General features: G+C 40.6%; 1 protein-coding gene across 1 annotated transcript; it reads right to left on the reverse strand.

Annotated features, from left to right (window-relative positions):
* Nucleotides 1-34513: 34513 nt before the first annotated feature.
* On the reverse strand, nt 34514-57028 carry LOC142436378 (uncharacterized). The gene is made up of 3 exons (XM_075540069.1): nt 56996-57028; nt 56121-56906; nt 34514-36646 (listed from the first exon to the last, which is right to left on the reverse strand). The coding sequence occupies exons 1-3, from the start codon at nt 57026-57028 to the stop codon at nt 36560-36562; spliced, it is 906 nt and encodes a 301-aa protein (XP_075396184.1). The 3' UTR covers nt 34514-36559.
* Between the last annotated feature and the right edge of the window lie 15061 nt (nt 57029-72089).

Below are 72089 nucleotides of genomic sequence, written 5' to 3' on the forward strand. Positions count from 1 at the left end.
ATTTTTTATATTTTCCTTTTAAAAAAGGAAGCTTGGGAGCTCTTACAGATATTGGAACAATCCATATTTCAATTAAAATAAGCATAATTGTACAAATGCTACCACGATCAGTTTCAATATATTTTCTTTCTTCTTAAACTCTTTGATATCAGCTTCCCTTTATTCCCCCTTCCCCACCCTACCCCCAGAGACCCTGTTTTATTACATATTATTATTTGCTGTATCTTACACCATCCAGTGAATCCATTGACCAGCAATTCTGTTATTCCTTCTCCTCAAGTGGGGTTATACAGTCATCATTACTATCAGATCCCAATTATCCCTCCCACCCCCCTCGCCAGTCTTCCAGACACTCAGGGAATCTTTACTCTCATTACTGTTACAGAAGGGTTATCTACTTAGCTTTCATGCATGGAGCGCTCTTAATTGTACAGATGAACATATGCAGGCCTACAAGTTTAATGAGGCAAATCAAAGACCATAATAGTAAGGGGAAGAAATGTTACAGAATTAGAGGATAGTTATGTGTTTCATCAGTGTTATCCTGCTCCCTAGATTTAACATTCCTACCGTGTGGCCCTTCTATGAAGTACTATCTAATTATCTTAGAGGTGGGTTTTGGGTCTCAACTTTGTCCATGCTCTTCCCTTCATTTGATAGCTTGCTTTTGAACATCTGATACCCATTCCCATTGACACCTCATGATCACACAGGCTGGTGTGCTTCTTCCATGTGGACTTTGTTACTTCTCAGATAGATAGCCACTTGTTTATCTTCAAGCCTTTAAGGTCCCAGGCACTATATCTTTTGATAGCCGGGCACCATCAGCTTTCTTCACTACATTTGCTTATGCACCTGCTTTGTCTTCAGCGATCGTGTTGGGAAGGTGAGTATCACACATTGTCACATTATTAGAATAAATCATTCTCATACTGAGGTAAGGTTTAAGTAGAGGCCCAAAGTTCATCTGCTTATTTATTGAGTTGACACATGTATACATACATAGACAGATACAGTTATTTTTATATCTTTATATATTTACATTATATATGTATATTTATACCTTTATCTATAATTGTTACTTTCTTCTTCTTTCCCCTGTTCTGTCTGCTGTATTTCTCACCTTGCATCATTCAAATACTATCCTTAACCCAAGTCCATCACCCCATCATTTATACTCTATTTCAAGCCATCATCAAGTATTGTTTATATTATTGTAACAATGTGTATAATAAACACAAATAACCCTCTTGAGAAGTAAGGTTATTTCCTTCCTCTGTTCACAGTCCTTCAGTGGTGAAACTCATCACTCAGGGTGAAAGGGATAAGACGGTCCCTGCTACTTCATTAACCTCATTGCTTCCTACTCCTGCTCGCTCTCATTTCGCTGCCGTCATGTGAACTTACACATGCCAACGAAGCTCCCGAAGAGTCTTTACTCTTCCTAGTCCACTACCTATCATGTGCTTTTTCTGGAGAGATATAAGGTTTGCTTGCTCACTTTTTTTGTATCGCTACTTAAATGTATGTGAGACCATGTGCCCACTCCCATGATATCCAGTCTTCCTTAGCTGGTTTTATTGTGGTCTTTCCATTGTCCTTATCACAAACACATACATGTGCATATATGTACATGTATATAAATATGTATGCATATACATATGTGTATTCTGTCTTCCTCCTCCCTTTCCTGCCCCTCCTAGAATACAAACTCCATCTGAGCTTGGCAGTTTTCTCTATCATTCATTGCTCTGTCTCAAGTATCTGGAGCAGGAATCAGCAACCTTTTGAGATGGAGAAGCCACTCCTGTTCCTCACAGCAATTTACAAATTATTCAAGAGCCATAAGTATATTTTCACAAACAAATGAAACTAGTACTATCTGAATAGTATCCATTAAAGGAAATGATGTTCGTTTCATTTTCATTTTCAATTTTACTTCAGATCCCTGGGTGCCTTCTGAAGGAACTGCATATGGCATATCAGCTGACCCGGATCTAGAACAGTGTCTGCACAGGAAACTCATTTCACATCCAAACTAAGTCATTCCTTCCTCTTTTATTAAAGTTTTATCGGGCTTTACTCTCACATTTTACCTCTTGATATCTTTAGATTCTGATGCTTTTACTGTAGACTTCAAAGGATTTTATATTAAAAGAGGATAAAGAAGTAATAACTACAGAGTAGTTTCTCTCACAGTTTATTTTCTTTCTAGGGATTGCAAATATTAGCACACACAATTCCGAACCTTTCAGGAAATTTATTAATGATGAGAACAGGTTGGTTAATCCATAATTGATATTCTCTGTTGCCCCTTTGTTGGTGTCATGAGCTACGTAAATGATGAATGCAGCTTCTCTGCGACCGATACTTCTTTTCTGGAGAGACAATGGAGGTGGTTTAACTCCGTTTACTCACTTTGATCCTGGGAGATTTGGGCCTGGTAAGACAAAATCTTGGACAAGAACAAGTGACTTTTCCACAGGGGCTATACCATTTTTGCATTCCCCTCAGTAATAGAGGAAGGTTCTGATTTCTCCACATGCTTATTAAGCCCTTACGTTCAGTTATGAGGCTCTATTTATCATTTGAAGTTACTACATTTATTATCCTTTTTTGGCCCATTGATGCACACATGTTCAAGTCTATGATGTTACTAACTCCGTTCGTAGCAACTTCCTCATGGAATACCACTGTCAATTATGTCCTCTTGCTATACCATGATCTCGAAACTGCAGTAACCATAAACTTGGAGGTCAATGAAGCTACTCCATAGGTTTGATATTAGAATGGGAAATTTTACAGAAATGTATTTTAGATTCTATTGTAAATAATATATTTAACAATACATTTGAAAATTCAGCTCTTAGCCGTCACTTAACATACCTTAACATACTCTTCTTTTGGCTATTAATTTCCCTTCATTAATGATAGAAGTAAGCATTCCTGGTTAAATGCTCAACGACTAAATGAAAGATTGGCTGTTTGAACCCACAAGTTACTCCACAGAGGAAAGATGTGGCCGGCTTCTTCCATAAATATTACACCCTGCCAAATATGGGGCTGCTCTATGACCAACTGACTCGCCTACAGAAGTCATTTTGTTTTCTTAAAATAGATGAAAATAACTATTTTCTATAAATATATACACGAATTGCTAAAAAGGCATCACCATCTCATTAAGAAATCAATTTCGCAATTAAATATTACTTTATGTTTCTAATTATAATGATTTCGATATGTTTTTGATGGATTAGATACTAAAAGTAATTTTGTTGCTGTAAGGTGTTGTTGAATCAGTTCTAACTCCTAACGACTGTGTACAATGGAAGGTAGCACCACTGGCCCTGCACCGATTCAAAAGGAAACTCACTGTACTTGATGGGTCCATAATTATTTGCAAAGTAAAAATAAACGTTACATACATATTTTACTGATGAAAATGTGATAGGGGGTCAATAAAAGACTTCCAAGAACAATATTCAAGATAGTGTTCTGAGAACTAAGAGGTTATATGATTTACATAGGAGCCTTGGTGGCATAGTGGTTGGGCTGCTAACCAGAAGGGCACGGTTGGAAATCACCAGCCACTCTGCCAGAGGCCTCGGGGCCTTCCTATGCCCATCAGAAGTGACAAAACGGAAACTCCCAAGTCATCTCTACCTAGTCCTTCTGCATCAACTCAATGGCAGGTTTGGTTTCTGATGATTTCGATGTTGCACGAGCTAATAGTCCGGGCCTGGCTCTGGAATATGTTAGCGCTTAGTGGTGATCGTGAGTGTGCCGAGAGGGATTCGCTTTATGTTTCATTTTCAAATTATATTATTAGCAGTTTGTCCATATCTACTATAGATCCCCCGGCACATTCATTAGCCCTGTTGCTTTCAGTGGAGCCAATCTTTTACAATGTAGAGCATTTCTTTTCCTTTTCTGAGTATCCTAATTGCCATGTGGGACAAGCCTAAATCGTGAGCGATAACATTCACTCATTTTCCACTTTACTCTTGTTCGTAACCTTGCTTCACTTCTGAATCAATATTTCTGCCTTTCCTTTGTATGTAGCTGCTAACAGTGTCAGCGATTCTGCCTTCCTCGGGAGCCATGAAGCACATCATGGAAATATTTTCTAAGGAAAATTGCAGAGAGATAATGCTAAAACTCTTGAGAGTTGTGCTCTTACATGATATTGCATGTTGCTGCCTATGAGTTGAAACATATTTGTTACTTTGTACATTTAAAAATAGAACAAACCGTACCATTAATATAAATGGTTATTATGCCTAGCCAGGCATACATATTTTAGTTTTATATTTTGACCGGGCAGTGCGATCCCTTGTACCCAAGAGGAATTAGATTCCCCTTGTCTTACCTGTGGGAAGCGTTGTGTTCTCTACGTACCATTCTTCAATTGGATTTTTGCACTCTGCACTAGTACATGTACATGTGTCAGATGTTCTGAGTAGATGTTATGTGGCATATGACTGCAAGATCAAATTCTTTGGGGACAGAGGACTAACAATATAATTTTAAAGAGGAAAAAGAATGGTAGAAATTTTCTGACTACCAAAGAGGAGCTTTATATTTATATTTCTGTGGTGTTTAGGCCATTGGCTTATATTAAACATAATGAAATGGGATTTTTAATTGAAAAACAATTTATTTTATATCCCTTAAATCATTAATCATAAAAGTGAAAAAGTGCTTGGAAAACAAGTAGGGAAATAGGAATGAGACAAACAGTCTTTGAACAATTATTTTACCCTTGAGAGATAGCTTAGTTTTGTTTTTTGCCATTCATTCAAAAAATAAACAAGCAAACAAAATATCTATCAGATTCCTTAAAAGGTACCTTTTAATATTTGAGTGGAAACACAGAAAATGACTCTTTCAACATTAAATTATCTATATTAGGCTAATTTATTACTTTACTATTTATTATAAATTGGGCAGATATAAAAGCACACCAGTTTTCCATCAAAGAATTTATTAATGTTTTGGTACATAGCATTAATTTCAATAATGTAACATCATTTACCCCACTTTCATATTTCCCGTTTCAATTCCTTTTTTTCTCACCCTTTTGAACTCTGCCGCTGCCCTTTTCACTACAAGTGGTGGCTTATTTAAGGTGTGCATATCTCTTTAGGGTCAGTGTTCTCCTTATTGACCTCACAACCGCTTGGCTAAAATACTGAGCCACGGAGGTAAGTTCATTTCCAGACGTGGAAGGTGACTAAGGGCCGTAGTCTTGGGTTCCACTACTCTCTGCACCACCAGTAAGGCTTCTCGTTATGATTTTGAGATCTCTTTCAGAACAGTTGTTTCTAGTATTCCAGTACCATGTAGTTCTTCTCCTCTTAGGGCCACAGAGGTTGTCTATGATTTATCATTACAATGGACTCAATTGTTTCCATGCATCCTCCGTTTTCTTCACTCCTCTCATCCATTCATAGAGAGACCAAGTTCCATATGAGGCAGCTCTTCTGGAGTGTTTGGAGCCCCAGTGACACAGTCAACAGCTTGTTTTATTGATGCTTTGCTGTTTCATTTATTTCTGTTCTAAACTTCTTTTTCTTTCAGTAATTATAGGCCTATTTTGCTGTTCTTATCCTAATTGTTGTAGATATTGGGTTACGATGTTGATTTTATTCATTCGATGTGGTACTCATTGCTTTAAATTGCCTCTGAGCACTCTTTTTGTTGTGATCCCAAAACATTCTGATATGTTGTATTTTCACTATCACCTGATTCAGTAAATCTTAAATTTTCATTTCTTCTATTACCCAGTTTTTAAGCAAGTTGTTATTCAGTTTCCATGTATTTTACTCCCACTACCCTCAATCTTCCAATTGTTTACTTTTAATTTTATAACACTGTGAGCTGAAAAGATGCTATGTTGTTTTCCTATTTTTAAGAATTTCTCAAGGCTTGCATTGTGGCCTAAATTAAGCTCCTTTCTGGAGAATGTTCCATGTATTCTAGAGAAGAATGTATATTGTGGTGTTGTTAGGTAGGATGTTCTATATACATGTATGATGTTAATCTGATAGAACTGAAGGCAAACAATTAAAGTCTGTAGTTAGAATATTAAAAGATTATATGGACAAAATATTAAACATAAAAAAACCCCAAGCCTTCTTTCCATCATGTAAATTCCAACTGACAGTAATCCTATAGATAGAATATAACTGCCTCTTTGGGTTTCTGAGACTTTAAATCTTTAAAGAAGTAGCCCGCCTTGTCTTACAACAATACAGGAGGCACACATTATGATGGAAGAAACACACAGTTAGTGCACCAAAAATAACTGATGGATATTCAATCCTTTCAAGAGATGGCATGTGATCAAGAACCAATGGTATAGAAAGAAGTCTAAGCTTCCGGAAGTCATCAGTGACAAATAAGGCTCCTGGAATGGATAGACTACCAACTGACATGTTTTAATAAACTGTTGAAGCCTTGGAAACCCTCACGCTTCCTTGCCAAGGAATTTGGCTAACCAATTGGAAGCTATTCATATATGTGTCTATTCCAGAGAAAGGCGACCCAAAAGAGTGGAGACGTTATTGAACAATATAATCAATATTGCACACAAGTAAACTTGTGCAGAAACAATTCAACCATGGTTGCATTAGTACATTGCCAGAAATTCAAGCTGGATTGAGAAAAGGACGCAAAATGAAAGATATTATTGCTGAGAGCAATTTCATTGTGGCTGAAAACAGAGAATATCAAAAAGAGGCTGACTTGTGGTTGATTAACTATGTAGATACATTTGTCTGAGTGGCTCATAACAAACAATGGATAGCCTTGAGAAGAATGGGAATTCCAGAACTCTTCATTGTGCCCCCGCATAACCTGTATGTGGACAAGAGGCAGTATTCAAACAGAAAAGGGGAATGCGGTGTAGCTTAAAAACAGGAAAGTAGCATGTCCGGGTTATAGCCTTTCACCCTACATATTCATGCCTGCTGAATAATCTGAGAAGCTGGATATCAATAAGACTAGAATCAGTGTGGGAGAAAGTCTTATTAACAAGCTGTCATTTGAAGATAACACACTCGCTTGTTGAAAGTAAGAAGGACTGGAAAGATTCGCTGAGACACAATACCAAGGAGCTCAGCTTGCGGTGTGGATTGCAACTCAATGTCAAAAACCAAAACCAAATATGTTCACCACTGGATGAAAGTCAGCATCATGATAAATGGGGAAAAAATGAAGTGCTCAGGATTTCATTCTGCTCATATTCACTTTCAATGCTCTGGAAGCAGCAACAGGGAGTCAAACAGTGCGTTGCACTGGAGAAATCTGCTGCACAAGCCTGTTTTTCAGTCTGGAACAGGAAGGCTCTCACTCTGAGCACCAAAGTACATCTGACCCAAGTTATGGTATTTCCAGTCACCTCACATCTATCAAAAAGTTGGGCAAGGGATAATGAAGACTGAATGATGTGTGGAATTATGGTGTTGGCGAAGAATATTGAAAGTACCATTGTCTGCCCAAAGAGCAAACAAATCTATATTGCCTAAGTACAATCAGAATGCTCCTTCGAAGCCAGGATGGTGAGATTTCATACTCTGGAAATGCTCTTAGGAGCAACCAGGCCTTGCAAAAGGACAGCAGGCATAGTGAACTCGAAGGTCAGCCCAAAAGGAGAGTCTCAACACAGTTAGGGATATGGGACAGCTAGGATGTGGTTTCCCAGTGAATTTCTCTAAGGAGAGCCCTTGCTACTCCTAAAGAACGAGCAGGGGCACCATTAAGATGGACATGGGTCTGGTTACTTCTGGCCATTTTTTCACTAATTTAGGTGTACAGTTTTCTTAAAACTTCATATTAAGTTCCAGGAATCACCAAAACTTACTGGGTACTCTGTACCTCAAGAAAATCTGTCAAAATTATCCCTTTGGAATAACAGAAAACAACGGCATGACCCCCTAAGATGACTTGTATTTTACTGGTCAGTAGATGCCTTCAAAAGTCAGTTTTGATTGGACTTTTTTTCCCTTCCCCTCCCCCCTATTCCACCCACTAGCCGATTGGATTTTTTTTAAGGTACTCTAATGAGGCTAAGATAAACACATTACTGAGAGAACTTGCCTGCAGTCACACACTGATCACAGACATATTTAAATATTTAATTTGGAATATATCATGCATGTGAATCAACTGGAACTCTCGTAGCAATAACTTTGTACTTACTTTGTATTTATATGTAATCAGCCACTCATGTCGCTGATCCTACTTTTCTCCCCAAACCTCAACTTTAGTGGGAAAAAATTAAATCACTCTATTCTCACACACCTTGAAGGCTACACATTATTCAATTTTTCATCTGAGATATCCTAGTGCTGCTAGAAGTTTCCCAAGTCTCTTCTATGAAAACACTATGTTCTGATTCCTACAAGTATTCGCAGGATATACTTTTCCTTGCAAAAAATAAACTTTTACTCCTATGGATATGTTTACCTATCTGTAAACCTTAAAACAATTTAATTTACTACTCTTTCAACATTTCAAAAAATGATTAAGTAAATGAAGCATATGACTTTACAAATTACATTTTTTTACATTGCATTCTTCTAGTAAGGAAATTATTGTTAAAATTTTTGGTCATTATTTAAATTTACACAGGTACAGATAAGTTGATTAAAATTGATATGCACATATATATTTAATTTTAGGAGAAGCATATAATATATTAGGTTAAGTTTAAACAAATATTTTTCACAACAATAAAGTCTAAAATGCCATGATGTATTTAACCACACCCTAATGGTTTTTCCGCAAGATGTTTTCAAAGTCTTTCTCTTAATCACATGCAGTGTGACAAAGAGCGTCCTGGTGAAAATATCACTGCGTGTGTTTGATTATTTCTCAAATATAGATTCCTAAAGTGGGGTGACTTGGTCAATGATTTTACATGCTAATGTTTCAAAGATATTGTCTCCCCAAACAAAACTATTTTACATTTAGATAACAGTGGAAAAAAGGTTTCTTACACCTTCTGCAAAAATGCATATTTTCAACTTTTAAAACTTTTTGCCAAGCAAGTAGGTGTGAGAAGCTGCAAGAAGTGTGACTTCATGTGGACATTGGCATTTCTCTGTAGCATATTGCTCTGCAGAGAGAAGTGGCATGTCTATAATTTGAGTTTCAGTAATGCTGAGTTACTTTTTCTCCCCCTTAGGCCATGTTTATCTGCACAATATCAGTTGGATATGGATTTTGATTCCCCTCTGTCTCCAGAGAAACATATTTTCCTGCTTTCTTTTTGGATCATTTCCTCCTTTCTATTTTCATCTTCAGGAGCTCTGGTGGCTTAGTGGGTCAGCGGTTTGAACCCATCAACAGTTCCACGGGAGAAAAATGAATGCGTCTGCATCTGCGAAAATGTGCAGTCTCTTAAACCCAAAGGGGAAGTTCTACTCTGTCCTATAGGCTTTCACTGAGTCGGAATCAACTTGATGGCTGATTCTGGGAGTATAGTATAATTAGCATAACAAATGATTCCTTGTCTCCAAACAGGATTTACATCTACAGGTTTAGAGGTTAAATTTACAACATATATTTCAGGGTAACATAATTTAACCCATAATATTATTAATTCTTTTTTTATGTTGGACACAGAATATTGGAGTTAAGAACCAGTGAATTGAGGTGAGTGAAGAGGAAACTGACTTTTTCAGTGTTACACACGTTTGTATTTGACACACTAAATTCTACTTGTTTGGGAAGTTCAGAAAAGGAAGCAGGAGCAATGGGGAGCAGATGACCGCTGTTCCAAGATTGTAGACTTTGTGCTTGTTGGCCTTTGCTTCCAATTTCTTGCTTTAAGGGTGCCCAGTGAATAATGGGTGGCCTGGGACTACCAGATATTTACTATGTGAATACACTCTGCTTATTTATGACATGTGTTAGCCTGGCAGTCATGGTTTTGCCTTTGGTGAGTGAGTGTTATTGAAAGTGTTGCCCTATCCGCAATCCTCGCTGCTCCTGTGAATAGTGGCCAGTCACTTACGCACTGAACTTGACAGATCAACAATTCATGTATTGCTGTCTGAAAAGCTGACCTGTACGTGAACAATATCCTTTTCTCAACAGTTTTCAAAGTCTATACCTCTGGCTAAACTAATGAGACTATCAATAGGATTGCCTCCTGTCCATGGAGATGATTTATCATATTCTCTATCAAAAATAATGATGGCCCCAAAGTGACCAGAGACCTGTATTATTAATGGATTTTGGACGCACACTTAAGCATAGTCACAGTCTAAGAACACCTAGGTCTCATGATGTAATACTAGCCTTCTTGAGGAGAGCCCTGCGGATAAGGGCGCTACTGCAGAGTATGGGGAAGAAACCCGATGGTGCCTGGCATACAAATGAATACTATCTTGGGTTTTAAATTCTCGTCTCCAAGCAAGCAAGCATCTAAGTGATGGGTCAACTAAGTCCACATGAAAGAAGCGCATTAATCTGTGCGATCCAAGGATTGCAAATAATCAAATCCATATCAGATCTTAAATTGTGAACACCTGGGCTTAAAAAGCTATGGAGGAGAATGGACGCCCAAAATCCATTTACAGGGTCCCCACGCCGAGTGAGGCATCCTTGAATTCCCTCTGATGGCACTGCACCAATGGAACATTGCTTCCCCACAGAGAGTAGTATAAGATCAATTATGACAGATGTAGTTAATACCTTATCATTTGATCCCTATATGATCCATTTGAAAGCTGTTTCCATTTTTAATACTTTCTTTTCTATTAAGATTTTTTCCTCTGTCTCATTTTGTCATTGTTTCTGTTTGTGTTTTGTATGATTTTCTCTTTATGAAATCCAGAGTGGGTAACTCTATTGACAGTGACTGCATTAATAATCATCCGCGGGCATGGCAGGAGATGTTGGCTGCTGGGGTAGGATGCTAACAACAATGGGCATGAGAAAAAAGAAAATGTTCTGAAATTGACCATGGTGCTGATTGAACAATCCTTCTCAATATGCTCTATTAATGGTATGGCATGTGAATTATATCCAATAAAATTATTTAAAAAAGAAACATGTAGATCAGCACTTCTCAAATTTTTATATTATCAAAAGTTATTGAGGGCCTCAAAGTACTTTTGTCTTTGTGAGTTATAGTTATCCATGTAAACTATGAGATTAAAATGTATTTATAAAATATGTTAATTAATGTAAAAAAACGATTCGTTTATATTAATATAAATTATTTGTATTTTATTGAAAAATAATAGTTCTCCAATTAAAGATGACATTAAATGAGAAGAATGCCATTTTTTTACCCTTTTGAAAATCTCTAAAATGTGTGACTCAAGAGAAAACAGGTGTATTCTCATCTTTGTATCTGCTGTCTATCGTTGCAATATATGCTTAAATTGAGAATATAAATGAAATTTAATCTTTTACATAGTTATATAAATATAAAAGAAAAGGATACTTTAGAAGTCCTTTTAGATCAGTAGTTCTCAGCCTGAGGGTCATGAGAAGACTCAGCACTATCTGGCCCTTTCAGGAGATACCTGTACCCAATCTGTCTGCTTTTGTGAACAATGTAGCGACTTAAAAAAAATTCCACAGATACTGCATTAAAAAACATACCTTAACCAGCAGTTCTCAGCCTGTGGGTTGTGACCCTTTTGGGAGTATGACCCTTTCGCAGGGGTAGCCAAAGACCATCGGAAAACATATATTTCCAATGGTCTTAGGAACTGAGACACCGCTCCTCTATCCATCTCCAGGCGAGTCCACCCACATGCAGATACGCCCACATACGAGCACCCAGCAAGAAGACTGTTACCCATGCTGTACCATGCTTCAAGACAAAATTTCATTTATTTGTAATTAGAAATATGTCACAAAATATAAATATATGTTGTTTTTGTGATTAATCACTATACTTTAATTATGTTCAATTTGTAACAATGAAAATATACCCGGTATATCATATATTTACATTATGATTCATAACAGTAGCAAAATTGCAGTTATGAGTAACAATGAAAATAGTTTTATGGTTGGTGGTCACTACAACCTGAGGCACTGTATTGAAGGTTGTGGCATGAGGAAGGTTGAAAACAAGTGGTGGTTTCTTGAAGGTTAGTTATAATGTGAAATCTACAGTTTGTCAATGTTTTTGTAATCTATTATATTATGTGCTATTGATCCATCCTGTTCTTTTACTAGATCTTTTACCCACGCATGACCTTGTAACACTATGCATGGCCACTTGTAAATGATTGATTTTCTGAGTCATGTAGGGTTTCCAAATGTTGCTACACTGCTTTGTACCATATAAAAAACTTTTTAGCCTAAGTATAAATTTCTTTAGAAAAATCATTAAGCCTTTTTATAGGCAGCAGTTTCACTGTGGCAGGAACACACTTTGCAAATTTCTAATTTTTCACTTCAAGTTCACATTTGATCATTGGCAACTGTTAGTGTATTGTTTTCCTTAAAGTGACAGCTAATTTGGTTTGTTGAGAAAATTTCTGCCAAATGCTCCTGTAGAAATAATTATTTTTCAGTCTTTAATTCAAACAAAAATTATGTTCATGCTAGAGTGATTAGTTTCATTCAGGACCTAAGCAATCACACAAATCCCTCTCTTGGAGACAAGTCATTTTATACAACAGTGTAAAAGTCCTGGATGTGTTTCTTTCATCTTGGTGCATAGAAGAGTAAAGGGATGTTTCTAAGAGTTAATATTTAATAACATTCATCTTTTTCTAATTAAATAATGGACATTATTTAATTTTGGGGGGTGTTCTCTTACCACGTGTTGGTGTGCGATGGTTGTAAGTTGCCGTGGAGTAGGTTCTGATGCTTACAACCCCATGTCCTACAGAATAAAACAATGCCCAGCACTGGCCCAGTGCCATGGTTTGAGTCCATCCTTGCAGTCATCAACCAGCAGCATTGGTCCATCTCCTTGACAGTCTTCCTCTTTGTTGTTGATCTTCTACTTGACTAAGCTTGAAGTCCTTTCCAGGGACTGGTTGGTCATATGCCCAAAGTACATGAGACATCGTTTCACCATACACACTTCTAAGGAGCCTTCTGGCTGGGTTTCTCCCATGAAAGATTTGTTTGTTCTTCCAACTGCCCATGGTACTTTCAATATTTTTTGCCAATACCATAATTGAAATAAATGCATCACATCTTCTTCGGTTTTCCTTATTCGTTGTCAAACTTTCACATGCATACAAGGTAATTGAACATAGCAGGTCTTAATCATGTGGTAGTGAAAAGTTCAACAACTGGGGTAGCTTGTCCCACTTTCTTAATTCATGCTGCGACTCCAGAAACTTTACTAAGCATTAATAAAAATGTCGTCTTAACGTTTTAAAAAAATGACATCTCTGCTTTAGCCTTTTAACTTTTGACCTTGTGGACCCCTGAAAATGTACAAGGGGCTTCCCGTGGTCCATGGACCAAGTTTTGACACCCCACACTAAAAAAAAATGGTTCTCAATCCTGGCTGCATGTGACAGTGTCTTTCACATTGCAGGCCCTCAGATTACATGCTGGGATTATATTGGGAAACCTACAAGTACATAAACTTTTTAAAAAATTAAATCACCTTATATAACTATGGTACTTTGTGCAGAATATGGGCCAAAGCAATTTCAAGAATCTCTTTCTCAGACTTACAGAGAATTGAAAATATTTTGGAACTTCATTTATATTAGGTATAGAATATTTAGATACCCCAAACCAAGTCCACTGCCAGTGAGTTCCTTATGACTCAAAATGACCCTGTCTGGGGTTTCTGAGACTGGAAATCTTTATGGAGATGGACAGTCTCACCCTTCTCCCTGGAAGCAGCTGGTACATTTGAATCACCGACACTGAAATTAGAAGTCCAACATCTTACCCACAGCACCACACCAATGTAGACAAATGGAAAACAAACTATAAATCAAAAAGTGAAATTTTTATTTAATGCCTTTTCATATTTATATACAATTGAATTGCTCTTAAAAGATACCTTTGCTAAGTCTTCATACAATTTCCCTTTTTTGGCTCCTGAAGCCAACTTATTTCAGAGGGTAAATCATTCTAAATATGTTAGAATGTTAGGGAACAGAAAGTAGAGTGAAGGCATAAGATTTAGGGTTCACTAACGAAGCAGTAGCTGCCCTGACTCTTCTTGAGTATGGGAGGGGGTAGAATTGTTGGTCTCCTTTAGTCACTCCAGGAGAATCAGAACATTTTTATTTAAGGCACTTGCCTTGGTGTATCTGAAATATGGATATTTTGTTAAGAAACTATGTTGCTTATAAGTTTGGAGTCCATATTAGTAGATATCAGCTTTCTTATTTATTCCATTGATGGGAAGTTTTAGGTTTTAAAAGTAAAATATTGAATTTCTAATACATTAAATTAAATACTTGTTTATTTTTAATTTTATTTTATTGTTCAAAACAAAGGCAGGTACTGGCTGTAGACCGACCATCAGTTTCTTTATTTTCTATTTTAAATATCATTTTATTAGGTTCTTACGGTCCTTAAAGCAATCCTTACATCAGTTGTATCAAGCATAATTGTAAATATGTTGCCATCATTATTTTCTAAATATTTACATTCTACTCTGTCTCTGGTATCAGCTCCTCATTTTACTCTCCCTCCCCCAACCTTGTGACCCCTTGATACATGATAAATCATTATTAATTTCATATATTTTTAATAATTTTATTGGGACTCATACAACTCTTATCACAATCCATACATACATCAATTGAGTAAAGCACCCTTATAGGTTCATTGCCCTCCTCATCATTCTCAAATTTCATCTTCTGCTTGGGTTCCTGGAATCAGCTCATTTTCCTTTTTTCCCTCCCCCTCCCTCGCAGCTCCCCCCTCCCTCATGAACCCTTAATTATTTATAAATTATTATTTTATCTTATCTTACACTGCCCGGTGTCTCCCTTCACCTCCTTTTCTGTTGCCCATCCCCCAGAGAGGAGGTTATATGTAGATACCCGAGATCGGTTCCCCCTTTCTACCACCCCCTTCCTTCCCGGTATTGCCACTCTCACCGTTGGTCTTGAGGGGTTCATCTGTCCTAGATTCCCTGTGTTTCCAGATCCCAACTGTGCTACTATGCATCCTCTGGTCTAACCAGGTTTGCAAGGTAGAATTGGGATCATGATAGTTGGGGGCAAGGGGGGGGACGGGAAGAAGCGTTTAAGAACTAGAGGAAGGTTGTGAGTTTCATTATTGCAATACTGAACCCTAAGTGACTAATCTCCTCCCCACTACTCCTCTGCAAGGGATGTCCAGTTGTCTCTCTTATACCCACTACTGTCTTCCTTCCCCTGAAGTTTCTTCCCTGTCTTCTCCCCACCTTCCCCCTACCCTCCTGATATTGCTACTCCCATTTCTGTTCCTGAGGGGTTTATCTGATCTGGATTCCATGTGTCCTGATCTGTATCTGTACCTGTGCACATGCTGTGGCCTAACCCACAGTGAAAGAAAGGACTGGGGTCATGATAGTGGGGAGGTGGGGGGTGAGGAAACCTCAAGGAACCAAGGACTATTATGTGTTTCATCAGTGCTATATTCACCCTGGCTTACTCGTGTCTTCCTTGTGACCCTTCTGTGAAGGGATGTCCCATTTTCTACAGACAGAGTTTGAGTGTCTGCTCTGACTTCCCTGGTCCTCTGAAATATATTTTTGTTTGTTTGTTTGGTTTGGGCCTTCTGGTGCCTGTTATCTGATCCCATCAATATCTCATGATCGCACAGACTGTTGTGCTTCTTCCACGTGGGCTTGTTGCTTCTCTGCTAGGTGGCCACTTGTTTAACTTCAAGCATTTAAGACCCCAGACACGATATCTTTTTTCTTCACCACATTTGCTTGTGCACCCATTTGTCTTCAGTGATCGTGTCAGAAGGGTGATCATCACAGAAGGCCAGGTTGTTGGAACAAAGTGTTCTTACATCGTGGGAGGGCTTGAGCAGAGGCCCAACATCTGTCCACTTCCTCAATGTATTGTCATAGAAATGTATGTACCTATGCCAATAACCCTATTTTTATGAATTGATATATTTACATAAGTGCACACCTATGTTTAGGCCTCTATCCATAGCTCTGCTTTCTAGGTCTTTCCAGTTTCCTTTTACCTTCCTACTTTCCCACCATGATGACCCCTCGCTGGAGCATACCATGACAGAGGTCAGTGCTGGGGATACATGGTGGGGAGTGCGTCCAGTCTGAACCCCCGCAATAGGGCGACCCAAGAAGGGAACATAACAGATCCACAATGGGAGCAAAGCCAAGCCACAAAACCACTGAAGAGCCCCCAAAATAGACTTCCGGCTAGGAGGGGCAGTTCCCGGAACCCCCAAAGACCCGTGGGAATATAATCAATATGGTCAGCAGGCAGCCCTGGAATTATTTATGCTTGTTCAGGGTTTTTATTTGTTTTGCTAGTTATTATTATTATATATATATTTTCTATCTCTTTTTTCTCTCTTTTTATTCATATATTGTTTTCTTTTTGTATTGTCTGCATTGTTGTTTGGGTTGCCTACCTATATACGATAGGCATGGGAAGCAAGCCAAAGGACCTAAGGTTCCAGAGGAGGCAGAAGGAAATGGTGAGGAAACAACTCCATAGACAGGGGAACAACTAGGGAATTAAAATCAACAACGAGGGGGACGTAGAAATCCTGGGGTTGCTGGAGCAACAACAATCTAGCTGAGAGGAACTACAAAGAGGCAGAAGAGAGGAGAGCATGCTGATGGGAAATACTTAAGTTTAATACTGAATACTTTAATACTAAGTAGTTAAGAACTAAGTTTAATACTAACTAACTTAAGCACTTAAGTTTAATACTACCTGAGAAAAATTGAATTTAGCTCTGGATTTTATTATTTTTTAAAATTTTATTCCAAAGCTAGTTGGAATGTATCATAGACTTGATGTAAAATATCAAACAAAGGATCCTTTAGACAAAAAACAGTGGGTAAGATCTTTATGACATTGAGAGGAATAGATTTCTTGAGGCAAGAAACAAAAGGAATTAGCTATCAACATTTTATGTCCTAATTAAGATCTTGTTAGAATGAAAACTTCTGACAATTTATTATACTCTTAAGAAAAAGTATTAAAGTAAGAAACATATTGGGAGATAATATTCACAATGTATGCACACCTGACAAAGAGTTTTTATCTGTTATATATAAATTCCATAATAATAAGAAAAAGAACCCAATTAGAAAATGGGCCAAAATGTGAAAATTTCAATCAAAGAAGATGTGTGAAGGCCAACAAGCACAAAAATCTGTTCAGCATTAGTAATCACCAGCGACATATACCTTAGAACCACATGGCATTCTACCTACTAGAATGGTAAACATTTTAATGATTTCACAACAACCGAAAAAGCCCCGATCTTATCAACGATGCAGAACTAGTGGAACTCTCACACATTGCTGATGGGAATCTTTTCTTCATGCATTTGAGGGTCTGGCTTTCTTGGTTAAGTGGAACACATGTCTGCCTTTTGATTCTGCCATTCCACGGCCAGCTGTTTGCTCAGGAGTCTTTAGATAGCCCATAGAGACTTGTACATGAATGCTCTTAGCAACTTTATTGGTAATAGTCCCAAACGACAAGCATCCCCGATATCCTTCATCAAGTGAATGGCTAAGGACACCTCTGGTCATAACATGGAACATGCCTCAGAAACAGCAGCAGCAACAAAGCAACTGCTTAGATAAATCTCAAGACTCTCATCCCGAGTGAAACAAGTCAGACCCCAAAACATACATGCTATGTACTTCAGTAAAATTATGAAAGAGGCGAACTTAATCTATATTGATGAAAAGCAAACTAGTGGTTGCCTAGATCTGGGGTTTGGAAAAAGGGGACAAGTCAATTTGGGATGTTCAAAATGTTTCATAACTTGATTGTGATGATGGTTCCACAGGACTGAATCTATTTGTCACCATACACTGGATGTACATGTAAAATGAGTGCTTTTTACCACATATTAATGATGACTTAATTTAAAATAAATATGTTAATATAGGTAATAAGGGTTAGAGAAATTCAGAAATGAGCAAACTCATTAGGGCCTGGCAGTTTCAGTTGTAGAAATGTCAGGCTGGCAAAACTCTCTGAAAGGGGATCTAAATGGTAGGAAGATCACACTGTGAGTCAGATAATCCAGCTTTGAAGATGTTTCTCATATCCAAATTTTGTTGTCACAAATTTTAAAGGGCTAAAAGATGTTTCTCCATTATGCTAAAGGTCAGAAAACAATCAGGAACCAGATAAAAGAGAGCTCATTTTATATGGTCAGCAAACAACACAAAAAAAATTCTAACAAGTTATAAACAGGCTTTTAGATGATACTGAAAGAATTTTTGACACCAAGCTGCTTTGAAAAAGCGTCCGAGGCTTTCACAGTAAAAAGGGCAGGAGAAGGACTTTGAAGGTGTCTTTCTTCTTGGCCAGAGGTAGTTTGACTCTAATAGGTTGACATTAGCTCTCACAATGTATATGCTGCTTTTATTTCCTTGACTTTTGCCAAACATGTTTTGCTAAGATTTTCCGGATTTTTTTTGCATTTAAGTTCATGAGAAACATTGATGTATCATTTTTGTTCTGTCTTTGCTAATTTAGGGTAATATTATCCTCATAAAATGAATTGAGAATCAATACCTTTTCTTCTACGGTTTGAAGATATTGAATAAATTATTTTTACTTTTTCTCTCTGCTAAAATTGCCTAGTGAAGTTATCTGGGCCTTAATGTCTTTCTTTTAGGTACTTTTACAAATACATACTCAATTTCCTTAATGTTTATAAAACTACTTAGGTTGTTATTAAGTCTTGGTTGAGTTTTTGGTAGTCTGTGATTTTCAGGGAATTAGTTCATATTTAGGAGGATAAAACTTCCTGTAAAAATATAAATATATCCCATTTAATTACTGCAAGATATGTGGTGATATCCCTTTTTCATACATACTCTTGGTATTTTATGGCTTTCTCTTCATTCATCATGTTTTGGGGGTGGTATCTGACCTCCCCTAATTTCATGAAGAGGAAAGAGAAGAATTGCCATTGGTAGCAGCCCAGCACTGATGTCTATAAGATAAAGTTCAGGAATGCTTCTACCCTCCACATTTCTTACCAATTCTGACACCAATCGCCTCTCCCAAGACACACTATGCTTCTCTACTATGTTCAGTAGTTCGTTTTGAAAGCCACACAGAACTCACAGGCAACATTCACCATGAAGGGATTTATTAGTAAAGTTAACAGATACAGTTCAGGGTCAGAAATGCTCAGGACAGCACCTTTTCGGCCATGTCCACGGACATAACTCTCTCTTTTCCTTGATCTCTTAGCCACTTCTTTTGGCAGATGACGTTTAGAAATTATTTTAGCTCTGTCGATAAATGTCCAGAGGCACCAGACTCTGCCAACAAGCTTTCTCCTTGAAACCCCTTAACATTCTTGCTCTATCGGCTGGGAAGCTCACTGCACTGTCTGCTGCCAGTCCCCTAGCTCAGCTGCTGCCCTTTCTTGGCTGTCGCTCTGCCATTTGTGGTGTCACAGCCCTGTGGATCTGTGCAGGGATTTCTAGGTCAGCCTCCCCTCCTAGCTCTTCTTTCTTGATGGTGGTTGGACCCACGTGGCATCTCTGGAGTGGTTCATTTTCAGTTTAGCAGGATGGTGTAACTAACCAATCCCTTTGTCAAGGTCCCATCCTCCTTATTTGCAAGGTCCCACACAATGGTTTCATGTTTCTTATTTACACTGTTAACATACTAATTCAGTGTAGCAGCAATGAAACTCAAAACCTTTCTCTAGTTCTTGAATGCTCCCTCCCCTCCCAATTATCATGACCCCAATTCTACCTTGCGGACCTGGTTAGACCAGAGGATGTACAGTGGTGCAGTAGGGATCTGGAAACACAGGGAATCTAGGACTGACGAACCCCTCAACACCAGCGGTGGGAGTGGCGACACCGGGAGGGAAGGGGGTGTAGAAAGGGAGAACCGATCTTGGAGATCTATGTGTAACCTCCTCTCTGGGAGATGGGCAATGGGAAGGTGGGTGAGGGGAGACGCCGGGCAGTGTAAGATAAGATAAAATAATTATTTATAAACTATTAAGAGAGCAGGGAGAAGGGGGGAGTGGGGAGAGGGGGTTAGGAAACTGAGCTGATTCCAGGAACCCAAGTGGAAGGCGAATTTTGAGAATGACGAGTGCAACGAATGTATAAGGGTGCTTTGCTCAATTGATGTATGTATGGATTGTGATAAGAGCTGTATGAGCCCCAATAAAAACATTTAGTAATAAAAAACAAACAAAACAACTAATAAATCCCTTGGGTGGATAACAAACACCTTAAATTTGTGGAGCCATGGTGGTGTAGTGGTTATACTTTAGGCTGCAATCTACCTGGTCCACATAGGCAGCAGTTCAAAACCATGAGCAACTCCACGGGAGAGACTTTCAACTCCAGTGAAGAGTTACCGTCTCAGAAACCCACAGGGAGTTGCTAGTAGTCAACATTGCCTTGATGGCAGTGAGACTACACCTCATCATGAAGGAGCCCTGGTGGTATAGGGAGTCACTCCGTGAATTGCTAATTGCAAGATCAGCAGCTGGAACCCACTAGTGTCTCCATGGGAACAAGATGAGCTTGTCTGATCCCATTACGATTTAAAGTCTCAGAAACCCAAAGACCGAGTGTTATTCCGGGTTGTGGGTTGGAGACCCAGTCTTTTGGTGAAAGTTACACAGATGATAGCTAGAAGAGCTATAATAAGCAATACACTACAGCACACTCTTTTAAACTTTATTGTTCTTGCTAAATGTTAATTAGCTATTTTACTTGTATTTCTAAGAAAGCAGTCTTTGGTATTGTTGATTTTCCCTATTGTTTACTGTTTTCAATTTCATTGATTTATCTTCCTTATCATATCCTTCTTTCTGACTATTTGAATTTATTTTTCTCTTTTTAAAAATTCTTTAGGTGAGAAGCATATCCTAGATTATTGATTTGATATTTTTACTCTTTTATTATATATAGTCATACATTTATCTTTTACCAAAGTTAGAGAGTTTTCAACCATTATTTCTTTGAATACTTTTTCAGTCCTGTATTTGCTCTCCTTTTCTCTTGGGACTCTGATGATGTGAATGTTGGATCTGTTATTGTCCCACAGGACTCTGGTGGTCTGTTCTGTGCCACCACCATCCCTGCCCCCCATTCCCCGCAGAATATTTTCTCTCTGCTTTACAGGTTTACTAAATTCTAATCAGCTCTTATCTACTCCACTGGTTCTAACTCTATAACTGAACCCATCTATCATTTTTCTTTATCATCATGTTATCTACTGGTATAGTGGTGAGGATTTTGGTTTCCTTTGCATTCACTTATAATCCATATTGAAGTCTGTAAACCTTGATCTTCATCAGCAAGTGTTTCACGTCTTCCTCACTTTCAGCAAACAAGATGGTGTCATTTGTATATTAAAGGTTAACAAGCCTTCTTATAATCCTGATGCTGGATTCTTTTTCATATATCCAGTTCTCAGAAGATTTGTTCAACATATAGATGAAACAAATATAGTGAAAGCATACAACCTTGATATAAATTTTTCTAATTTTAAACCATTCAGTATTTCCTTGTTCTGTTCAAACAACTGCTTCTTGTTCCATTTACCGGTACCTCATGGACCCAATGGCGTGCTTTGAAATTCCCATTGTTCTAAATGTTATTTCTTTATGATCCATACAGTCAATAAAACACAGATAAGTCTCTTTCTGGTGTTCACTGCTTTCAGCCAAGCGCCAGCTGATGAAAGCAATGATCAGTCACTCTTCTATGTCCTTCTCTGTATCTGTCTTGAATTCCTGGCGACACCCTGTCTATGCATTGCTGCAACCATTGTTGAATAATCTTCTTAAAATTTACTTGTATTTATTATTAATGACATTGTTCTAAAATTTCAGAATTCTCTTGGGTTGCCTTTCTCAAGGTTTTGCACAAATATTTCATCGTAATATTTTATCTTCTTAAGCTGCTCTTTGAAATGTTTTCAGCTGTTTCACTTTGTTATTTCATTCAAGTGATTTATGTTCAAAAGCAAATTTCAGTCTCTTCTGACGTCCACTTTGGCCGACTCTTTCTTTCTTATCTTTTAATGACCTTTTGTTTTCTTCATCTGTGATGTAGTCAAGAAATAAAATAAGGCATTATATGGGTAATTTGTTTCACAAGATTTTTTTTAATGTGTTGAAGATCATTGATGTTACTATGAGGATTAAGGTGCTCCTGACTCAAGCCATGGTATTTTCAATCACCATGGTATTTTCAATCACCTTAAATGCAAATACTGGACATTGAATAATGAAGAATGAAGAAGAATTCAGGCATTTTAATTATGGTGCCATCAAAGTATACTGAGAGTACCATAATCTACCACCGGAATAAGCAGATGAAGTAGAGCTAGCATGTGCCTTGGAAGAGAGGATAGCGAGACTCTTTCTCTCATTCTTTGGATCAGGAGAGACCATTGCCTGTAAAAGAACATGCTTCTTAATGTAGAGGGGCAGCAAACAAGAGGGAGATCCTTGACCAAATGGATTGTTACAGTGGCTGCAAGGATGTTCTTGACCATAACAATTGTGGGGGCCGGACCAGGCATTGCTTTGCTCTGTTGTACATAGGGTTGGTATGGGTTGAAACTAACTAGATGGCTCCATTTTATTTCAATTTTCAATTCTATAATTTCTTTTTAAAACTTCCATTTCATTCATTTGGAAGAAAGCAAACCTTTATTGTTGTGTCTAATTTATGGTGGCAACCTTATATTCTTTGTCAGATGGTTTCAATATTTGATTCCTCTCAGAATTTGTGCCTGCTGAAATGTCAGTATTTTCTCAGTTGAGCTGTGATTTTTAAAGGTTTTTGCTATAATGAGTAATCTTTGATTGTAGTGTGGACATTTTAGATATTATGTTTAGAGGCTCAAGTTTATTTAGATCTTCTATGTTAACTTGATACTTTCTGATGCTGGTTTGGCAGAGGTCTGGCAGGCCTTCCCCGTCTCTGCTGGGATTGTCATTTGGCAGAATGGGCGTGCTGGCTTAGGGAAGGACAGCTGTTAGCGCACTGGATACTGATGATGGTAGATCATGTTTGTGAGGCAAGGGATGAATTAACCCTCTGGGTGGCAAGTGACTGGCAATTGCGCCCATTACTGTCACCCAGTGTGAATCAAGGGGTGGACAGGATTGCTTAGTCACTTGCTGACAACCCTATTGTTGACAGATCAGCTGCTGCTGCCAGAGTGTGGCTTGTCTCTGCTGGGCTACTGTCTCCCTTTGTTATTTTAGTTCATTAGTCAAAGCAACAGGACATTTCTCCCTCTTTCATCTTTTTCTTGTTTATGCCTGTCGAGAGTTCTGCATTGCAGGGCTTTCCAATGTCCAGCCTGGGCTACAGGAAAAATTAAACACCAGCAGCAACTTATAATGAAGTCTAAGAAGTCATTATAACCTTATTCTTTAAGCCCTAAGATGCCTAGCCAAATAATCTTCTTTCCACCTTCAGAGTTCTCCTATGATTTTGAGTGTTTTGCAGGGTATTTAGTTTTGCTTAGAGGGAGGGAGTAGAAGAAAGCTACTTTTTCTATTTTATCTCAGAAATAGACTCTTCTTTTAAAAGTTTTATTGGTAATTTCTTTATCCACATGTCATACAATTCAATAATCCAATCATACCAAGAAGAGTTGTAGAATTACCACTTCATTCAATTTTAAACATATTCTTCCTCCTTGTACTCATTGGTATTCATGCAATTATTTTTTTAACCTTGGCAAAAATATGCATTACAAAACATTCTCCAATTTGACAATTTCTATGTGTATAATCAAGTGCCATTGGTTATACTCTTCATGCTATATAATCATTATTAATATCTGAGTTAGTTTAGGTAGACTAGGGAAAACAAATCCACAGAAACTCATATATGTATAAGAGAGTTTTATATAAGAGGTAAATGTACATTAAGGAAGCATCCCAACCCAGTGCTGTCCAAGCCCTTAAGTCTGACATTAGCCCATATGTCCAACACTGATCTACAAAGTCCTCCTCAATCTCACAAAACACATGCAATGACGCTGACTGTAGGAGGAAAGCCAAATCAGTCAGCCTGGAAGCATCTCAGTGCTGGCAGGGGTCTCCACGTGGTTGCTCCAGCACCCAGGGCTGCATCAGGGTAGGTCCATGTGGCTTCTCCTCAGGGGTGTCTCGCAGGAAGTGAGCCTTGCCAGCTGAGGCACGGAACTAGCTATGGCTGCACACTGGTCCCACTATCAGAGAGCAAGCGACAACACAGGCGAGGCTCGCTGACCCATTTATCTCTCTCCCCTTCAATTAACCCCAGGTGTTCATTGGCCAGTTTGGCATAACTATCACAATATCCTTTCCCAACATTAACATTAACTCTTCCCCTAACTATTAACATAAACTATTCCCCTAACATTAACATAAACTCAATGACTTCTAAGCAACAATTCTTCCTCCTTTACCCATGTTAACCATTAGTCAAGTTTGGTTTCATTTCCCCCCCTCAGTTTTCTTAATATAGTATTCACATATCATACACTCCTATATTTAAATTGATTTTAAAAAGAGTTGTATACACGTGATCACAATCCGTTCTAATGCTCCTTGCCCACTCCCGAATTTATTGTTTGTTCTCTCTCCCTCCAGTTGTCCCCCAAAATCCCCAATAAATCATTGCATCATGTATTAAGAAATAGATCATTCTTTCAGAATTATTACATCTGTCTACTTGGTAGCACTTTATCCAGGTTGCTTAGTATCTGTCAGGGAAATAAACATCCTGTCAAAAAATACAGAATGCTATCTTCACCAGAATTCTTTCTATTATTTTGATTTCTGTTATTTAGCTTTAATAATTAACCAGTATGTAAATAGAAGTTATTTGATTAGAAGATTTGATGTCTGAGTCTCACCTTATCTGTTTCCATCCATGACCCTTCTATTGCAGAGATAAAAGTTGAGAACCATGTCCTGTACTCATAAATGACACACATAATATTTTGTAGATTAAGTAATTTCACAAGTACATATATGCACCCATATAATTTTAAGGTTAATCGTATCTGAAAAGTCTCTTTGTCATGTAAAGTAATATAGGCATATCTTCCTGGGATTAGGATATGGGCATCTGGGGAGTCATTATTCAATGCACTGTGCCAAGCATACATAAAACGATGGCTTTAATTATGAATTCTTAAGGAAAAAAATATCTCCATTCCCTCCACACAGCACTTAAGCCTAGCCCAGAATAAGCTGCCGCATTGTTTGCTTTTTCTGGTGGAAGCGATTTTATCTTATTCATCTGTTCATTGAAGACATATGTTCAATATAAAGTTTACCACTCCAACTTCATTTGTTGGATACTCAGGTATTGACTATAGTTTTGCAAGGTAATTAAACACCACCTACTTTTGTTTTTAAAGTGGCACTATTCCCAGGTACCTGTCTGCTCAAGAATGTACCTGTATTGGTTTCTACCTTCTCTTTCTTTTTATTGTATGGAGGTATTTTTGTTGTGTGTGTTTTTTTTTAAAGAGCCCTGCTAGAATTGTAAAGGATCACTTTAAAGTAGTTTTGTTATGTTTCATCCAGAATTTCATGGTATTTTATTGCAGAATATCATTTAGGATACACCTATTTTCTTAAGAGTATATTAGACATACACTGAACCTTATAAGGTCAATGGAGACGATAAGAGAATAATCCCCCAAAACAACTCACTACCATCCAGTCAATATGGCCTCACTGTGAGCCGATCTGGATTTTTGAGGCGTAAATCTTTCCTGGAACAGATCACTTCCTCTTTCTGATGGGAAGTGCATCTGAATTGCCAACCTCGTCCTTAGCAGCCCAACACCAGGTCTATGGGGCTCACAGCCCAACACCAGGTCTCTAGGTCTCCAGGGGCTCCTGGCTCCTAGAGAATACCATAGTCTAGACTGAGAAATAGAGCCCTTGCTGTTCTTAAAGACCCTTCTATAGAAGTGCAGATTTCAAAGGAATGTTTTGGTTTTATATATTTGATGTAGAAAATTGACAAAAATTTACTTAATAGTGTATGTTTTTTAAGATAAGAATATCAGCATTTTAAACTTAAAATACTGAATTATACAACTTTAAAATATTTCCTAATATTTGACCTATCTATCCAATATGTGCATTTTGTGATGTAATACTGTGCCACCCAAGACCATGGCTAACATCATGGCTAAAAAGAAAGATGATACCTTACACGAAACAGTATGTTTCCATCTTTATAATCATATTTATCAATAATTTCTTTTCTGTCACTCTAATAAAAACTTCCAGCTCAATTACATTCTAGTTACTTTAACCAATTTTAAGTGTTTCTCCAAATGTCATTTCATACCTCAAACTAGTTCACCTGTCATATAACATGCTGCAGAAATATATATAATTGGTATATATGTATATATTTTTATTAAATATTATCTGAATGAATTTTTAAATTCTGACTTGTTTCTAGTGACATTGCTCAATTTCCTTACTGTCATGGTTTATTTGTATTTCGTCCATACATAGTTATGCTATATGTGGCCAATGAAGCTTTCATTTCCTCTTTACCAATCCTTAATGTTTTTATCATTTTATTTGGGGCTCATACAATCCTTATCACAATCCATACATCCATCCATTGTGTCAATCACATTTGTACATTTGTTGCCCTCATCATTCTCAAAAATTTGCTTTCTACGTGAGCCCTTAATATCAGCTCATTTTCCCCCTCCCTCCCTGCTCCCTGCTCTTTCATGAACCCTTGATAAGTTATAAATTACTATTATTTTGTCATGTCTTACACTGTCCACCGTCTCCCTTCACCCACTTTTCTGTTATCCATCCCCCAGGGAGGAGGTTATATGTAGATCCTTGTAATTGGTTGCCCATTTCCACTCCACCCTCCCGGTATCGCCACTCTCAGCACTGGTCCTGAAGGGATCATCTGCCCTGGATTCCCTGTGTTTCCAGTTCCTATCTGTACCAGTGTACATCCTCTGGTCTATCCAGATTTGTAAGGTAGAATTTGGATCATGATAGTGGGGGGAAGAAGCATTTAAGAATTAAAGGAAAAGTTGTATGTTTCATCATTGCTACCCTGCACCCCGAGTGGCTCATCTCCTCCCCACAACCCTTCAGTTAGGGGGTGTCCAGTTGCCTATGGATGGGTTTTGGGTCTCCACTCTGCATTCACCCTCATTTACAATGATATGATTTTTTGTTCTTTGATGCCTTATACCTGATCCCTTAGACACCTCATGGTCACACAGGCTGATGTACTTCTTCTATGTGGGCTTTGTTGCTTCTGTGCTAGATGGCCGCTTGTTCACCTTCAAGCCTTTAAGACCCCAGACGCTATATCTTTTGATAGCCAGGCACCATCAGCTTTCTTCACCACATTTGCTTATGCACAAATTTGTCTTCAGTGATTGTGTCGGGTAGGTGTGCATCATGGAATCCCAATTTAATAGGAAAAAAGTGTTCTTGCATTGAGTAATTACTTGAGTGGAGGTCCAATGTCCATCTGCTGTCTTAATACTAAACCTATAAGTATATGCACGTAGATATATTTCCCCATCATCTTATATATATTTACATATGTACATGCCTGTATTTGGGCCTCTATAAATACCCTTTGTCTCCTAGTTCTTTCCTCTATTTCCTTTTGCTTTCCTCCTGTCCCACTATCATGCTCAGCCTTCATTTGGGTTTCAGTAATTTCTCTTGGTTACATTGCCATTGCTGAATCCCTACCAGGCCTCTCACACCCTCCTTACCACTAATTTTGGAGAACTTGGGTCGGTCCATACCACCACTAATTTTGGAGAACTTGGGTCGGTCCATACCACCTACTTATCCCCACCTCCCCCTCGCCCATGTCCCCCTGGAACCATCGGTCCAATTGTTTTCTCCTCCAGACTGTTCATCCAGCCTATCTTATCTAGATAGATCTGTAGAGATAATAATAGACACCAAGAAACATGGCATAGCAAGACAAAGCAACAAAAGAGAACCCAACAATGACAACAAAAAAGAAAACCAATGACCCACAAAAGAATAAATTAATTTAAAAAGAAAAAAATTAAAAAAGAAAGAAAACCTGTAAATAGATAAAGGTCTGAATTTTGACCTCTAGGCATGGCCTCCAGTCAAGTCTGATGGGGTGCCACGCTCTTTATCGAGTTTATCCTTTGTACTTCCACCAATCCTTAATTTTAAAATGAATTTTTATTGTGGTTGTGCACTGGGTAGGACCTTCAGAGCAATGTACTCTATAGGAGTGACAGATGACTTTTATTGTTCACAATTGTGAAAGGCATATTCTTATAGATCACCATTAATTATGATTTCTGCTGTAGGATTCCTCCCCCCCACACACACACACTTTTTCTGGATATGTGTTGGTGTGTTTAACAAGTATCTTTCTACTCCTAGTTTGTTAAGGGTTTAAAATTTTTTTTTATTCTGAGTACTAGAGTTTTGTAGAATGCTTTTTCTATAATTATTTTCTTAAACTGATTGTTTTTCTTTATCCTGATGATAGGATACTTTATGTTGATTGATTTTTAAATGTTAAACCGCCACTGCATTCCTGGAATATACCATTTAGGATCATGATGCTTTAAAAAACCAAAAATACTGGATTAAAGTGTTATGCCGGGTTGACTGGAGAAACAAATCTAGAGACTATCTATCTATCTATCTATCTATCTATCTATCTATCTATCTATCTATCTATCTATCTATCTGAAAGAGTTTTGTATCAAAGAGTAATGTATACCAAGAAAACATTCCAGTCCAGATCATCTTTTAGTCCAATTTCAAACAATAAGTCCAATACCAATCCATATGTCTTTCTTCAGACTCACACAGCCACATGCAATGATGCAGAATGCAGGAAGATCACAGGCCAGTGGGTGAAAAGTCTGTGAACCCAGTGGTGGTGGATGTATCTTGAGGTGCTAGTTGGTCTCAGCCATGTGGCTCCCAACAGGAAAGAGAAGCAGAGAGAGGAAGTTCCCGAATCCTCCTGAGGCCTTGCCCACAAGGAGGCATCATCAGTCTGTGACCTGATGGACAGACTAGACTCCACCCTTTCACTCTGAATATCCTCAAGTTGACACAAGATTGTATAACCACCACAGTGCCTAATATATGATTTAGGATTTTTGCATTTATTTTTATGAAAGAGAATGGTCTATAATCTTCCTTTTAAATTACATTCATGTCATTTTATTATGACAGTTATGCTGACCTCATAAGTGAATTGGAAAGCATTCTCTTTTTATCTGTTTTCTGAGTTTGTGTAAGGTTGGATTTATTTTTTCGTGAGCTATTTGGAAGAATTTATTATGGGAAATTTTTTATTACAAAGATTTTTAAGTAAATATATAAGGTTTTTAGTGTCAGATCTGATAAATTTTATTTTCTTAGGACTTTTCTTTATATCTAAACTTATAAATGTTTTGACTTACGTTTTTTCCATTGTATCATTTGATGTAATTTAATATTAACATTTGTAATTTGTGCCTTGTCTTTTGTCTTGATTAATCTTGTTAGGATTTTATAAGTGTTATCGGCATTTTCCAAGAATCTAATGTCAGTTAGTTAACTGTATTAATATGTACTATGTATGTTTAGATACAACTCATAGTATGACTTATCCCTCATAAAGTGTATTATATTAACCTTTTGAAGTACATACAATGGTTTTCAGTAATGAATCAGTGCTACTTCATGATTCCTACCAAACCATTAGTATTATTTATTGTTTTGGGCTAAGGATGTTTTAGGGTGTCTGGAAGTATTTCTTTGATGCATACAAAGAAGCCTCCAAACATGTCTCTTGCTGTCAATTTGGTTTGACTCGGAGACCCTGTAGAACTAGGCTTCTAAGACCATCAATAATGATGGAAGCGGATTTCTAAGTCTTCCGGGCAGCACCGAGCCCTGTGCCACCACGGCTTTTGATGCACACACGCTAGACTGTATGCGAAGACAGACGCTTGACTGATAATTACGTCAGACCTGTTTCAACTTATATGCACATTTGACGTCAAGACAAATTTGGCAACAGAACTCGTCATAATCCAGAGATTGCCTGTTTCGTATCTTTGCAGTTCTCTTGACTGACGGAGACTTGTTCGCGGCCCCACGCGTGCATAATTCTGCAAATTGGTCCACGTGTACTGAAAGGCATGAACGACATGCATTCTTCGGATGCTGAGTTCTCCATTTTCTGGCTAAGTTTGTGGATTATGCTTTTAAATCTTATGCAGTCTTGATATTTTCCCTGCTTATTTTGGAATTACTGAAAGATATATGTAACATTGTGAACTGTGAGTTTGTCCATTTGACTTTTTATTTCCGTCAAATCTTGCTTTATGTATTTTCAGGCTATGTTACCAATTTCACGCAAATTTAGATTTTGTCTTCATATGTTCTTGAATCTTCTATTATGGAAAATATTTTTTAGTGAAAGTTTTTAGTTAGTAAACCCTTCTTGTTTTCCAGCATACTTTGTCTGCTATTAGTAATGCAATTCCATGTAAATTCTTTGAGTTCATATTTGCTGTTATCTTTTCCTATTCTTTTATGCTTATCTCTTCCTCTATCTTTGCATTCAAGATGAGTAGTGCAATTTTTAAAACTCAGTTCATAATGCTTATCTTAAAGTGTTCAATGTCTTTCCACTTCATGCAGCTGCTGGTACAATGAAGGAAAAGTTACCATCTCATCACTAGTCTTCCATATTTGCTTAAATAACCTTTTCTTCCCTTTCTTTCGTATTTGACATTAATCAAGGATTTTTTTGCATTTGTTTGGTTTGTTTGTCCCACGGATCTTCATTAGTTAGGTCTTGTTACAATTCTTTTGTTGATTACTTAAGCGTCTAGAAATGTCACCATGCGATACGGAAAGAAAACGTTTCTGTGCTCTCTCGACCACTTGTCTACTCCCACCACTTTTATTTTTCATTCACTCGCACTGTCTCCACTGCCCGTGTTCATGTTGTGCTCACCCATGTTCTTCAGACTGGCAAATAAGAGCAACCATCAGACCGCATATCAATTGATTACCAACAAGAGTAACCCCAAAATTTTTGTATTTTTCTCAATCTTGGTCCTCCTTCAGTCTTCTCTACTTCAGTAACTAAGTTCTGCCTCCTTATTGCTCAGGCCAAATATCCTGACATTATTCTTGAGGTCCCTCACAGGCAACAATAGAAATTCTTTAGCAAAATTCAGTTACTTTTCACCACTTGAAATGCTGCCACTCTAGTCCAAATCACAGCTGGCTTTTGCTTGGCTTATTATTATTTTTCAACTTTGTATTGTGAATTGGATGAAGGTTTACAGAGCTGATCAATTTTCTCTTCAACAATTCACAAAGATTTTCATCTCACTGATTGTAATCTCCACACGTGACATCACTTATCCACTTCCTCTGTTTCCTATTTCGAGTCTTTCCTAACCCATCTGAAGCTTGTCTTTGGGTCAATGCTGCCCTTTTATATCTCAGATGGTTGATGGCTCTCACTGGGCGGTTCTCAACCTGTGGGTGGCGACCCCTTTGAGGATCCAACGACCCTTTCACAGGAGTCACCTGATTAATCACAGTAGCACAATTACAGTGATGAAGTAGCAACGAAAATCATTTTATGGTGGTGTGCGGGGGGGAGGTCACCACGACATGAGGACCTGTATGAAAGAGTCCCGTAGTTAGCTAAGTTGAGAACCACTGCTCTAAGATAAGGATACCCCTCTACTGCTACTGTTCCTGTATAGACCTATTGTTTGGCTGAATAGTGAGCCCTGGGCAGGAGTTGTTTCCAGACCTGAAGCGTGATTAAGGTGAAAGTGTTGGAGGTTCCATTAGTCTCTATCTGACCAGTAAGCCTGGTCTTTCTGTGACCCCAGGTTTTGTTCCACATCTCCACTCTACTCAGGTGCTTCTAATGCGATCCCTTTTAGAGCCGTTGCCAGTGCTAGCTGGGTGCTCTCTACTTGTTCTGGTTTCAGGGTCATGGAGAATGATGTTTGCATGGCCTGTTAGTCCATCAGACTAATTGCGTCCACGTGCTTTTGATTTTCTGCATGCTTTCCTCTGGACAGGGAGAAACATATGTTGAACATTAGATAGCCTGTATTATTTTGGATAGTTTCCACACTGTCACTTTTTGGGTTTTGTAAATTTACATCAATTACAAGAAGAATTTGTCATAAAGCTTTTGCTTTGTCCACTCCCTCAAGTACACACCTTACTTACCACTGGTGTTTATTCACATATAAGGCCTTCCCTGTCAGTTTAAATCCTGGGTCTAGCTCCATTTATAATATACTTATTTATTTTAATTCTAAAATTTTGTCTATTAGAATGAAATCTCCACACGGGAAAATTTTTGTTTTTGTTTTGTTCACGGTGCCCAGAGAAGTACTTTGCACAAAGTTCTTATAAGCATATGGTGAGTGAGTTAGTAAATAAATACCAGGAAGGACAACTTTGGGACAAGTTTCAAGACCCATGATCTAATATAAGAGAGGTTATGCTGAGAAGAGATTGGTTTAAATGGGGCCACATGTCCCAGCCCCTTTATTGTGGCAGAGAGTACCCAAGGAGGGCTGCAGATCCTGGCCTAGAAGAACTAGACCCAGGATTCGCAGCAGCACAGAGTGTGACTTACCAAGGGGCTGTTCTGGATGAAGTCACACAGTATAAGCTTGCAGTAGCTGGGTTTGAACACTGCATCATAGGAAATGTCCAATAAAAGCGGTTAACAGGTCTGGTTACAAGTAGTTATCAGGGGGATGATCGCTTGGGCAGGGATTCTTAGAATGCCCCAAATACTACTTACCTGATTTGTGATTTCCATTCTTCTTCTATGGCCATTTTCCTTCTCGCCATTAACACCGAGACGGAATTAAGGAGAATGTGAGGTGATCATGACCATAATGGAGATGAGGCAGTTGGTGATTGCAGGTGAGAGCCCCAGGTTATCTAACCGTGTATTCCATTAGTCTCTGTGAGGCAGATGAACACGAGAACTAAAATATCTCACCAGATAGACTGTGAGTCTATTGTTTCTCCTGATTTGTGGATATTGTTCCAGGTCTTAGAAAGCTCTGTGGCTGTCATTGCTGCTTCCTTTGTACTCCACCTGTCATTACTAAAGAATGGTGGCGATTTTAATTGCAGTCAAGGTGGTTTGAATTTAGATCTTCTAAAGTTTTCTTTCAACAATTTCTCACATTCTTGACAAGTGGTGTTTCAGAGTGGCAGGCTGTTTTATAGCCCTGACTTGAATTGCAAGGGGAGAAAATTTAGAAAACCGAACAAAAGAGAACGAAAAGGAGGGGGGGATGCTTACCACCCTGATTTCCTTTCTTCTCACAGCTTTAAGGGAGGGTTTGGAATAGAGTATAGGTCAAGAAATGTTGATGGTGGGCCTCTCTCTTTGAATGAGTCTCAGAAGCATTTTTACATCTCTGGTCAAGGGAAAAGGAGGCCTGGTGGTGTAGTGGTTATGAGATGGGGGCTAATTGCATTGTCAGCAGTTCAAAACCATCAGTCTCTGTGGGAGGAGGGTGGAGCTTTCTACTCCCATAAAGAGTTGGTCTCAAAAATTCAGTTCTCAGTTCTACTCTGTCCTGTCTGGACACTGAGTCAGCATCAACTCAATGCAGGTGAGTTTTGGTTTTGGTGAAGAGAAGAGAGGAGGAAACGACGGATAAAGAAGAAGAGGCCTGTGAGGTAAATGAATGGGATGAAGAAAGCTAGGAAGACCAAACTAAACTCCCTGTCTCATAATTCAGTGACTAAGTTCATTGTGACTCACAACGATCCTATAGGACAATATAGAACTGCCCATGTGGATTTCTGGGAATGTAACTGTGGGAATAGAATCGCTCATCTTTCTCCTATGAACCGCTGGTGGTTTTAAACTACCGACTTGGTAGTTAGCAGCTAACGCTAACGCCCCAAGTTACCCCTTCCTCCGTCGGTGCTCGCAGGTGATTCATGGGGCTGGGAGAGTGGTCTAGCAATTTGCTGCTTAGCGTGGCCTCTTTCAGAATAATAAACGATGTCTCTAAAAATAAATTCGTGAAGAACAGGAAGGAAAACATACTCTCAAAATAAGTCTTTTTCGGTGTTTAAAATGGTTACACAGGCTTTCTTATGGTGGAAATGTACTTGCAAGACACCAGGAAAGTGAGTGAAAGCAAAAACTTGACTGTGAATTAGTCGGTGGATGGCTGCCACATGACCGCTTCACCTTTTCCCCCACTTTACTCCCGCTTTCCTTACTGCCGCTCTACCAATGTTCTGTTCCTAGCAGCACAGGGGCACCTAAATATAATACTGATGAGCAAGCAGAGAGGCTTGCCAAACAGACTTTTATTTTCAATAATTCCATCCTGATAGAAGCGTTGTATGAATAGCACAGCATGATGATCTGCCCAGTAACCGCGTTAGTCTGGGTGCTTCAGCGAAACAAAGCCATAGCAACCATGCATAAGACAGAGTTTCATATACAGGTTAAGTGCACATCAAGAGAACATCCCAGCCCAGTGCTGCCCAAGTCCACAAGTCCAACGTTAACCCACTAACCCAGATGTCCAATACCAATCCACAAAGTCCTCCTCCATCTCACAGAACACACACTATGACGCCGACTGCAGGAGGAAAGCGGAGTCAGTGAATGTGTAGCGTCTCAGCACTGGCAGGGGTCTCTACACGGGTGCTCCAGCACCCAGGGCTGCATTGGGGTAGATCCATGTGGCTTCTTCTTGGGGATGTCTTGCAGGAAGTGAGCCTTGCCAGCTGAAGCAGGGAATTGGCTAAGGCAGCTACATATTGGTCTGACCATTAGAAAGCAAGAGACTCGAGAACTCTAAAGGCAAGGTTCACCGAGCCATTTATCCCTCTGTCCTTCAATTAACCCCACATGTGTTTATAGGCCAGGCTGGCACAATAAACTAACTCAGTAACCTTCTCCCAGAGACCAAATTCAAAATATGCCAATTATTCCAGTAATGTGCTTGCAGCAACAATGGTCACTTCAGGATCGCATTACTCTCAGGTGTCATGTCTTCTCAGCCTCCGTCAGTCTGAAGTAGCTCCTCTGTCTCTCTGACGTTCATGGCCCTGACGTTTGTGAAGGCCAGTGATATTATAGAAACCCCCTCCAGTTTTGTTTGATGTGTATTCTGTTAGGTCAAGGTAATGCAGTTTTACCTGGAATACCAGAATTAGGATGCATTCTTACTGCATCTCATTAGGTGAGTTTTAATGGTTTGGCTTGCACTGACTGTTAACCAGAGTTGGCGGTTCAAAACCACCTAATAGTACCACAGAGGAACAGGCCGGACAACCTGTGTCTGAGAGGCCCTAGAGCCCATCGCATCCATGGGGCCCCCACAAGTGGAATCAATTTGATGACAATGAACAAGTGTTCATTTTTATCATTTGATTCAAATGGTGTTTTTAAATTAGGGTTCTCCACTATGAAGTTTTCTTCTTTTTTGCAATTGGTAACAATTTTGTCTGAAGATACTTTAAGACGGAGTAAAGTTGTGTCTCACTTTAAAGCACTAGATTTCGCATCATTGTTGTTTCTTGCTGAGTTCCCGGTACCTTGATTAGCTGGCATTCTAAGCTAAGAAAGCATTTCCTTTTCTATTTGTATATATCAGTGTGGACAAACAGATTTCTCTTTTATTCATGAATTTATTATCCATTACTCGCTTCATTGTGCTGCATCAATTGTCTTACCTTCCAGGTGGCTCCTGTGTTCTTTGGCCATGTTCACATCGTTCTTTGAGCTCACTGACTCCGTGGCATACCAAGATGTTAAAATCTCACTTCATTCCTGCTTTGACCCACCGTTGGAACCTCCAGTGATCTTGATTTCTTTAGTACGGAGAGATATTTAGAAACCAGGATTTGGCCATTAACTCTTCTCATTGCTTCGGCAATGTTGCTGCTTCCAGGTTATTTTAGTGGATGTACGCACCATCTCTCGGTGTGTGTCTTAGTTACATGTGGCAGAGTAGGCTTCATGTCGAGCTGCTAAGCACAAGGTCAGCAGTTCCACTCCACCAGCAGCTCCAGGGAGACGAAGCTGTATGCTCCAGCAAAGATTGTCAGGCTCAGAAACCCCAAGGGGCAGTTCTACTCTGTCATCTAGGGTTGCTATGAATCAGAATTAACTCGATGCTAGTGATCTGGAGTTTGTATCTATATTTGTTAAAAACTATGAAATTACATCTTTACCTCCACTTACAGCTTGACTCCACAAAGTTAATTTGAAGTCCTCCCTTTGCATATTTGTGTCTTCCTAAGAGACTTGGTTCCTTGTCCTCATACGTCATCATTCATCTGATGCTGTTGGTCCTCTGATCTGCTCAGGCATCCCTCCTTAGAGTCCTGAACTTTGCCAGATTGCCTTCTTGTCAGCTCCGATGCACTCTTTAGGCAAGCCCAGACAAGCACTGGACTGCTTTTCCTGCGGGACAGAGAGGAAGGCATTACGACTACAGGTAGACTCTGTATCTTTAAGCATTTGTAGACAACTCAGAACAGATGCATATGGTTTTTAAAATTTACCCTTACTTTATCGCAAGAAGAAGAGGCCTGGTGGCCTAATATGTTGTGTATTGGGCTGTTACCCTCAAGTCAGCCGTTTTAACCTGCCAGTCATTCTCTAGGAGCAGGTGAGGCACTGGGTTCCTGTGTAGATTTACACCCTTGGAAACCCATAGGAGCAGTTCTACTCCCTCTGGATAGTCACCATGAGTAGGAATAGACTTGATGGCTAAGGGTTTACTATAGGAGCCCTGGTAGTGCAGTGACTAAAGTGCTCGGCTCCTAAGTAGAAATACAGTGATGTTAACGCACATACGGCAGCCTGCTTTTTTATTTTTTAAAGGATTTTCAACCTAGGCAACCCTCTGGTTTCAGTTCTACAGGGTCCTAGAAGTCAGAGAAGACCCCAAGCAAGTGAGTTTAAAGGATAGGTTCCCAAACTTCTTTGGCCTACTGCCCTGTGTTCAGGAAAAAACAAACCAAAAACAGCACCCCCAAAACCAAAGCAAACAACTCCTGCCACAATAGCACACAATCCAGGATAAAGCGCAGGTGTCTGACTTTTCCAATCACTTGCAGCAGTCCAGCATCCCCAGGGGATGTACTACCTACTTCGGGAAACACAGATTTAATGCAACAAAAGGCTTGCTATCTTTCCAATGCCTTCAAGTGGCACATGCAGCAAATGCAAGCGACTGTGATGAAGAATTTGTTAGAGGTCTGTGTAGTTGGCTTTGTGTCAGGTTGTTAACCGCGTCAGCAGTTAAAGGTACCAATCTGTGGAAGAAAGATGAGGTTTTCTACTTCCTTAAAGATTTATAGGTTCAGAATCTCAAGGGTTGGTACGAGTAGCAGTTGACTCGATGGAAGTGAGTCTGGCGATTTGTTTTATTGGAGAGGTTGGCTCAACGGTTTCAAAGCAATAGCAAAATTATGTAACATTAAAATGTAAGTAGAAGTAGTCCATGAATCCTAGGTTAGTAAGCCAGTGAGCATATTTTTAAATTAAGCTTTCTGTATTAGCAAGTTATTTTGACATCATACAACTACAATAGTAAATTAGCAGCAGTGTTATTTAAAAAGGGAGGCAGACTAAATGTTGTGAAAATATCAACATTTTCAAAATACTTTACAAAGTCAGTGCACTTGTGATCCAAATTCCATCACAAATTTTCAAAGAAATGGAAAAACTAATTACCAAATTTATATGAGAGAGAAAGGAACCTAGGACAAACACACACACCCACAGACACTATTCAAATTTTTCACAAAGCTAAGTGGGTCTTTCACTCCCAGCCTTTCAAACCTACTTTATTGCCATGCTAACACGCAGCCTGGGACTGGCACAATGGCAGGAAGACCAATGGATGATAATAGACACCTCAGAAGAAGAACCACGTATATACAGACACCTCCATTTTTAAATAAAAACTACAACCTATTAAATGAGTGAGAGACAGCTTTTCAACGAATCATGCTGGAAAACTGGATCTTCACCTGCAGGAGAATGAAACAAGAGCCAAACTTCATCCCATGACCCCAAACATTACCAAAGATGACCCAGAGGTGGCCAAGAACCATATGAAGAATTGTTAAGCTCATTAGCAATGAGAGAAATACAAATGAAAGCAATGAGTTTCCATCGCACACCATCACTTTTCAAAAAATTCAATAAACTAGAAATTAAGAAGTGCTGCAGAGGATGCAGAGCAAGAGGAACGCTGTAACCCTGCTGGTGGGAGGGGGGCGCCGTGCCGGAAGCCAGCGCGACGCGTGCGGCCATCAGCACACGCAAAGCCAAGTCCCTTATGACCTGACCTAGCAATCTCTCTCCTCTCTCCAACTTCTACGAAGAAATTAAGAGGAAAACACAAACAGACATAAGTACACCCATGCTTCTTGCCGCGATTTCTGCAATAGCAAAAACAAAGAACCAACCCCCCAACCCCAGAGCCATGGCTAAACAAGTTCTGGTACATTCATACGATGGAATCTTATACATCAACAAGGAGCAGTAACACTCTTACGCACAGAAAGACATGGACAAATCTAGAGATCTTAGGCTGTCGATATTACAAATTGACATATTTAATCTCCATTGTTATATGCAAAACTAAAGGAGCAATGTGGCTTGGGCACCAAAAAACGACTTGATGCCCGCGAGGAGGCCAGCAACAGGCATGGGGAAAGGGGGAGGGGATACATAGGAGAGGGCAGGTTAAAAAAAAAAGTTTCCATTAGAGAAAATAAATGCACAAAACCCCTCCAGACTCCCCAGTCTTTAGATGTAATAAACATTGGTCTGAGTGGCTAAACAATGAACATTGAAGCGAACTTGAAGTCTTCAGTGACATACAAGTTCATTTCAAGCATATGGCGGGGTGGGGGAAAGGTAGTCAAATTACTTGAGTGTTTTATTGACCCAATTTTAACGTAATTAAAAATATTGTTTATGTATTACATGTGGCATTTAAACATACATATTGGTATAATGAAACAGGCACACAAAGCTGACTTACCAATTATTGTAGTAAGTCTGAGGTACTGTTTAGGAGTAAATTGCACCGCAGGTGCCTGTTACCTTATAGTCTTTATTTCAGAGTTTAAGTCCCGTGTGAAGTGTAGCTCATTTTGTAATGCCTAACGTGTTCCAACATCTAGTCACATCCTCCATGTGGGAAAACACATTCACTTTGGTTTCAAAATTTGAAACTTCGAGGATCTGATACTAATTTAGATCCTACTGACTTACTGGCTCATTCAGGGACAATGCTGTCATTTGTTAGCTTGTCTCCTCCCAAAATAGGTGGAACTGCTTTCAATAAATATTCTGGTGCCAAATCTCTGACGGGGTTGGAGAAGAGGCACCTTAGTGATGAGATCGCCCCCCAAAGGCGGTTCCTTGGGACGGGCGGTAGACGTCCGAGGTGAAGAGCGCCTGCAGCAGGCACGCATCCCGAGAGGATGTGGCAAAGCAAAGGCAGTGAAGGAGCCAGAAGGCCAAGGGAACTGATGATAAGCACTACTGACTTCACTCATGTAATGTATATGTACTAAGGGCTTGGGATGCCCTGGAGTGCTTGCTTTGTGCATACATAAATAAACATGCCTCTTTATTCCATTTTCCTACGAACCCCTGAAGCCCCTTTGACATATTCCTCACCCCTGAACAGCCTGCAGTCTAGTAAGTGAGGTTTCTGTTAACATTTATGATACAAGGTGTCTCAAACATCTCACTGCAGCTGTTTACTTTGGCGAATTTGACAAGCATTTGCCAAACTACTTTCCATAAGGTTTACATCACTCTATAATGAGAGTTGGAAAAGTAATTTCTAAATATTACTTAAAATCCCCACTCCACACAGGATCTTGTGTATTGGGAAGGCAAAGTGGAAGAAGGGTTTTGTTAACAATTTTAGACTTCCTCAGGACATTTTTTCCCTGCACATTTTCTTCTTCTTCTGAGTTGCTTAACAGGTACCAGGGAAGTGGTAATGCTTTTCTGAGAAACAGTGGCTAGTGGCTACATTTTTCTAGATGTTGACGGTACAGGACTGAACTCCAAGGGGTATGGAAATGATCTTCTTGTCCAGAGGTTGGTAAACTGTGGAGACAGAACAGCCAATCCTGTTCCACACCATTAAAAATCAAAGAGCCAAAAAGATACTTTTACAAACAAATGAAATCACAATTATCTGAACCCTATCCAAAATCCTTTACAATTTTCTGTTACTTCAGAGCCACACATGCCTACTCATAAAACGACATATGGTTTGAGAGGCGCAGTTTGCTGACTCGTTCTAGTCAAATCACTATTGGGTTGTTGGCCTGTTTATTGCCTATTAACTATATCCCAAACCATCGAGTCAATTCCAAGTCATAGTGGCCCTGTGTAGAGTAGGATACAACTGGTCCTCTGGGTTCATGAGACGTCAACTCGCTACAGTAGACAGCCTCAGCTTCCTGGATGGAGTGGCTGCTGGTGTCAAATGGCTAACCTAACGGGCAGCTGCCCAACTCAGTCATCATGCCGTCAATTGTTCAGCGACTGGTACATGAGAGGCATTCAGCTTAAAGCTCCCGGGACTTTGCAAAAGCAGGTGATCATTTCATAACAAACGCTTCCCTGAGAGATTACGTGGCTGAGAGAAACCCATTTTGAGGTTATGGAAGAAATTACAGATTGCTCTTAAGTGATCTTCAATAAATAAATGATGAAGTCTGACATTTACACCTGTGCCTATGTATCTTCATTTTTCCCTCTAGAGAAAACACTGGAGAACATAGCAGTTTGGGGGAAAGTAATTAAGGAACTCAGAAGTAACACCGGAATATAAAGGTCCTCAGGCCGGATTACTGTTGGAGTTGGGGAGCAGACAGTAGGGAAGGTGTGCAGTGGGAGTCTGTCATTCTTCGTAGCAGAAGCTCCCCTCTCAGCTAGGAAGGTGCAGACAAAGCCTACTGAAGAGAGGGGAGATGCAGACCATAATTAATTCTCATGGTTAGTGCAATTTCAACTAGCTAATAACAGACAAGGCAGTTCAAGAACATTAACACTTTGAGCCATAGGCAATCAAAACGGAGGGCTCATTCTGCTCAAGTCATAATACAGGTTATAGATTATAATGTTGCTGGGAAGCAACTATTTGCATACCCTAAAAGGTATAGCTTCTGCTTAGAATATTTCAAGAGAACTGCTATAGAATTCTGAACATTAAACAGAATTACCAGAGGTAAATCTCATGGAGCTAGAAAGAAATGATTCTACAATCATGGTTTTACAATTATATATTTGGATGATTATCACATCAGTTTAATTTGGCTATCTTGGCAAAAACTGAAAATGGAAGAGTGGCGCAGTATTTTATAATACTACAGGTCAGCAGAGTCTCTATTCAGACCCTATGGAAACATGTATTCCTTTCTCATCAAATGATACCTCTCTCTTATTCATAGATTTAGATACATAAAGTAATATATACGCAAATAAGACACAATGATCACAGAGAGGGTTTGTAAGCATTGATGCTAACTTGTGGGCACACATTGATTTTAAGTGTATCTTTTACTTTAAATAGCTTTGATTTTCTGTCTAGAAGACAAAAGGGAACATTAATAGGTGTCACTTACTGAGTTTTCCTAGTTGAATGTTAGCGCTTTTAAGAACAAGTCAAAATTCATCACTTTCCACTTTGGAAGATTAAAGGAACCAAGATGCTAAAGAATGTCAGGAATATATTTTGTGCAGCCAGACTTTAAGAGGAACTGAACAGAGACCATACATGCCATTTGACTTTAAAGTAGAAGTCTGTTGGTCTATAATGTAATCCAATTAGGATCTGTCCAACTTGAAATCTGTAACAGAGAAGATATGAAATATGTTTCCTGTATCTATTTACCATAAATAAAATAGAACTTCATCACTGCAGTTCAGCAGTCCCTATCTGCTCAATGGGTTTTCTAGATGGCTTACATAGCAGTTTCTGAAGCTTAGGGTATAATTTGCTGAGAGATTTATATCTGTTCCTAGCTGGTCGTAAGGGCGAGAAAGAAGATAGGCTTCTAATGTCAATGCTGAAGTTGAAGCATGAAGGAAAAACTGCTCAGCACTCTTCTTGGTCCAAGGTATAGGAGTCTAGCTCCGGGGTTTTTGATTTTAGGTTTGGATTTCAAAGCAACTTTCCGAGCACAGGATAAATCGAGAACAACGTAACTGACATCATTTGAAGGTATCTTTAAATTTGTTCCTGTACGAAATCTGTGGGAAACAATGAGGGCAAAATGGAACAATTAAAGTTCCTGAAATGGAAAACACAATGTATTAATTCTGGAAGCACAGTGTGAGACTTGATCAAGATCAAAGGTGAGTAGGGAGTTATATTCGAAGGGTTTGCAGTCTTACTGATAGTGTTTGACTGGACTGTGTCCTAGTTCTGTAATTAGACTTTAGCAAGCCTAGAAAAATACTTACATTTTCTTGTTTTGTTGGTGTGCTTCCAGCATTGATAACCAGTAGCTTAAGACATTCCGGTTATAGGTCAGGTCCGAGGCCTTATTGCAGATCCAGGGAAAATTACTTTTTGAATAATACATGGCCCAACCTTCAAATGTTAATAGGTTAGGAGGAGTTCAACTCTGAGCATTTACACATTCCAAGTAACCAGACTATACATGATTTTTACTTTCTCTTAAATGACTCCAAAAATACAATTTCAAAAAGTGTCCACATACACCCACAGCAGTAAGTTCAGACACATTCACTTTTTTTTACGTTTGTCTTTTTTTTCTTTTTTTTACATTTTATTAGGGGCTCATACAACTCTTATCACAATCCACACATATACATACATCAATTGTATAAAGCACATCGGTACATTCTTTGCCCTAATCATTTTCAAAGCATTTGCTCTCCACTTAAGCCCTCTGCATTAGGTCCTCTTTTTTTCCCCCTCCCTCCCCGCTCCCCCCTCCCTCAGGAGCCCTTGATAATCCACAGATTGTTATTTTGTCATATCTTGCCCTATCCGGAGTCTCCCTTCCCCCCTTCTCTGCTGTCCATCTCCCAGGGAGGAGGTCACATGTGGATTACATTCACTTTTTAAAGAGGATAAGCCATGGATTTTTCTTTGACAATTTAAAAGATTATTATAATATGTAGAAAATGTTATGCCCTCAACCTTCCTCATGCCGCGACCCTTTCATACAGTTCCACATTGTGGTGACCCCCAACCACAAAATTATTTCCGTTACTACTTCATCACTGTTATTTTGCTACTGTTATGAATTGGGCGACCCCTGTGAAAGGGCCGTTTGACCCCCCAAAGGGGTCACAACCCACAGGTTGAGGACCGTCGTGTTAGGGAATATATATTTCCTGTATGTCTGAAAAAAGACATTCAATATATTGTGCGGAATTTTTCCTTCTTCTCTCATAGCAGCAGCATAATTGAAAAAAAAAACCTGAGTATGATAACTCAATGCAAATGCAATCTCATGTTAGAAGTAAGCTGCCTTAGCGACGAAATCAGATACCAGAGCTTTTCTACAACAGAATTAAGCAGCGCTGCGAATTACCTAGAATCAATTCTCATGGGACACTGTTGGAAACATCATGATACTGAATTGAGAAAACACTTTTCTTATGGAAAAATCACGTCCGAGCTGGCCAGTTATGTTATCCAAGATAAGTTTGGTGATTATCCTGTAAATTAACATCGATTTTTGTATAGACTCCAATATTGCCGATCTCTGAGAAATCATCCTGGTCTCCAGAAGGGCCAGTTGCAGAGGTATGGCACATACCTTCTGGTGCAGAGGCTGTCTGAGGACACGAATGGCCGAGTTTACCACACCACGATGAAGACTAGCTTAAACACAGCAGAAGACAAAAACTTCCCCCAAACCCCAGAGACTAAAAACTACGTATTTATTGTTACTGGCGAACCCACAAGGTGGCACTAAAGAGAAAAATGACTAAAGTGAATATACAAGGAAGACTTACATAATAAATCCTATACTGAGAATTAACCAATTTTATGAACGGGTCAACTTTTATTTAATAATTCACAAATCGTCTCCTTCAGGTGCATTGCTTTTCCCCTCCCACAAACTGTTGAGAGGAAAAATGCTTCATTTTATGACACAGTTGGTTATTTTTCAAGAGTCAGCAGTTTGCATTTTCTGTGGATCCCTTTTGCAGGGACGACTTTGTACAGATATAAACTGGTCAACTGTTTGGCATATAAATGATGATCATTGCACTTTTACGTTTTGTATAGTCCCCAGCACTTAGTTTCTTAATATAAAAGGCAATCAGTGTAACAACATATTATATGAGCTGGGGGCCTTTCAAACATTCCTGGGAAAATTCCATTATTTCTCAAGTCCATTTTTTCATGAACTTTTTGAAGATCCTTTTAGTGAGATTTTTAATATTTGTAATAATACCCCATAGCCAAAAGTCTAAATGTTCGAGTTTCAGGAATATTTCTGCATTCCCAAATTCCTACTTTCTTTTTAAGCCATTGAAAAGTGCCTTCTGGGTGTGTGGAAATGTTCTCAGAAAACAATGTGTGTCTCAAACAAATTTGGTGTAGTCTTAGTATCCAATCCTGAGACTGAAGATGGGTTCTGAATTAGGGTATCATGAGCTGAAAGGAAGAGTTTCCCTTTACTGACTATGCACAAGCTTTACTGACTATGCGCAAAGAGATGGAGTGAACCAGAAGCTGCTCTTCAGTTCCGAGGGAAGGAACTATGCTATTTGCACACAGACCTAAAACTTGAAGAGGGAAAAAACACAATAATTCATTCCTGTGTTAGGCTGAGTTGTCTAGAGAAACAAAACCAGTGACACTCAGATATTTATAAAAAGAACTTTCTATCAAGATAAAATTATATATTAAGAAATCATTCCAGCCCAGTCCAACCAACGTCCGTGGTCCTCTTCAGACTCTGGTAGCCCAAGACTGATGACACCGAAAAGTGAAGCGGGACGCAGGGACATCAGCCTGTGAACACTGGGATCCAAGGTCGACGGAAGCAAGGTGGGGCGCCAACAGTTCTCTGGAGAACCACAGGGTGCTGCCCTTGGTGGCAGGCAGAGTCCCAGCAAGGAGGCCAGTCAAGGGCAAGAGAGGGAGTTCTTCCTGCCTCGCTTGCAAAAGGCCATACCCTAATGAGGCATCCTCAGGCTGTGACCTGAGGGATAGGTTGGACTCCACCTCTGCACCTTCACACAGACATAGTGGACTGACATCTAAGTACAACTCCTTTGCCTAGTATCCCGGTAGGAATTTAGTGTAGTTGACAATGTGATTTAAATTTTTAGCATTATTTTGCATGTTCATCATGAACTATTTTCTAGCAGAAAGTCTGCTTCTGACACAGACATTAAAATGTCCTTGACCAGGAAGCTGACTATGCAAGAACAGGGTTTAATATTACAATATTAAAAATAAGACACCGTGTGCCAAAATCAGCTTTTAAAAAAATCACACCTAGGCATATGACTTCCATGTTAGCTGTATTTTAATACTACACTAATTCACCATATTTTTGTCAATTTATCCACAATGATCATCTGATAGCTAGATTTAATATTCTACTTAGTATAGTTATATTTATATATCAAATAAGGGGCTGTGATGATTTTTTTCTCTTAATGTAAAGAGATGGGATAAATTACTGTAAGAAAGATTAACATTTACAGATTAGAGTACGTGGAGGCACTAAAGCAGGATGTGTTTCACCTTTATGTGCGTTTACACTCAGTATGTCTTTTATGCAGATACTGACTGTGGTTTGAAAGTGGTGAGGCGCCGTTCAAATCGTGTAAATTTGATCTGTCAAACCATCTTGGGTCAAAGGGGAATATTTTTAATGCATCCACAAGTTAAGATTTGTAAAGCACATAAACTGCTTGTTCTGCAGTATGAAAATAAGCTATCGTCAACTCTTTCAACTACTTAGTTCTCAATCCAGGATGGATAATGCTGTGCTTTCTATAATCATTATTTTATAAAATTATAATTATTCTGCGGAGGGTCACACTACACTATTCTCTATTTATTCACTTCACGTAACAAACACCCAGGTAGCACTTCTGTACGCTAGTAAGAGTAGAGCTCAGAGCTGTCTGGTTCTGCCCTACACTCCTAGTTCAGTGTCTCACCAACTTCATAAGTTATATAAAGAGTTTCAGCTATGCACTCAGACTTGTTACAGTTGCTTACCTTTCTGAGAACAGGATAGCATTATGGTTACCTGTAGAAGTTACAGAACAACATGACCTGATTTGGAATCTGAGCATTGCCACAGCTGTTGATTGAAAAGGGCTCTCACAAAGGTATGTTGCAGTTCTAACCCTTGCTAGGTATGACGGTAGCTTTTTAGCACATAGGATTCTTGCAGACGCCCTCGGTTGGCATGAGGTCATCCTGGAGCAGCGTGGGTTCTAATCCTGTGTGGCTGGTGTTCTCGTAAAAGAGGAGCAGCACGGACTTAGGGCAGCCATGTGAGGATGCATCTGACAACCCGTGAATTTTTCAATTTTAAAAATGTTAAATTTTTTAAAAATTTTGAAAACTCATGAAACAATATTTATTGTAAATTAGGTGCGTGTTTAATTTTCAGATCACTAACTTTGTATTCAACAATTTAAACTACTAATCAAAGTCCCAATAGTTCACCCTTCATCCACTCGATTTCTCTTCTCCCTCTTGTGGACCGCCTTATTCCATTTCACCTAATGAAACACCTGTTAACAGCCTAGCCCATTGCTTTGTCTTTCCTCCATGGCCTCCCAAATTCCAAAGCCTGTTCCCTTTAGCATGGAAGTCCTCGTCTTGGTTTCCCCCCTCGTTATAAGAGTGGTCTCATATCACACTTCTCCGTCTGTGACGGCTAATTTCATGCATCATCATATTCTCTAGTTCCATATGCCAGGACATGATTTGTGGTTTGGTGTTGGTAGTTTTAGTGATGCATACTATTCTATTGTGTGTTTGTGTCAGTTTCTTTATCCGTTCTTCTACACTTAGGTTTTTTCCATCTTCTTGTTCCAGCTTACAGTGTTGCATTGAACATGGATGTGCTTATGTCTGCTCCTGGTACGGCTCTTACTTCTTTATGATTTACACCCAGCAGCGAGATTACCAGGTCCTATGGAATTTTTATTCTCAGCTTGATTTCTTACCGATGACTTTATGGCTCTGGGTTTTACTTTTAGGTCTTTGATCCATCTTAAGTATGTTTCTGTTCATGGGGTGACAGGTCTTGTTTCATTCTTCTACAAAATGGAAATCTAATTTATCTAATGCCATTTGATGGTTTTAGGACCTTTTTTGAAGATAAATTTTCTTTAGGTGGAAGGATTTATTTCTGGCATCTCTATTTGGTTCAACTAGTCTATGTACCAGTGTCATTGTGCCAGTACCAGGACGTTTTCGATAATGTGGCTGTACAATGGGTTGTGAGGTCCAGAAGGGCGAAGCCTCCTCCTTTGCTTTTCTTAAGTATTTTTTATTTTTATACCTCCTGGGTATCTTTCCTTACCACATGAAGTTAGTAGTGTCTTCTTCATGTCGTTAAAGAACGCATGTGGAGTCCGGATCTGAATTGCAATTGTATTCATAAATATTCTTTAAGTGGTTCTCTTTCGGCTTCTTGTAGAAGCATAGTTTCGCTGTACACGTCCTAGGTTTTTCTGGTGAGGCTTATCCTTTATTCCTAAGTACGTCTCATTGTTTGTGTGGATATTGTAACTAGTATTGTTTACTTGATTCCTTTTTCTCATATTCTTCCCGTATTGCTCTCATTAGCACACAGGGATCAGATTATGTGTATGTTAATCTTGTATCCTGCCACGTTGCTGAGTCTCCTCAGATTGTTTCTAACAATTTTCTGAATGTTTGGGGGATTTTCTATGTATAAAATCATATAATCTTCAAGTAGTGAGACTTTGACTTCTTCCTTGCCAATCCACATTCTTTGATTTCCTTTGACTGTCCAATAGCTCTGGCTAATCATTCCAGCACAAGGTTGAATAATAAGAGTGATGAGTCTCTGTCCGATTCCCACTCACTAGGCGGGGATCTTTGCCGCTTTCCTACATTGACGAAGAGAGTGGCCTTTGGTTTATAATCTATGGCCTTAATTGTGTTGAGAAATTTCCCATCTAATTCCCATTTTGTTGATTGTTTTCATCAGGAATAAGGGGTGGATGTTGTCAAATGCCTTTTCTGCATCAAACGATATGACCATATGGTTCTTAACAAAAGATCTTAAGAGTAGCAGTTCGCAACCTGTGGGTCGTGACCTTTTTGGGGATCAAAGGGCCCTTTCAAAGGGGTTGCCTGGTTCGTAACAGTATCAACATTACAGCCATGAAGTAGCAACAGAAATAATTATGTGGTTGGGAGGGGGTCACATGTGAGGGACTGTATTAAAAGGTCGCAGCCTTAGGAAGGTTGAGAACCACTGTCTTAGAGACTTGGAGTGGGGGGGGAAGGGCTATGGCCTGGTCTACACATTGAATTAGACTTCTAGCTTCTAGAATTATGGCATAACATTTCTGTACTAATATGTTAACCACAGTTTATGATGTGATCTGAGCCTTAGAAACCTAAGACAGTCACCAACTAATTAAATTAGTTTAGACACATTAATTTCTTTCAGTCTCATTTTTTTCAAATAGGGATCATGGTAGCAATGATCCTGTTGGGGTCATTTTCACGATAAATGAGATATTCTAAAGTCGCTCAACAACCATAGGGCACGTGGCAAGTTCTCGGTGTTGTTAGTTGCGGAGCTGGTTCTGACACACAGGGACTGCATGTACAGCAATGCCGCACCACCTCACAGCATTGCTCTGTTTCACATTAGTGCTGCGGCTGGGGCGCCGCTTTATCTGAGGTTCTTCCCATTGTCTTGCTGCCTCTCTAGTTTACACTGAAGTTCGAAGTTACCATTGATCGGGTCTCTCCTGATACCATGTCCAATGTGCGTCAGGTGACATTTCACCATGCTTGCCTCTAGGGAGCCTTCTGGCTGCACTTCTTCCAGGACCGGTGTGCTTCTTCTTATAGGCCACAGTATGATCTTCACCAAGACCGCAATCAAAGGTAACAATTTTCCTTCGGTTTTCTTTATTCATTGACCACAAGGGACTGAAAATACCATGGCTGTGGTCAGGCTCCCCTTAGTCATCAAAGAGGAACCCGCCTTTTGAACACCTTTCATAGGTCTTTTGCAACAGCTATTCCCAGTTCGGTATGTCGTTTGGCTCCCTGCCTGCTGCTTCCGTGGACATTGACGGTGCACTCAGTTAAAATGAGATCGTTGGCACTCCCATACTGCTCTCTTTATCATGGTGTTGCTTATGCTGCGAGGGCCTGTGTTTTCTTGATGCCGAAGGGAAATCCACATTGAAGGCTGCGTTCTTTGTTAGTCATCAGTACGTGCTTTCAATCTTCTTTACTTTTAACCAGCTAGGGTCCATGATCTGCACATAGCAGGCTGTTAACGTGCCTTCCTGTAATCCTGAGTTCAGTTTCTCAGGTTACTGGCTGAGCACACAGATGGAGTAAGGATGATGAAAGCATACAGCCCTTCCAGTAACTTAGTCCTGATTTTAAACGATGCGCTATCCTCTTGTTCTGGTACAGCCTCTTTGTCTGCACACAGGCTCAATAGGAGCAATATGAAGTCTTTTGGAATTTCCATTCTTCGCAAAGTTATCCATAATTTGTTATGATCCACACAGTTGAATGCCTTTGTGTAATCAATAAAACACAGGTTGACTTCTTATTTGTATTTTCTGCTTTTCTGTAAGCTCCATCTGCCATCAGCCAAAATATCCATCATTCTCCACCTTTCTCTAAATCTAGCTTGAATCTCTGGCAGTTGTCTGTCAATGTACTGCTATGCCCACTTAAGGATATTTCCAGTGAAAGCTTACTTGTACTAATATATTGGTGGATAGTTGCCAGAGTGAGCCGAATTACCTTTCTTGGGAACTGGCACAGATGTGAGTCTTTCCCAGTCAGTGGAGCAGGTGTCTGTCTTTCCCATTTCTTGCTGTAGGTGAATGTGTGCTTACAGTATTATCTGTTTGACAAAACAGCTCAATTGCTATCTGTTAACTGCACAATTCCCAGAGCCTTGTTTTCGCTGATGCCTTCAGTGTAACTTGGACTTCTTTTTTCAGTACTGTCAGTTCTTGATCAGCTGTTCTCTCCTGGCGTGAACTGAACATTGGTTGATCAGTTTTTTTGGCTCTCGATTCCTTCCTTATTATTTTGTTACTTTGTTTTGTTGATTTTTTGTCCATTCAATCTTTCAACATTGCAGTTGGAGGCCTGAAATGTTCTTTCAGCTTGAGAAAGTCCTCGATAAACCTTTACCATTACCTAATTCTTATATAATTAATTCTTGTCATAGTTATGTATTTGAACAACTTAAGTTCATGACAAAAATATGTTGGTATCTTATAGTTTTCCTTTCTTCAGCTAGTAGACTAGTTAGTTCAGACTAGTTCAACATAATGTATCCCTAGAAAATGACCCAATTTCTGTTCTGTGTGTAAAATCTGGTGCCTATTATGCTTGCAAGCTTTATAAATATATAAGATTTCCACAATACATACTTTGCCTTTTTATAGAGTTTGTCTCCTGAGCTTATAAAACAAAGAACCCAGAGCAAACACTGAAGTTTTACGTTGTCATTGATCCAGTGTCAGAGTGGAACTGAGCTCCACAGTGCTTCATCAATGTTTTTTTGGGGGGATGGTGGTGGTGGAGGGGGTAGTATACATTAACAGGCCTTTCTTCTGCTATGCCTCTGGAGGATTCGCTGTCAGTGATTTGGTTAGCAGCTGTATCTGTAACTGCACTACCCAGGGACTATAGCCAACTGTGTGTGTTACTGAGTTGATTCCAACTCATAGTGATCCTGTAAGCCAGAGCAGAACTGCCCGATAGGGCTTGCTAGGCCGGATGCATTACTGGAGCAGATTCCTAGGTCTTTTCTTCTGTGGTGTTACTGGATGGGTTTGAACCAAAGAGCTTGCTGTTAGCAGTGAAGCATTTAATTGTTGTGCCACCAGGCCTCCTTGATTAGGACCCCCCAACACCCCACCTTGGTGGAAACATAACTTTCCAGAGATCCCAGTTATCTCTTCTGTGCGTATAGTTTTCAATGCTTGATTGGGAAATACCCTGGATATTTGGTCAGATTTTTCCTTACATTTCCCATCTATTTTCTGCTTAGACTTAACCTTGTTTTGATGTAAGAATAATCAGAAGACTTTCAATAATTCTATAGCAATGCTAGTGGGGGTGGGGTAATGACAGCTTGAAAGTTATTTGAAAAGTTCAAACCTACCTTCTGCTCCACAAAAGACCTGGCAATCAGATTTGCTTCCCCAGAGATTATAGCTTAGGGACCCCGACCACGTGTTCTACTTGGCTCCATGGAGTTGCTTTGACTTGACTTGAAATTGATTCAATGGCCTACAACAAGTAAATATATTAATGCATTAAGGGATTAAGGGACAATTCCATAGTTTCACCAATGTTTATGTGAGGAACAAAAGACAATGACATTTAGATGTAATTTCTATTCACATAGATCTTTAAAAACAAACAGAAGTCAGACAACTCCCAGTTAAATCAAAGGCCTTATCTATAGTGACAAACTACTCACATCATGGACATTTCCATGTTTCCATATTAGGGCTAATTTTAACCAATTCTCTTTCCATCCTCAAGATGGTGAGGAACGTTCTACCCACCAGGGTCGTTCTTGTGGAAATCCCTCACCACTGCTGACAGGTGCAGTGGCGCCACATGTGAAATCAACAAGTTGTGCAATATGAAAAGATTAATAAACCAGACAATAATATGAATTTTTCCAAAATAAAAATTTCATCACAATTTCACAAAAGGCAGTTCATTTTGATCATTTACAGGGACAAGGTGAAGTATAAATTTAATTAAAAACAACTTCTCTTTGGACTCATGAATATTAAATATTCAGACTGTTTCCATTTTTACAAGTCAACTAGGGCCACAAAATTGACTTCACGGAAAAATCATAATATTATTCAAACAAATTTGTGTTTTCATTTTTCTGTTGTCACATGGCGGTAGCCAGCTTCTCCATATTCATGTCAGCATGGTTCCCAATTGCGTGTGGTCTGCAGGAACTCAGCCCTCACAGCACACGCATCGACCCTGTTTGACTGCCAGTTTGGGGAAGGTTTGATCCTTCCTCTCTGCTCCACTGCTCCATTACATAGATGGCTTAAAGAACAGAGATTGTCTTGAAGTTAGTTGTGGAGGTTAGGAGTTCAAATCCAGGGTATTGGAAGAACCATGCTCCCTCAGCTCTAGAGCAAGATCTTTCCTTTCCTCTTCCAGTTTCCGCAGGCTCTGGGCGCTTCTCAGTGACTGGGCTTTGAAATGCATCTTTACATGGTGGCCCTCTTCCTCGAGTGACTTTATCCTCTCGCCTGCTCTCCTCTTTTAGAAACCGTCTCTCAGATGGAATCAGAGTCCTCTCTCATTCCTAAGTGACAAACCTCATTTCCAAACAGGGTCACATTTCGATACAAGGATGAGGGCTTCCACCTTTTCTTTTGAGGGGGCACAATTCAATCCATATCATATTTGCTATTAAACATTTTATAGTGTCTCTTTACCCATTAAAAAGGTAAAAATTAAACATTTCTCAATGGAGATAATTGAGAAATCTATTGAAAGCAGAGAGGGTAATATATCAGTTTCTAAGTCTTTCATAAAAGTTAAGAACTAGTAGCGTTTGCCTAGTCCCACTTCTCCACAGTCAGTCACCCCCAAAACTGAGCTCATTCAGTCACTGGATTTAGGTTGTGTAAGCAGCTGGGGCTGACTAGGGCTCTATCTAGCTCTTTCTCCTGAGCAACAGCTGCTTCTGGATGAGAAGCAGTAATCGCACTTGAAGGGGCCGAGAATCCAAGGGCACTTAAATTGCACCTCACCATACAAACCAGTTTCCAAAGGAGAGCAAAAAGAGCTCAGGTGTAAACAATTAAAGCATAAAGTCTCTGCTCTGAAGCCAGCACATTCACGAAAGGCAGTTCATTTTGATCATTTACAGGGACAAGGTGAAGTATAAATTTAATTAAAAATAACTTCTCTTTGGACTCATGAATATTAAATATTCAGACTGTTTCCATTTTTACAAGTCAACTAGGGCCACAAAATTGACTTCACTGGAAAAATCATAATATTATTCAAACAAATAAATGTGTTTCTGAGAAAAAACATCATGTACTTGGAAAGCTCGATATTTCCCTAGGGAAATGCATGGCTCCAGAACTGGCCCAGTCAAAAGTGTCTTTATCCCAGTGGCTCACAACACAGAAGGCCCATAACACCAATATTCCTTGGTAGAAATATCAGGGTATTATTTCTTGATATTTTTGTTGGACACACAATCTAACAGAAACACAGGATAGAAATAGCAGGTTCTAAGAAGATATTACTATTTTTCCAAAGACCCTGCTTCTGAGGGTGAGGGTGCTAAAACACTTTCAGAAAACACAACACCATAAAATCAAACAAAACCTCACTAGGATGCTTTTATAACATTGATATGAAAGGCAGAAATATCCATACACTTGACCTTGATAGTCAATTTATTGAGTGAGGCTACATTTGGGGAATCAGTGCATTAAGAGGTCATGTCCAGTCTACTTGAATTTCAAAAAAATCATTTATTAATTCAGTCACATTTAGTAAAGCCTTTACTAATTGGTACATATATATTCTTTATCTCAAAATATCTGAGAGTTTCCTTGTTGTAGCACTGAAAAGAACATGAACACATTGAAAAGGCATAAAGAACGGAAATGTGCCCCATCTTTTCATGACGACTAGCAATACTGAGTGTGTAAACTTCTTCATTAGGTGGCGGCTGTCAGACCCCAGCGAATGGTTCCAGACCTTTCTGATCATCAACGTGTGATGAATCCATGGACTTCAGATCAATAACCTGAATTGGCAGATTAAAACATGAGGTCAGGTGATCTGAGAAGGGTCCCACCATTCCGTTCCCCTGCTGTGTGATGCTATGAAAGCAAAATAGGTAACGCTGCGCCTTGCTTCTTCCAATGCATTTAGCCAGATACATATGGGCAGCAAGAGCACAGCGATGTAAAAACAGAGCAGAAAAAAGTAACTTGAACAGAATGTGGCATTTTCCCTTGGTTTTGCTAACGGCCCACATACAACATGCTTTTAAAAAGCCACCCTAGAACATTTTCTCTTCATCATTTTCAAGCAGCTTAAATGGACATTTAGAATGTATAGCACTGGGCATGTATTCCATCTGGGAAAAATGGAAAAGAGATTTAGCACGATGGGCTGCATTTCTATAATTGTTGTTAGGACAAAGTTGATGTGTACTTGATCTCTTGTCTTTTGGTCATATTTTAAGGTCATCGTACCTTTTCAGCTCTGCAGTAGCACTACATGTTGCTTTTTGTAAGGAAAATAATTTTGAACATAATCAGTACACTTTATATTTAATTATAAATATCGATTCATTTTAAATGCCTTGAGGATTTGAAGACTTGAAAGACACATATAAGAGGAATTCTCTCATTCTCTTTATATTGTGAAAACTATTTTTATGGACTCTAAAGCCAGTAACACTTCGCTTTATTAAACACCAGTCCCCTGCCTCCTGGATGTTAATTTTATTGGGGCTGTCCTCTGAATATTCTTCCAATTCGAGCTATTCCTGCACAGCCCATGCACACTCATAGAAACTCTGCACCACCGTTCAGAACTTCCCCGTGCAGACATGTGTCCACAGCCAGCCAACGCCGCTCCGTGCCTTGATAAATATTGGCCTATTATAACCATTCTTAACAAAGTTTATTTCCAAACACATTTTTGTAACAATCTTCAAGATAACACCGAAAAACTGCACAAGAGTCATCTTGACTGGGTGAAGCGGGGAAAAAATGCCGACCAATTATAGCATTGCTTTGTTTACTCCTCCAGCAAGTCTGAAGTATTGGGGCTCTGAACCCTGTTGTTCTGTCTCAAGTATATGGTCCTGGATGTTATGTTTAGGTATTATGTTTTTATCATTTCTCAACTCTAAAGACACAGGAGGGAAATTCTCTCTCTAGCTTGTACAGCCAGAGGACTCCAATGCTTCCTTGCTAACCACAATTTAGTACTGCACACCTGCACACATCATACTGTATAATATATGTCGACAGTCTATGGAGAATTTATCTCAATTTACATACAGCTCTCCAAATCCTCTGGTGAGCCTGATGTGAAATCTGAGACAGGCCAAATCTCCCCAACAGGATCTTCTTTTCCTCCAGGGGGTTCACCTCCGAAGGCAATACAGATCCTTGGACAGCGCGGTGGGGCTCGAGATTCCGGGAGAGGAGTGGCTGCGGGGCTTGTTTCGCTGAAGATTTACAATGTAGTTCTTGCAGGCGGCTCAGCAACCCCCTCTGTGGCCGTGGGTGTCTGCTGTGACAGAGCGGGGAAAAGCTCTCTAATCTCCCGTGCCTGCCTCTGCCTTTCAGCCGCTCCCCTCTCCTGCCTTCCCTGCCGCCCAGCGCTCTCGCCTCCTTTGCCTTTCTAGGGGAGGGGGGGATGTTCGGGTGGGGTGGGGGTGGGGTAATAGGTGTTCAGTCCCTGAAGGCAGCTAGAGTAGCTTTGGCAATATAGACCCGAGCCTGTGTGCGCGCGCGCGCACACACACACACACACACACACACGCACACACACTCACTCACTCCAGCTCTCCCCACGGGGATACCAAGCCAGCCCGAAGCTCCAGCTACCTGCAGGGGGTGGCCCGGCCGGGCGCTCAGCGCTTACTTGCCATCTGCGGAGGGCAGAGCCACATCCAAACCAGGGAGGGCGGTTGGCTGTCCGGTTGGCAAGCTGGAGACGTTGGCCGCCACCGCGGCTTAAAGTGTCCAGGGTGGCGAAGAAGGAGTCTCCAGGGCAGATTCCCGGAAGGGCTCCGAAGCTCCCGGACTTCCTCCGGCGGCGGCGCTCCAGTCGGTCCCTCCTGGCCATCCTCTCGGGCCCTTCTGCGGGGTGCTGGTCTGGGGCGCCCCGGGGCCGCCGCCGCCGCCGCCAGCGCAGCCCACCCGGAGGAGCACTGAACGCCCCGGCGACACCGGAGTGGGGGGCGAAAGCGGGAGCCCTAACTTCCCCCCCGCGGGACCCTCGCTCGGCGTCCGCCTCGCAGTGGCTCGCAGCCCGGGGCCGGCGGACGGGCTCCCGCGGAGAGCGCGGCGCAGGGGAGGGCCCGGCGGGAGCGGCGGCCGCGCAGGGGGCGCCCGGACCCCGCCCAGGAAGTAGCGCGCCGGCGGCCGGCGGCGGCGCCTTCCAAGTTGGGCGCGTCCGCGAGCCCGCCCCGGGCGGCCCGGCCCGGGGGGGGAGGCGGGGCTCCCGGGGGCAGTCGGGGCGGCCCGCGCCCCGGGCCGGCGCCCGTCCTGCGAGAGCGCGGGCCGGAGGCTCCCGGCTGCCAGGCGGCGTCGCGCCGCGGGCCCGCGTGCGCTGCCGGATGCCCGCGCCGGAGGGGGCTCGGGGCGCCCGCCCGCGGGGGGTGCTGGGGAGGGCGGCGGAGGAGGCGGAGGAGGCGGCGTGATGGCCCTGGACGGCGAGCGGGGGGAGCAGGAGGAGGAGAAGGAAAAGAAGAAGAAAAAGAAGAGGAGGAAGAAGAAGAGGGCAGAGGAGGGGGCCGCGGAGAGCCGCTCACCCTCGCAGGCCACCATGGGGGAGGCCGCCGCCGCCGCGCCCCGGCCGGGCGGCAGGGGGCCCTCGGACCCGTGGGCGGACTCGGTGGGCGTGCGACCCCGCACCACGGAGCGCCACATCACGGTGCACAAACGGCTCGTGCTGGCCTTCGCCGTGTCCCTCGTGGCGCTGCTCGCCGTCACCATGCTCGCCGTGCTGCTCAGCTTGCGGTTCGACGAGTGCGGCGCGCCCGGCGCCGACGGCGGCCCCGCGGGCTCCCCCGCGCGTGACCGCAACGCCAGCCTCCCGGGAGCCGCCCCGCGCAACCACCCCGCGGGCGAGGGCTCGGCGCCGTCCGAAGCGGCCGGCCAGGCGACGCCGGCGACCCCGTCCGCCAGGCCACCATCGGAGGAGGAGTGCGAGCCGCGGCGCCCCTGGACCCAGTTGCGCTTGTCGGGCCACCTCAAGCCGCTGCACTACAATCTGATGCTCACCGCCTTCATGGAGAACTTCACCTTCGCCGGCGAGGTGAACGTGGAGATAGCGTGCCGGAACGCCACCCGCTACGTCGTGCTGCACGCCTCCCGGGTGGCCGTCGAGAAGGTGCAGGTGGCCGAGGACCGCGTGGCTGGGGCCGTGCCCGTGGCCGGCTTTTTCCTCTACCCACAGACCCAGGTCTTGGTGGTGGTGCTGAACCGGACCTTGGACGCCCAGAGGAATTACAACCTGAAGATCATCTACAATGCCCTCATTGAAAACGAGCTCCTGGGCTTCTTCCACAGCTCCTATGTGCTCCACGGGGAGAGAAGGTAGGGAGGGGCGGGGCCCCGCGGCGCGGGACCCTCAGGACCCTCTGGGCTGCCTGCCACCCACCCCCCAGACTCGGTCCCATTCCCTCTGGGAAGCAAGGGGTGGCGGCGTAAAGTCACCAGCCCAAACCCTCTACTCCCCAAAGCCCAAAGCCCGTCCCCAAAGCCCGTCTGCTCCGCAAACTCACTCACTCACTCAGTGCCAAACAGGGAATTCCGCCCCCCTTGCATAGTTGGGACCTTCTCCTGGGGTAAGCTTGCTGGGCCTTAGAATAGATTCCCACTCCCAGTGCTGCTGCTTTTCTAAGGGGTATGTGTAATTTGAGCGATGCCAGATTGACAGTAAAAGGCTAACAAGTTATCCTCTAAAGAAAATGACTGAGCGCTTAAGGCCAACATAGCAGAGCCTCTCCGTTAAGGTATTGGCAAATTCCTCTTACCAGGTCCACCCTGTCTGACTCTTCGTCCCCTGGCAAACGCTTGGCAGAAGATGGGCTTTGGCTGCGTAAAGTTTTCTAAAAGTAGAACGTCAAGTTCACAGCCCTGCCTAGTACAGCTCAAGGCCGGAGAGGCTGGAGGGGTGGTTGGCATGGTACACGCTGCCAAGAGTGCCCCGCCGCCGGGAGCTGCAGTTTGAGGATCAAGGCATGGTCATTCCAGTGGCTTTTCCTAGAGTTATTGCCCCTGGAGATGTCTCTAGTGGTGAAGGGGGAGAAAACACGGCTAGTTAGTCTTCAAAGCCGAGTGCCTTTGATGCCTTTTAGATTGGTCAGTATTCTACTTATTAGTGCCTTAAAAAACTTTCCTTCACTTGTTTAGAGTTTGTGCTTAAGAATCCAACAGAACAGGTGCGAATTGCACCAGTTCCTCCAAAACTTTATGGTTTGGTGAAGTTGTTTAATTTAGCTAAGCCAATATTTCTGAACCTGATGACCTCTATCTAAGTTCTATCAACCCCACAGCAGCCCTGTAGGATAGGAGCTGATATCCCGAGTTTGACAGATGGGAAAAGGGGAGCATCGGGAAGTCAGGTATCTTGACTGTGATTACATGATGAACCGACAAAGCAGGGATTTGAGTTCAGGCAGCAAGGCTTGGTAGAGCCCATATATATCCCCTGACTTGGGAATAATAACAATAATAAATCCATAATGATACCATACTCTCACAGTATTGCATCAGGTGCCCATGACTCATTCACTTCCAGAGACTCAAGTCTGACTCACAGAGACCCTGCAGGACAGAGTAGACGGAGTAGAACTGCTCCTGTGAGTTCATGAGTTCATGAGACTGTAACTGTGTACCAGAGTAGAAAGCCCTGTCTGTCTGTCTCCTCAGAGCACTGATTCGAACCGTTGACCTAGTGTTTAGCAGACCAATGAGTGAGTACCATGCCACCAGGGCTCCTAGGTGCCTATGAGTAAATGTGTTAAACAACACTCGACCACGTGCGGGGAATATAATCTACCATAAATAAGTGTCTGGTAGTACGAGGTTCTTAGGTATATTTTAATGAAAGAATAAGATTCTTGCTCTTCCCCTGACTCATTGCGTTTAAAGCAAATGATTACTTAAATGACTAGAACAGGTGAGAGTTAAAAAATAACAAAGTAGTAGAAACATAACAAACTTAAAAATGCAAACAACTTGATTAAAGGTGTGCTGGAAATGACTGATGGGAGATCCCCAGTGATTCTCACAACGGCAAAAACGAAGGCTCAGCAGTCCAGCGCACTTGGGATCCCCAGGCTTGTCAGTGAAGAGCTGAGTTTGAACTCTGGTTTTCTGATCCCTAGACCTGAGCTTATGGTGCCTGGAAACTCTCAAGAGAAACTGCTAGTCTCTCAGAGACGGGAACTTCACCAAAGTTCTGTTTTATGAGGTCACGTTATATAAATAAAATACCGAAATGCCTCAATAGTTGCATGATAGTTAAGGTCTCCCATAAATTAGTCACTTGATAAATCGTAGCATTAGGTATGGATAATTTAAACCCCTTTCCATCATTTTCCCATATATTATAAAGAATATAGATTAACCATTAAAAACCCCACTATCATCAAATATGGGGAAAGGCATAGAAGGTATATCTTCATATGCTGAGAAAAAAGCTTATTATATCAAAATATCAATACTGTAAATTGCACATCACTACTGATAAATCTTGCTGCGGTAAAATAAATACCTCCAACTAATGCTGGTTTTTGAGCCATGCCAAAATATATTTGGTGGAACTGAGTTTGTTTTGGTCAGTGCTTTCAAATTAACAGGACTCCTAAAAAGACCAGATGTTTCTGCTTGACCCATAACTGATTTCTTATACCCCTGGTACATATTTGCATTTCAATGCACTCCTTCAGTTCTCCCTACAGATGTAAAGGGCTCAGTTGAAAGTTTAACCTAGTGCCCATGCAGCTAAACTCTCCTCTTGCCCCCCCCTCCCCCCCCCCCCCCCCCGGAACTACAGGATTCTGTGTTCCTAAGAGTTCTGTTCCTTTTTCTTTAAGGCCATGTTAATTTGATCATGTATTGGATGTTTATGCTAGAGTTGATAAGACAATGAAAATGTAGTAAATTATTATAAAAAAATCATACCAGCGTTCCAGATATTAACTCTTGTTGTTGTTGTTGCTGTTACTATGGCTACTTAGACTAATAGCAGGAACTCAGTCAAAGTTGGACTTTTGTTAGTAATAATTTTATCACCTAAATGCAGTGTAAATAACATTTAAAAACCCCATTCTCCAAAAGGACACAGGGGCAAGCTCTGGGAAACCTGGTTTAAAATAAATATGGTTGCAAAGGAAATTAATGCCATTATCAAAGTATAGTGGCCTAGTCTATGTGACCGTAGTTACTGTTCTAAGTGCAGTGGATACTGGCCATACCTACTCCCAGCCCACTGCCATCGAGTAGGTTTTGGCTCGCAGTGACCCTATGGGACAGAACAGAACCGCCCGAGAGGTTTCCAAAGCTGAACTCTTCACAGAAGCAGACTGCCACGTCTTTTATTTCCACGGGGCAGTTGGTGGGTTCGAACCACTGACGTCTCGCTTTGCAGCAGAGCAGTTTAAGCAGTGGACCATCAGGGATTTTATTTTGGATATAGAGGAACATGTTCTTCTTTTGCATCTATAATCATTTTATAGAAATCTTTAGATGCTTTTTGATGTTCTTATGGCCATTTCAAGGCTATACAGGTTAGATCATTTCGTGAAAGGAAATCCAAGACACCTCGTTTTCTCTCTGTCTTCAAAATTTGGTGTTTGATTTGATTTGAGTCACTTAGCACGTGGGGCAGGTACCGGAGGTGCTTTCTTCGGGCATGCTCCCTTGCAGCGGTGGTTCTCACCTTCCGACAGTTCCTCATCTGGTGGTGACCCCCCAACCATAACAATATTTTCGTTGCTACTTCATAATCATAGTTTGCTACCGTTATGAATTGGGCGACCCCTGTGAAAGGTTCCTTTGACCCCCACAGGTTGAGAACCACTGCTATAAAGTATCTTAAAATTGTTCTCAGTCCCACTCATCTGTACTTGTTGCTAAAGGTTTAAAATCAGACACACCAATTATTTAGATGTGACTTTTTATGAGTTAAGAATCTAAGTAATTAGTAAACATTTGAAAATTTGACTTCATAATTTTTATGTAGAAAAATAAAATAGCACACTATCAGAGAGTATCAAAGGTCAATTGGAAAAAACTTTTAGTTTGTATAATCTAAAAATGCCAAGATCAGTAAAACGGAAAACAAAATTGCCATAGGGAGTTCTTATTTAATACTGTGGAAATCTGATTTCAAAACCAGTCTCGCTTCTTCTGTCACCCTTTGAAAATTCAATCTGTTTTCTTTCTCCTGCCTTTCTTTTTTTATTACTGGAAACAGATAGGAATGACATTTATCAACCCTTACCAGCTGGAAGGAGTGAAAGTTTAGCTTCAGAATCTTGAGTGGGGGATAGTCATGTGAAATCCAGGTGGCCATTACAGAGCCGAAGATGAAACTCCTTCCTTTGGGATGAGAGCGATGAAGTTGAGTAGTGTCTTTGTCAACCCCAGCTGAATGACAGCAGCGCCTCAAGGTGGCACGTTTGAGACATCAGCCATATCCTCAGTACCTGCTTATTAAGCTACCTACTCCCTCCCTCCCCCCCCCCCACCAGGCACTGCCCTGAGTAATCGGAAAGATAAAAAGCAGTCCAAGGTCCCACTGGTACAGAGATCGGACATGCAGCCTTCAGATAGACTTCAAGCCTGCAGACACGATTTGTTTACCTAACCCCCAAACAGCTTAATGTTATTTTTCTGATTAGCTGTAAAAGTTTAGAAATTGAGGGATTACATAGAAAAGTATTTATTTCTGGCCTTTTGGAAAATTGGAAAATCTTGTACCACTGGGCTTACATTCTAGCTTGGCAGTATTTGTCTTCATTTATTACTTCAACAGTTATTTATTGAATGTCCTTTGTGAGAGTCAGGCAGTTTCATAGGCTCTAGGGTCTAGAAATAAAGTGAACAAAATCACATTGTCAGGAAGCTTTTATACTTCTTAAGTTTGTGATTGACCCATTTACAAGTGACATTTGCTTCCATGTGTAACTTAATCTAGACCACTTCTGCATCTTTGTACCTAGTCTACTTCACCTTTTTCAATCAAGTGGCTATTTGGATTTTCAACCCTTGCTTGGGCCATAATTCACCAGGGAGGCCAATAATAAGGACCAGGAAAAAGAGGAATATGAATAAGAAAATCAACAAGTTCACTAATTGTGAATTAATGACAGTAGCATTCACTAACTGTCAAGTGTAACCTGTAGAGAATAAGTTTCTTGTACATAATGAGTCCAAGAGAGTTTAGAAGAGGGAGAAATTTCTGTGAGTTAGAGTCTAGAGATCTACTTTATAAAAGAAACATGATTTGGTATTCACTTAAATAATATTATAAAGAAAAGTCATAGAAATGGGGAGGTCTGTGGGAGAAAGTATAGTATTCTTGTTATAAATAGATCTGAGAATTTAGATTTCGTTTCTCTGTGTAACATGGGTTAATTACTTAACCTCTCTTTAATTCACATTTTTAAAACTAGAAATACAAATTCTTCATTTACATTGTTTTCCTGGTTACTATTGTGATAAAACAAACCATCCCAAAGCTTAGTGGCAGATAGAAACCACTTTGCTATACTGAAGCTCTCCTTTAATGGATCAGGAATTTTGGACAGGAAAGAGGCAGGCTAGCCTGCACTCTATGATGAGAGGTGACTCCGTGTAGGTTCTTTTGTTGTGTCTGTGGGATTGGTGCTGGCACGCTCGTGGAACTCACCTGCTGCTCATTGTGGGTACTCTCTTTGGAACGCAGTGTGGCCTGGCCTTCTAACTCACGTGGTGATCTCCGAATGGCTGGTTTTCTTACACGGTACTTCAGGGCTCTGTAGGGGAGTTCTTACATGGTACTTCAGGCCTGTGTTCTTACATGGTACTTCAGGGCTCCGAAGGGGGGTGTTCTGAAAGAACTAGGTGGAGACTGTGGCCTTTACCGGCATCCTTACGGGTTGCTCAGTATCACATACATAATATCTCCTAATTATAAGTGGGTCATTAAGGATGGCCCTGATTCATTAGAAGAGAAAGTGTACCTCACCTCTTGATAGGAAAAGGGTCAACAGCTTATGGAAGTGTTTTAAATGTATATTATTTGCTCTCTGGTCCTAAAGAATTTTATCCACCCCTGTACGAATTTCCGCTGACCCTTCAGAGAGAGCGAACCACCAATAGGCCTCCTCCTATTACAACTCAAGCTCAAGCTTGAGGTCCAGGATCTTACCCTGCCCAGCTGCCACTCGGGGTTTGTCTCTTATGTGTACTTCCTCTACTCTGAAGACCATCAAGTCAGAAGACAAGTTGTTTCCCCCTGCACATCCAGTGTGCAGTAATAAAACAGGCATACGGTGATTACAGCAGCCATTTTCATGAAAATACGGAGAAAATAGGAGGATACAGACGTCACTGGCCGATGGCAGTTCTCCAATTCAGTTGAGCCCCTGCCGCCAATTCCTTTATTATGGCTCTTTTCGACTCCTTGAGAGTTGTTCTCCCTGATACGTGACCTTCCTTGCTGGGGCCTTTATATTTCATTCTAAATCTTCCTTTCTCTACATTTAAAAGGCAGTTTGCTCAATTCATTGACATCGGCTTTATTCTTCAGTTGTATAACCAGTCTCACTATTTTTTTCATAATCACTCCACCACTATTTATATAAACTTACTGCTCCTTAAGTTTCTTGCCTGATCTTTCTGGATGCTGTTGTTGATTCGATCCAAATGCCTGAGAGCAGTGCTCAAGGCACACATTGCTAATTAAGCTGAACTTGTAACAAGGGGTAATAGAGAGCTCATGGTCTCCTCTGTTGAGGAGAGTTTCTTGAATTAATTAATAAGCCTCATGTGATTGATTGCAATTTAATTTACATTTGGACCATAATTTCCCCTTTAGATGTTTTCTTCTTTTATTAAAATTCCACTGTGTTGTATGTTGGAATGAATCAAACTGTTACTTATCCGCAAAAGATGAGCTGTGAGCAGGACATATAAATGTCAGCAGGAGAGACTGCCACATTTCTATTAATCCAAACTGTGGCATTTTGAAAGATAGAGCATAGGTTTATGATTGACTTACACATCATGAAAGAATATGAGTATATAATTCAGGTACTAAAACTTTGATCATTGTAAAACATTCAGTTGATTCTCCAAAAAAGTTGTTTACCATTTGATGATTTGTCAGTAAACTCAGGAAAACTTATGCAGACAACAACCAGTAGATTGTGGTTGGTGTTGAATAACCTTCTCAGTTTGTTTCAGTGCAGGGTTGGGAAGCAAGGCTTCTGTTTTATTGTTTCGCTTCTATTGCTGGGAATTCAAGCAGTTGTAATTCTTTTAAAAATGGTGGGTTTTTTATGTATCAACTGGTATCCACTCGATTAGACAAAATTACATGCACAAATCTCTTTGAGATGAGCCTTTCTTTACCTTCGGGGTCTGTAGAACAAGACCCTTATAATTCTTACCTATCCTATTATTTAAAAGACAAGGCTTGGAAGAGGCTTAATCGAAAGACTCCAACAGCCTGTTGTCACGTTGAAAAGGCCCGTTAGGGTCTTAATAAAGTCATACTCTAGCATTATCTTTAGATCAAGCTTTTCTTTTTTATTTGTTTGTTTGGGAATTAAATTCAATGCAGTATCTATTACAAAAGAGTCTTGCTTTTGAAGAGGAAAATGTGAATTTGCCAACTTAAAAAAAATTATTAAGTACTTTCATTGGGGCTCTTACAGCTCTTATCACAATCCATCCATCCATCCATTGTGTCAAGCACATTTGTACATATGTTGCCATCATCATTTTCAAAGCATTTTCTTTCTACTTGAGCCTTTGATATCAGCTCCTCATTTTTTTCCCGCCCTCCCTCCCTCATGAACCCTTGATAAATTATAGTTTATTATTTTCATATATTACATAGTCCTCTGTCTCCCTTCACCCACTTTTCTGTTGGTTGTCCTCCTGGGATGGGATTGTATGTTGATTCTTGTGATCAATTCCCTTTTCTCCCCTACACACCCCGTATTCAACTGGTATCTCTAGTCTCATTATTGGTTCTGAGGGGTTTACCTGCCCTGGATTCCCTGTGTTATGGGCTCTTATCTGTAGCAGTGTATATGTTCTGGTCTAGTCAGATTTGTAAGGTAGAATTGAAGTCATGATAGTGGAGGGGAGGAAGCATTAAAGGCTCACAAGGAAGAGATGAGCCCGCCAGGGTGCAGTACAGCACCGATGAAACCTACAACTTTCTTCTAGTTCTTTAATGCTTCTCTCCCCGCTCACCCAACTAGATCATGTTTTCTAACCCTTTGATTTGAATATTTTTTTTCGGAGGCTGCTTTTACTTTAAGGATCTTAAGCCCTCTGTAGTCTGGGAAGGAAACACAATTTTAATTTAAAACCTAGAAAGTCCTGCTCGTTTATGGTTTAGCTACATTTTACTTGAAAACTGTAGAGATTGTTCTTAACGTGTGTGTGTGTGTGTGTGTGTGTGTGTGTGTGTTTCATGGCTAGTGAGTGATAAGCCAGGTCCAGACAGGCTCTCTGCTATCGAGGTGATGAAGACCCATAGCAGCTGCGGACAGGGTGGAACTGGCCCCGTGAGCTTCTGAGACCGTAACGCTTCAGAAGAGCAGAAAGCTCCACGTGTCTCCTGCAGAGTGCTTAGTGGTTTTGACTGCTCACTTTGTGATTAGCACCCCAGTGGGTCACCGCTACACTACCAGAGCTGCTGACGATCAGCCAGGTAGCACTGTCAGTACTCTTTCTGGAAGCTCCTTGGCTAGAAAAGAAGAGTGGAATGGGTTTCTTCTCCTTTCGCATACTGCAGACAACTGTAGAGCTAAACTTTCTGTGACCACACAAAAAGTTTGTCTTTTATTATGTTTCTACCCACATTTATCGTATTAGCCTCGAAGCCCTCATCAACAGTTTCCACTCATAGTCTTCTTATGTCTGAAGCTACGGCCATGTTTTAATTAAAAGCCCTTGTTACAGCAATGCTCCATGGATACAAATTTGCTTTGGCTGATTCTGCTGTAGAGCAAACCACTTGACAATATAATATACTTTTTATGGCACACACAGGTTCTTTGTGTGAGGGACTCAGATCGTTTTTGGAACGGAGCAATTTATCTCTGCTACATGATGTCTGGGGCCTTAGCTGGGAAGTGTCAGTGTTGGGATATCAAGATAATCTATAGCTGGAGGGCCCGATGCCATTAGGACTTCACCTGGGGCTGGCAGCCGAGGGGTTTACATGTGGCCTCTCTCCGTCACTTGAGCGTCTTTGAAGCATGGGGATCACATGGTATTCACATGGTAGTTGGTCTTCTTAGCTATTGATTTCATTTTCCAAAGACACAAGTATAAAGAGATTTACATCATTTGTTCCTTGCATTATAAAATAGTTATGGAGAATTGCATTTGTCACTATATTTTTCTCTCTTGTTAGGAAGGTATTACCATTTCTAATGCAGCCATGTGTCAGTATTACTTTATTAATTTCAAGCTTAGGGTGACTCATGATCAATGGATGAGGCATAAACTCCATCTCTCAGTGAGAATAGAGTCAAAGAAGTTGTATAAATTTTCTCAAACTACCAAAAGTTTTTCTAAATATTAGAAGAGATTACATAAATAAAGGGAGTCCTGGTGGCTCAGTGTTTAAGTCTTGGTTGCTAACTAACCCATCAACTCCTTCTGTCAATATTTACAGCCTTTGAAACCTATGGAGTAATGCTACAGGGTCGCTGTGAGTCTGAATCGACTTGACAAAAATGAATTTATTTCAGTTTTATGGATATGAAATCGGAAGCACAGCATTTGGCACATAATACACTGATGATTATAAATCAATCTGTTCAGAAATTCTTTAATGAATTTGTGATATATACATTTAAGAGTTTAGATGTAAACTAGATTATAGAGGATCTTGATACCAGACCACTCGAGTATTTGTTTTATTCACTGAATAATTTAAAGCTACATAGAAAGCTAATACAAACTCATTGCTTTGAGTTGATTCCAACTGAGAGCAACCTTGTAAGACAGACTGTCTTAGGATTTCCAATGCTGTCATTTTTTTAAGTGTAAGAGAGAGCTTTATATCAAGACGTAATTATATTTCCAGCTAACATCCCAGCCTAGTACAGATCAAGTCCATAAATCTGATTCTACACCATAAGTCGAATACTAGTCCATAAATACCCCTTCAGAGTCGTGCAGCCACATGCAGTGAGGCAGAATGGAGGAAGATCACGGGCCGGTGGGGGTGGGTGCAGTCTTGTAGGTCAATAGTGGTAGACACATTCTGGGCTCTGGCTGCCATCAGCATGACTTGAAGTGGCTTGTCAACAGGAAGATGAAACGGAGAGTGTGTATGGCCTGCCTTCAAGGAGAAAGAGACAGGAAGAGGCTGGCCTCACAGAGCCATTTATCTCGGTCCTCCATTCAAGCTGTGACCTCATTAATACACTAAACTCCAGGTTCCTACAAGAACCATGTGGACACAAGAAAACCTAACTATCACAGTCCTCAACTTGGCACATATATACCATTCTTTAGTCAAATATAATTTTTTTAAAAAGGACAATAGTAAAATCATATTTGTGCTTAAAAGGAAAAAACTAAAATTCAAAAAATTCAAAATATTCCAGGCTTTTTAAACATAATATTCTATACACTCATAGAAACAAAACTATTCTATGCGTAATAATTGCAGTATGTGAATATCTACATCATAATCCTATCAAAATATTCTTTTCAAAAAAAGTTTCCTATCAAAATATTCTTATGAACATATTCCCATACCCATGGAAGTTTGTAAGCCAGCCATGTCATTACTTTGTCCTCCCTTTTTGGGTATCCAATTTCTATACTTCCCTCTTAGATCAACCCAGTGCTCTCAGGAGACCAGTGTGTTCTTTGGTGTGAAAACTCTGCGTTCCAGTTGGGAGCTAGTGAGTCTGCATCCACGAGCGAAGTCAAACCAGGACAGGCTGTTGCTGTAAGTGTCCTGGGCATTGACTGCCACACCTTTCTCCCGTGGAGCAGGTGGTGGCTTCCAATGGCAACCTGTTGGCCAGCTGCTAAGCACTTAACTGCCGTGCCACTGGGGTACCTTCAAAGCTGCATGTGTTTATTTATACTCTTGATAATCTGGTGCAGCTTTTATGGCACGAGGAGAGTTCACATAGGTAAGACTAAGTATTATCACTACTAAAGTCATTATAACTTAAAATGCATAGAACAAAGTGGATATGGAAGGGATTTTAAAGGAGGAATTGATAGGATTTGGATAGGGAAATAAAAAGTTGAGAAAGCAAAGATTGGCTTTAAAATTTAAAGTAATTACCAACACCAAATTTGCTGCCAGTGAGTCAGTTCTGACTATAGAAACCTTCTGTGGAGTTTCATAGGTTTTATAAATCTTTACAGGAACATACAGCCTCACCTTTGTCCTTCTGAGCAGCTGGTGGGTTTGAATTGCTGACTTTGAGGTTAGGAGCGTAATGCTTACCCAACAGCACACCAGGCCTCCTGTTTAAAGCAAAACCACTTTTTTTTTTTTCCTATCAGCATTTGTTGTGCATTTTGAACCAACTATTCACAGGCAATGTGGGTTTTCATTCTTCCTGGCCAATCCATTGGGCACATAAAGCACACTACCCAAATAACCCATTTGTTGCATTGTAACTTATTATACAGAATTTTATTAGTCACATTTTTTATTAGTAGCTAACAAAACTCCATCAAAGCTAAAGAAAAAGAGAATTTATTTTAGAAAGTGATTGAAGTCCACATCAAGGATGAACTTAGTGCTCGGGGCGCTGTGGGAACTTATGATTCCTATTTCAGCATGTGTTAGTTTCCTAGGCCATTGCAGCAAGTGGTCATTAAACTGAGTGGCCTAAAATAATAGGAATTTGCTTTCTCACCGTTCTGGAGACTAGAAGTTTGAAATTACACTTTCCCCAGGTTATACCCCTTCAAAGACTCTAGGGAAAGTCTGTGTTTTTTTGGGGGGGCAGGGGGGGGGCTCTTCTAGTTTTTTTCCCTTCCAATAGTCCTTGTCCTTCCACCGATTCATAAAGATACATTACTCCAGTCTGCCTTCAAGTTCTGGGTGTGTGTCTCTGTTTCTCTTCGCTTCTCCTTTTTCAAGGACACCATTCATTTAGAATGGATTATGACCCACTTCGTTGTGATCTGAATAATTGCAAGGAGCCCTGGTGGCTTAGTGGCTACACATTGGGTTGTCAACCACATGGTCAGCAGTTCGAGCCACCAGCTGTTGCTTGAGAGCACGACGTGCCTTCCTGCTGCGGTCAAGAGGTAAAGTATTAAAACTGCAAAGGGGGCAGCTCTACCCTGCCCCATTGGGCACCATCAGTCAGAATTGATTGGATGGCGGTGGATTTTTAACTAATTACATCTGCAAAGACCCTGTTTCTAAGTAAGGTCACATTCACAGATACTGAGGAAAAGACTTGATGATCGCTTTCTGGGGACATACTTTAGCTCACAGAATAGGCCCTTCTAAATGCTGTTTCTGGTTCATTTTCTCTCTCTTACGGTGGCATTCTTCCTCTGTTCCTCGATGCAGACAGTGAACTATGACTGCCCATATTTTCAGGCTTTACATATTGCTGTGCATACTCCAAGAGAGGAAGTGACCTTTATAAAGTCCCCAATTAATAACAAGAGTATTGATTGCCTGTGTTTGAACTACTGATCATCCATGGTTGCTAGGTCTGGAAAGTACACACGTGAAGGGAGATTTTCAGAACATGATATCTTTTCCTGCATCCTTGCAAACGGGAGTGGGTGTTTCAAGAAATACATTTCTAAAGAAGGACTTCAGGAAGAAAACGCAAGTCCTAAAGCTTGCATTTTACATATTTTCACTTTGGATTGACTACAACAGAAACCATAAACCAAATATGCAGTGGTAGTGTGTATACAATACACCCCCTGGAAAGTGTACACTTGCACATTCACACACGAATGTAAGGCACATTTCTTTTTTATGTTTATATATATACATATATATGCACACATTTTAATCATTTTATTGGGGGCTCATACAACTCTTCACAATCCATGCATCCATCCATTGTGTCAAGCACATTTTTATATTTGTTGCCATCATCATTCTCAAAACATTTGCTGTCTGCTTGAGCCCTTGGTATCAGCTCATTATTTGTTTCCCTCCCTCTCCACTCCCTCCTACCTCACGAACCCTTGATAATTTGTAAATTATTATTATTTTGTCTTATCTTACACTGTCCGACGTCTCCCTTTATCCACGTTTCTGTTGTCCATCCCCCAGGGAGGAGGTTGCGTGTGATATGTTTATATTTTTAAATGATCTGTAAGGCACATTCTGATGGCCAGTTTTAGTGAAGAAATAATGTGTACATTTTTAAAAATTGAGTTATTCTGTGTTATTTCCCATTGGAAGCAGAACTTAGGTCTTATTTTAATAAGAGAAATAGGTTAGTATATGGTTAGACTTATTTTTCAGTTGTCATAGAAAAAAAATCTATGTTTGATAACAAAAGTCTCTCTGTCATTAGCCTTTCTGTTTTGATTATATTGCACATGTAACAATGACCGCAGAGAGAAAAAGAAAGCAAACAGTAAGAAATGTGTTAGCTTGCAGCCTGTCTTGGAATGTAAGCAGAGACTTCCTGACAAACCCAGAAAGAGTTAGTCATCTTCCGAGATCCTCTTAAAGTACGTGGAGCATGCATTTTTCCACAGATGTACAGCTGTCCATCGGCTGTTTGGCTGGCCTCTTTGGAGCGCCAAAGTCTGCACACTTTGAGGCAGGCTCCTTTGTTTACCCAGGTTTGTAGGTTCGGTTGTTCGTAGTGTATAAAAAATGGTAGGTACTTAGGGAGAGTCCACTTGGTGTTTGAATGGGGGAGTTCCTTTCAGAGAGGTCCGAATTTCAGGAGCTTCTAACTGTTTGGGGTAGTTAATATGTAGGACAGATACTTTCATTATTATTGCCTCTAAGGAATTTTCCAGGAAGATGTAGGTGAAATGAGATTCCAGAGAGAATACTGAGGAGACTGTCAAATGGAAAAATGGAACCAGCAAAGTCTAGACACTGAAGACGTCACTATCAAGAAGCATAAATCATCTTTGTTTTCTTTTTAGGAAAGGACTCTGTGTGGTCCTGTGGGGTGGGTCACTACCTTGCTGCCAACTATAAGGCTGGTAGTTCAAACCCACCAGCTGCTCTGCAGGAGAAACACGAGGGTACTGCTATCTAAAGATTTCCAGTCTCAGAAACTATGCAGGGTTGCTGTCTGTCAGAGCTCACCAGATGGCAATACGTTTGGGTTTGGTTCTTTTTGAGCATCGTCTCTAAGAATTGTTGACAGGCTGGTCATGCCAAATAGGCACTGAGCTGGCAGGCAGAGATCTGTGAGGTGGGTGCCTGCCTTGGGTCATCATCAGTAACTTGCCTCGGATGTGCGGGAGATGTGCCGAGTCAGGGTTAGCGCTCCAAGTGAGATCAGCATTGCTATCAACAGGTGAGATGACAAGGCCAGGGTTACTGGGTCCAGGAATTAGAGAATATAAAAAGAACACACATACTATGAAAACCTCAGTATATTTCACGGATGTGGTGAGAAAAGGACAGGTTCTGTGATGGATAGAATGTCTAATGGAG

The sequence above is a fragment of the Tenrec ecaudatus genome, unplaced genomic scaffold (genome assembly GCF_050624435.1).
Source record: "Tenrec ecaudatus isolate mTenEca1 unplaced genomic scaffold, mTenEca1.hap1 Scaffold_248, whole genome shotgun sequence".
Taxonomy (NCBI): domain Eukaryota; kingdom Metazoa; phylum Chordata; class Mammalia; order Afrosoricida; family Tenrecidae; genus Tenrec; species Tenrec ecaudatus.

Coding starts and splice junctions, on each gene's coding strand:
- LOC142436378 (XM_075540069.1), bottom strand. CDS start 57,028: ATGGTGGCCTGCGAGGGTGAGCGGCTCTCCGCG. Junction 56,907..56,995: donor AGGGTGAGCGGCTCTCCGCG/GCCCCCTCCTCT, acceptor CTCGCCGTCCAG/GGCCATCACGCCGCCTCCTC. Junction 36,647..56,120: donor CTGCCCTCCGCAGATGGCAA/GTAAGCGCTGAG, acceptor TCTGTCCCGCAG/GAAAAGCAGTCCAGTGCTTG.